This window comes from Quercus suber, unplaced genomic scaffold (genome assembly GCF_002906115.3).
Source record: "Quercus suber isolate HL8 unplaced genomic scaffold, Cork oak 2.0 scaffold_185, whole genome shotgun sequence".
NCBI lineage: Eukaryota > Viridiplantae > Streptophyta > Magnoliopsida > Fagales > Fagaceae > Quercus > Quercus suber.
This window is the reverse complement of record NW_027069643.1, coordinates 623847-690576: the sequence shown is the minus strand read 5'-3', so window position 1 is coordinate 690576 and position 66730 is coordinate 623847. Positions and strand designations below refer to the sequence as shown.

Here is a 66730-nt window from a genome sequence, read left to right as displayed (position 1 = left end):
TTTTTTTTTTTTCACTTTTTTTTTTGTAAATAATATATTATTAATTGGATTGTGAATATTTAGGATAGTAATTAGTATGTGAATTATGGACTGTGGAGTGATTTAGCATTCTTTTTTTTTTTTCTTTTTTTTTTTTTTTTGTATGGCTCTTTACTTTTAAGAAATCAAGTTTTGGATAAATTATTTTTCACTTTTGTTTTTCTTTTTTGAATTTTATATTATTAAGTGGATAATAAATATTTAAGATAGTAATTAGTATTTAGGTTGTGAACTGTAGAGTGATTTTTCTTTTTTCCTTTTTCTTTTTGTATGGTACTTTACTTTCAAGAAATCAAGTACTGGGTATTTTTTTTGTTAATTTTATATTATTAAATGAATTATAAATATTTAAGATAGTAATTAGTATTTAGTGTGTGGGTTATGTAGTGATTTATCTTTATCTTTTTTTTTTTTTTATCTTTTTCTTTTTGTATGGTACTTTACTTTCAAGAGATGAAGTATTGGGTAAATTTTTTTTTTACACTTTTTTCTTCTTTTTAAAATTTTATGTTATCAAGTGGATTATAAATATTTAAGTCATTTTTTATGTCCTGAGGGTATTTTAATCACTTTTTAGCTTACAAGGTCATTTTAGGCAAATTCCTTGATTAAGGCCCTGAAAACAGTGTTTTTATTATTTATAGTAATATTTGTCTTTCCTTAATAACTTTTAGTTTAAAAGTTTGTATAAGATCCCGTTTGTTTTGAGACGACCCTTAAGGTTAGTAGTTTATGATTTTGCATTTAACTCAATTTTGCCATTTTTGGTAAAATTTGGTAATTTGTCACATAATCTCTTAATTAGTGCGAATTAGAGTTTTAAACGTTTTTTTCTTATTATTTATATGTTTTGTAGCCGTCAGAGGCAAAAGAAACTATTATCAATAAATACAGACGTTTTGTCAAATTTTCTTTTGATGGATTCCAGTTTTATCTCCTTGTGGATTCAGGGAAAACCGCTCGTGGATTCGAGGTTTACTACCAGAAACTAACAGTTTAGTTTCTGTTCCATCAAGAGAGCATCGTGTGTGTTTTCTCTTCAGTCTTCCGCGACATCAAAGATAGTAATTAGTATTTAGAGTGTTGACTATGATTGTGATTTTTCTTTTTCTTTTTGTATAATACTTTATTTTCAAGAAATGAAGTATTAGGTTTTTTTTTTTTACTTTTATAAATTTTATATTATAAATAAATTATAAATATTTAAGATAGTAAGTATTACTTAAGTGTGAAATATGGAGTGATTTATCTTTATCCTTTTTTTTTTTTTTTTTTTATCTTTTACTTTTTATATGGTACTTTAACTTTCCAGAAATCAAGTATTGGGTAATTGTTTGTTCACTTTTTTTTTGTTCATTTTTTTCATTTATATTCTTAGTGGATTATAAATATATAAAGATATAATTAGTATTTTGATTGTGGACTGTGGATTGATTTATCTTTAAATTTTTTTATTTTTTTGTTTGTACTTTACTTTTAATAAATCAAATACTAGATAAATTTTTTTTGCCGCCTAGATTTTTCTTTGTAAATTTGATATTAATTAATGGATAACAAATATTTAAGATAGTAATTAATATTTAGAGTATAGAATGTGAAGTAATTTATCTTTATCGATTTTTTTTAATTTTTCTATAGTACTTTACTTTCTACAAATAAAGTACAGGGTAAAATTTTTTTTTTCACTTTTTTTTTTATAAATATTATATTATTAATTGGATTATAAATATTAAGATGGTAATTAGTATGTAAATTATGGACTATGGAGTGATTTAGCTTTTTTTTTTTTTTTTTTTTGTATGGCACTTTACTTTTAAGAAATCAAGTTTTGGATAATTTTTTTTTCACTTTTGTTTTTCTTTTATGAATTTTATATATTAAATGGATAATAAATATTTAAGATAGTAATTAGTATTTAAATTATGGATGTGGAGTAATTTTTTTTTTCTTTTTTCTTTTTTTCTTTTTCTTTTTGTATGGTACTTTACTTTCAAGAAATCAAGTACTGGGTATTTTTTTTGTTAATTTATGTTATAAATGAATTATAAATATTTAAGATAGTAATTAGTATTTAGTGTGTGGGCTATGTAGTGATTTATATTTATCTTTTTTTTTTTAATCTTTTTCTTTTTATATGGTACTTTACTTTCAAGAGATCAAGTATTGGATAATTTTTTTTTTTTTTACACTTTTTTTTTCTTTTAAAAATTTTATTTTATTAAGTGGATTATAAATATTTAAGTCATCTTTTATGTCCTAAGGGTATTTCAATCTCTTTTTAGCTTAGAAGGTCATTTTAAGGTAAATTCCTTCATTAAGGCCCCGAAAACAGTGTTTTTGCTATTTATAGTAATATTTGTTTTTTCTTAATAACTTTTAGTTTAAAAGTCAAAATAAGATCCCGTTTATTTTGGGATGACCCTTAAAGTCAGTAGTTTATGAGTCTGCATTTAACTCAATTTTGCCATTATTGTTAAAATTTGGTAATTTGTCACCTAATCGCTTTATTATTGCGAATTAGGGTTTTAAATGTTTTTTTTCTTAGTATTTATATATTTTGTAGCCATCAGAAGCAAGAGAGACTATTATTGGTAAGAAAGTAAAGTAAAACAAGCTCTATGCAAAAGAAACTTTCCTTGGCAAAATTCGAGAGAGTGGTTCTTGAATATGGTTCTTTTAGACTTTGATACAATTTCAATTTTTGTTGCTACAGTGTTTTCTCTACAGGTTTTTTGATCCCTCTCCCAAAAGGTCTCTTTCATTATATAGCTCCCTTGGATGATCTTGGCCCTCCATTTGTTGATCGTCCAAGCCACTTCTTGAATGCTTGTCCCATCAGACACCTTCTCAAACCCCTTATGAGTTGCGACAGCTAAGACAGTACTGTTCAAGATTTTCTCTACATAAATGCATTAAGGAGGTTTGGTGAGATGCATTAAATATGGTGGTAGCTACCATCCCTTCAGTCATGTCAGGGCTACCCCCTTCTCCGAAACTCTTTCTTTACAGCATGACCTCCACTGACATGGCCTTACTGTCCAAGGTGTGACCTCCTCGGCACGATAATGGTCCCCTCGGCTATGGGTATCACACGTGGCAATTATCTTATTTAAATTCTTGTACCCCACAAAATGAATTATAAATATTAAGATAGCTAATTAGTATTTAAAGAGTGGACTGTGGAGTTATTTATCTTTATCTTTTCTTTTTCTTTTCTCTTTTGTATGGTACATTATTTTCAAGAAATCAAGTACTCGCGTAAAAAAAAAAAAATTCACATTTTTTTCTTTTGTAAATTATATACTATAAAGTGGATTACAAATATTTAAGATAGTAATTAGTATTTAGATTGTGGACTGGTGAGTGATTTGTCTTTCTTTTCTTTTTGTTGGAACTTTAGTTTAAGATACAAGTACTGGATCATTTTTTTTTTTTTTGTCATTTGTAAATTTTATATTATTAGTTGAATTTAAATATTTAAGATATTAATGGTATTTTCAGTGTGGAATATGAGTGATTTATTTTATCCTTTTTTTCTTTTCTTTTTGTATTGTACTTTAATTTCTAGTAATCAAGTACTGGGTAATATTTTTTTCACCTTTCTTTGTTTAGTAAATTTTATATTATTAAGTGGATTATAAATATTTAAGATAGTATTGGTATTTAGATATGACTATGGAGTGATTTATATTTTTTTTGTATTGTACTTTACTTCAAGAAATCAAGTATTGGCGTAAATTTTTTTTTTCACTTTTTTTTTTCTTTTTGAAATTTATATTATTAAGTGAGTTATAAATATTTATGATAGTAATTAGTATTTAGATTGTGGCTGTGGAGTGATTTATCTTTTTTTTTTTCTTTTTATATGGTACTTTACTTTCAAGAAATCAAGAAATGAGTAATTTTTTTTCACTTTTTTTTTTCTTTGTAAATTTATATTATTAAGTGTATTATAAATATATAAGATAGTAATTATATTTAGAGTGTGGACTACGATGTGATTATCTCTCTTTTTTTTCTTTTTCTTTTGTATGGTACTTTATTTTCAAGAAATGAAGTACTGGATTTTTTTTTTTTTACTTTTTTTTTTCTTTTGTAAATTTATATTATTAAGTAGATTATAATTATTTAAGATAGTAATTAATATTTTGAGTGTGGAATGTGGACTGATTTATCTTTATCTTTTTTTTTTTCCTTTTGTATGGTACATTACTTTCTAGAAATCAATTACTGGATAATTTTTATTTTTTATTTTTTTTCTTTTGTAAATTTTATATTATTAAGTGGATTATAAATATTTAAGATAGTAATTAGTATTAGATTATGGACTATGGGTGATTTTATTTTCTTTTTTTCTTTTTTTGTGGTATTTTACTTTCAAGAAATCAAGTACTAAGTAAATTTCATTTTCCACTTTTTTTTCTTTTTTTTTTGTAAATTTGTATTATTAAGTAGATTATAAATATTTAAGATAGTAATTAGTATTTAGAGTGTGGACTATGGAGTGATTTATCTTTATATTCTTTTTTTTTTATGGTACTTTACTTTCAAGAAATCAAGTACTGGGTATTTTTTTTTTGTTAATTTTATATTATTAAATGAATTATAAATATTTAAGATAGTAATTAGTATTTAGTGTATGGGCTATGTAGTGATTTATCTTATCTTTTTTTTTTTAATCTTTTTCTTTTTGTATGGTACTTTACTTTCAAGAGATCAAGTATTAGGTAAATTTTTTTTTTTTGTTTTACACTTTTTTTTTTCTTTTAAAATTTTGTATTATTAAGTGGATTATAAATATTTAATTCATTTTTTATGTCCTGATGGTATTTCAGTCACTTTTAGCTTACAAGGTCATTTTAGTCATTCTCTTGGTTTCAAGGTCATTTCGGTCAATTCTAAGTTTCAAGGTAATGTGGTCATTTTTCTTTGGTCCTAGGGGTATTTTGGTCATTTTAGGTTTCAATGTTATTTCGGTCATTTTTTAGGTTTTATGGTAATTTTGGTCTTCTTTTAAGTTTCAAGGTCATTTGGTCAATTTTTTTTTTTGTTCTAAGCGTATTTTGTAATTTTTTAGTTTCATGGTTATTTCAGTCATTTTTTAGGTTTTATAATAATTTTGGTAATTTTTTTTAGTTTTAGGGTGATTCTGTCATTTTTTAGGTTCTAAGGGTATTTCGGTCATTTTTTATGTTTCTAGGGTATTATGGTAATTGGTGAGAAAAGAAAAATGGGGAACCATCAAATGTGACAAAAGTACCACTGAGTGTGAGAAATGTACGGTGTAATGTGACGTTGGTACTACCTAAATTGACAATGGAGCCATCAAATGTGATAAAGAAATAAGGGGAGTACCAAATGTGACAAAAGTATAGTCACATGTGATATTGGTACTGCATAATGTGAGGACGACACCGTCAAATGTGTGAAAAAATTAAAGTACAACCAAATTTGAGAAAAGAACGGTCAAATGTAATGTTGCTACTGCCTAATGTGACAATAGAACCATCATTGGCGAGAAAAAAAAAATTTGAACTACCAAACGTGACAAAAGTACAGTCATATATGATTTTGGTATTGTACAATTTGAAGATGTTACCATCAAATGTTAGAAAAAAAATACTAGTACAATCGAATGTGGTAAAAGAACTGTCATATCTGATATTGGTACTGCTTAATGTGATAATGGAACCATCAAATGTGAGAAAAAAAAAGGGAACTATCGAATGTGACAAAAATATGGTTACATGTGATGTTGATACTATCAAATCCCAATGTGACAATGAAACTATCAAATGTGAGTAAAATTAAAGTACCACTGAATGTGAGAAAAGTACGGTCAAATAATATGTTAGTACTGCCCAATGTGACAATGGAACCATCAAATGTAAGAAAAAAAGTAAGGGAACCACCGTTTGTGACAAAAGTACAATCATATATGATGTTGGTACTGCATAATTTGAGAATGGTACTATCAAATGTGGGAAAAAATACGAGTACAACCGAATATGGCAAAAGTACTGTCAAATATGATGTTAGTACTGCTTAATGTGACAATGGAACTATCAAATGTGAGAAAAAAAATAAGGAGCTATCGAATGTGATAAAAGTACATTCACATGTTGATACTACCCAATGTGACAATAGAACTGTCAAATGTGAGCAAATAACTAAAGTACCACCAAATGTGAGAAAAGTATGATCAAATGTGATGTTGGTATTGTTTAATGTGACAATAAAACCATCAAATGTGAGAAAAAATAAGGGAACCAGCGAATGTGATAAAAGTACATTCACATGTTGATACTGCCCAATGTGACAATAAAACTGTCAAATGTGAGGAAATAACTAAAGTACCACCGAATGCGAGAAAAGTATGATTAAATGTAATGTTGGTACTATCTAATGTGACAATGAAGCCATCAAATGTGAGAAAAAATAAGGAAGCCATTGAATATGATAAAGTACATTCACATGTTGATACTACCAATGTGACAATAGAACTGTCAAATGTGAGCAAATAACTAAAGTACCACAAATGTGAGAAAAGTATGATCAATGTGATGCTAGTACTGCTTAATGTGACAATGGAACCATCAAATGTGAGAAAAAATAAGGAAGCCATTGAATGTGATAAAAGTACATTCACATGTTGACACTGCCCAATGTGACAATAGAACTGTTAAATGTGAGAAAATAACTAAAGTACCACCGAATGTGAGAAAGTATGATCAAATGTGATGTTGGTACTGTCTAATGTGACAATGAAACCATTAAATATGAGAAAAAAATAAGAAAACTAGTGAATGTGACAAAAGTACAGTCACATGTGATATTGGTACTGCGCAATGTGTGGATGGTACCATTTAATGTGAGAAAAAATAAGGGAACCACCAAATGTGACAAAAATACAATCACATATGATGTTGGTACTGCAAAATATAAGGATGATATCATCAAATGTGAGAAGAAACAAGGGAACCGCCGAATATGACAAAAGTACAATGACGTATGACGTTAGTATTATATAATCAAATGTGATGTTTTGATAACCTGATATAATAGGTTGCCTACTAGTGAGTACCATACCAAAAAAAAAAAAAAAAAGGGCGTACGGTAGAATCACCAGAGAGAACCAAAATTCACAATTCTTGCTCTCCTCTTGCCATTTTCAGAAGCTTTCCTTTTAAATCTCCACACTTTAAAAAAATTCTAGCCGTTAGAAAATCTATCCAAAGCTAGAACAAATCTTTTAGTACAAATACTCATTTTTTTTCTCTATATTTGAACATCCAAATCACCAAAATCTCCATTAGATTTTCTTCTTCATAGGAAAACATTGAGAAAATCTTTTGTTAGATTTTATTATTGGATTTAACCATGATCTTTGGTCGTTGTGCAGCTTGCAAGTATTTGAGAAGAAGATGCCCTTCGGATTGCATTTTCTCTCCTTATTTTCCTCCAAATGATCCTCAAAGATTTTCTTGCGTTCACAGAATCTATGGTGCTAGCAATGTCGGAAAGATGCTCCGGGTAAATAATACTATCTTTATCATTAAAGAGAATAGATATACACTTCTATGAATTAACATATTTATGATTTATAAAACACAGAAATCCATGGACAGAAGTTGTATATAATCTGACAGCCATACCATGAGAGTTTATTAGCACTTGCTTAAATGTACAATGTGTCATTTTATGCTGCCACTTCATGCTTCTCTTGTTTAATTTTAAAATTTTATGTATCCATGACATCAAAGTATGAAACCATTCTTTCTCAAGAAAAAAAAATCAAAATAGTGAAATACAAACCGGTATTTATAATTATAACGTACAAATATAATGCATTTGGCACATTGTGGAGTGGAGGAATTGAAATTTGGGTTTTGTTGTTGATGAGGAAATTCTTCTTTCTGTTTTAATATAAATGTATGATATTTCAATAAATAAATAAATAAATAAATATATATATATATATATTGGAGGTAAGATTATACCTATTAATTATCTCTTCCAAACATAACTATAACCTTGTGCATTCAATGATTATATAAGAAGAGACAAACCACCGCGCATCCTTGGCGCGATGGTCACTCCACAAGTATAAGTGCTTATAAGGTGTGGGAGTTTCACACAAATATACACTTAAATTAGGCTAGAGTAGAATTTCTATCTTGTAAAAATAAATAAATAAATAAAAATCCTAGCTATTAGAATATATATAGAATATGGGGTTGATGAGCCCACACCGAAGATCTCTTTTTTAATTTAGTAAAAAAAAAAAAAATATATATATATATATAGAATAGATTTATCTCTCTCTCTCTCTCTCTCTCTGATTCCTTAATATTCAACCTCTAGACTCGGTATTTAGTTTGGCCTTTCTTTCCTCCTTTACTCCTTTGTCCCTTTTATTTATGAATCTCTAAGTCTACGATAATATTTACATTAGATTACATTTTACTTCAAAAGTCTTACAGTTTTTGTGCTCAAATTGGCTTTAGAAGTCTTGCTGATGCCTTAAAAGCCTTCAAGGAGTCACCATGAAAGAAAACTTTTACAAATCCCCATTTCTATAAGAAAGAACGAATCCCCCATGTCACTTTCTGCCTTCTTTATCCTACACCTGAGCATATGAATATGTTTCCAACTACTAAAGCTTAGAATGACCTGTTTTAGATGCTGTCTTCTAGATCTTGCACATTTGTTTGCTGCCTCCTAAAGATTGCAATCTCTGTAGTTCTGTACCTCTATAATGCACCCGAGCATGTGAATCAATTTCTGACTATTAAAGATTGCAAAGGATGTAGGAGTTAATTCTCTTGCTACTGTTTTTGTGAGAAGGTATTAACTTGATTTAGGTGGTCGTTTACTGCACTATTATTGATCTTCGTTATCCTGTTTTTACAAATTATTTTAATTAAAAAAACTATAAAAAAAAATACTTATTTTGCAGGTTCTACTTTCATTTTTTGGATAAAGAGCTGCATACTTAACTGCATCAACTCAAGGTTTGTTAACAATTTTTGTAAAATTTTTTTAAAAAAAGTTCCTGTTGCTTAAAAGTTATATATAAATAGTCAATATAAAACCATTAATCAAATCATTTACTGCTTTGCAACACCATATACCTAAGTTTAAGCATAACATTGTTAATTATCCTGTTCAAATATTTTTCCTTCTCCAAATACAGTTTCTGTTGTCTGTAATTTACCACAATTTCTTTTCCTTAGCACCTGAATTTTTCAATATCTACACTCCTAATTAAAACCCACCGATCCACACTTTATTAAAAAAAATAAAAAACTTAAAAAGAGAGCCCATAACCGTTAATAAACTTTAAACATAGAACAAAATGAGATAAATAAAGAGAGAGGGAAATAGAAATATGTAGGTCAGCCCCTCAATCAAGCCAGCTTCCTGCCCACGTGTACCTTCCCACCACTGACTTGCCAGGACCGTTAGTAGTAAGTTTTCCTCTTTATTTTTAAATTTGTGTATTAAATATGATCTTTTTTCCCCTAAATATGTTATTTTTTCTTTATGAGATGTATATGTGTTGCTGCATTTGGATTATTTAAAAGTCATATAGGCATGGCCTTATGCATAAATTTGTGATGTTTCTTTTGCTACTTTTACGTGTTTGAGCTTTTGACATCTTATTTTTAGATTAAATGATCTATGAGATTTTTCTCCTTCGTGTATGTGTGTGTTTTAATGTACTGTATGTGTTCTATATACTTTCAGCCTCAACAATTTCATTTGAAGCACTGGCAGTTGCAATTTGGAGAACTTAGTCTACCAAAGGATTTAGTTGCTGGGTTTTGAGTTGAATTTATTTGTAGGTAGTTCTTTGATAAGATTATATGCAGCAATGGTTGCAACAATAATGCATGATGTGTGTTTGATAAAATGCCTACCTTGAAAAGATTATATTATGTGGAATATTTTGCTAAATGGTTTACTTATTGTAGTAATTCTCTACAACTCTTTTTGAAATCAAATTAGTATGTGCATGAAATGCTTACGTATTGGATTAATAATAGATTGTTATTGTTTAATTGGAAGAAAGACTAAGCTTGAAATTGATCCAATCAAACTTATCCAACATAGGCATTTCTACAGTGGATGCAACTGTTAGGTCCTAATAATGGACTTATGTTCAAGTTTTGTACAAGCTGCCTCGAGGTCTAGTTAAGTTTGCTGCCTAAGATATATGCTTATTTATATTTGTATAATTGGGGCACGTGAGGGTTGATCTGAAAGAATGTACTAATCAGCTATATGTGCTGATTCAATAATTACAAAGTATGGCCTGCATGATTGAATTCATGGCCTATGGGACCAATGTTAGATTTAGATTTTGGCCTTAATCCCAATGTTAACCTACATATTTCTATGAGTTTTTCTTGAAAACTCATAGCAAAATGAAAGGAAAAGGTTTACTCTGATTGTGATATTGCTTTAAGTCCTTTCTCTTTCGAGTTTGTTTTCTACTAAATTATCTCCATCTTTGTTTATCTTTTTTATAATTCTTTTGTTAGCATTGTATAGATTTTCATTATTAACATAATAAAGCATTGTATTAAAGTTACCTAATATATGTGTTAGATGAAGATGATGTTGCCAATTTCATTTTTGTGCAGCAATTGGTTATATGATTTTATTCCTAGGTCACAAATTTTATGTCTTTGATTATTAATAAAGTCAAAAATTGCCAAAGTCAAAAGATGAAAAAAAAATAAAAATAAACAAATAAAGGAAAGTCAAAGTAAGAAAAAGAAAATGAAAAATTAAAGGGTAGACAAAATAATTGTTGTTATAGGTGTCATAGAAATTGCAAAAATCATCTTGAGTTTGAATCACATTTATTAGTCCTGGAAGTGTTTTATGTGTCTTGATATTACTCCAACATATGATATTTTAAAGATTACAAGGAATTTTGTCATTAGCTGAACCTATATTATATTTTAGTTACTCGCTAAAAAGAAAAACATATTTAGTGGCTTTCATGGTAGATTTCTATTGATAAATTGTTTGTTCTAAGTTTATTTTATGTTTTTACTATCAGATTGTATCTGAAACACCAATGACTTAAATCATAGTGCTAATATCCTATAAACCATTACATCTTTGTTGGGCTAATATTACATCTTTGTGGTATTCTAACTAATATTATGGTTTTGTATTTTCAGCCAAATCAGCTTATAGATAAATATTGACAAATGGCAGGTGGTAGTTATACAGTTGTCACAAATCACAAGAAATGGTGGTTGGGGTTAAAAATGTGTCTTTGTTTCAACCTATATGTATTAATCCAAAGGATAACACACTCTATCAAGTCTTTGAAATTCTATATGTATTATTTTTGTGATCTTTTAAATCTATGAAATTCTATGTCTAGTATTTTCTGTTTTTGTTAGTACCATGGGTTAAAAATGTGACAAAATGAATGTGTAGAACCTTTGAACATTTGGATTCAACTATGCAAAAAAAAAATTGCAGTGGTGTTGGTGGTGAATAGGAGTTTAGCCATTGATTTAATTATGTTCAAGTTTTATTTCATAACTCTTGCCTTCAAAGACTATTTCAACATGATTGTGATTATATTGCATTAAAGGTTAGTTTGTTTGGCTCAAACTAATTGTGAAAAGACATGTCTGTTTTAATTCAATGTAATTTGTCAAGCTCCTCTGTAAATACCACCAAATTTTGGATTGTGATGACTGAAAGTGAAGCTGTTGGAAAATATTAGACCAGTTCTAGGAATAATGAATGCTATCTAACTTAAGAATTTTTAGTCCTATGTGGTAGAGATACCAAGGGAAGAGATTAAGTTTCAAATAAATGTTGTTAGGACAACTTTTAATACAAGAGGAAAATCTTTTATAAATTGATTTTATTAGCCAAGTTTCTCTCCTATTTATTTCATACTTCAACAACTATATTCTCTCGAACCCACAACCTTTAAAAAAACCTTGAACCAATTAGTTATAACTTATGAGATTTCAATTAACATTTTTTTCTAGATTATGTGTTGATGCCAGGTTATGTCTGTCTTTTAGAAGAACACCTGCACATTAGCATCATTATCTAAACAACTAACTATCCACCCCCTTCCATATTTTACCATCACATTGAGTATAACATATTAAGTTGATTCTTTTCTAACTCATAAAATGATCTCGCGCATTGCGTGGGTAGACATGGCAAAACGGGTCAGAATTTTCTGACCCGACCCGACCCGACCCGAAAAATACCCAACCCGAACCCGATTTTTTTGACCCGAAGAAAAAACGGGTTGACCCGTGACCCGACCCGTGTTTTTTGCGGGTCAACCCGACCCGACCCGCGACCCGACCCGAACCCAAACACTTTTTTTTAAACTTTTTTTTTTGGGTAAAAAAATAGTAAAACTAAGACAATATGATTTAATTGTTTATTGTGAACTTTAAGGAAACAATTGATACATTTACATAACTACATGCAAATTAATTAAAAGATAAATGGTTGAACATTCTGTAATGAGTAAATATTTTTAGATGTCAAATAGCAAAGTACATGCCAAGATAATCTGGTTACAGTAGAGTTAATAACATAGATTTAAATTGTAGAAATGCGAGAAATATTCACAAGTAAAAATAATCAAGCTAAAGTATCAAATTAGCATAAATTATGAATATTAGACCTATTTTTTAATAATTTATGTCCAAAATAAACGGCTTTTCAAAATAAATTATGATATTTCCTAGAGTGTGTGTTGCTTAACAATAATATGATATTCATAAAAGAGACCATGTTTAAATAAGTTAAGCAATCAAATTTTAAAGTATATTCTCAAATTGAAATAGAGTGTCAACCACAACTGATAATAGATTATAAAATTAATTTTCAAGATTGTAAATTTCTTATATTGTTTATTCTTTATCAAATGAGTTATCCAATAAGTCATTTATAATTTTGTTTTATATTTTGGAATGTTGATATTGTGTAGAAATAAAACTTGTGTATTTGTTTTACTTATCTTTGTGTTATTTTTGTTTTAGATAGTAATGTTAGGATTTGTATAATTTTAAAATTATTGAATAAGTATTAATAAATTTAACTGAATTCATTCTTGATATAAGTGGTGAATTCAAAATAATGCATTTTACATTAAGTAATTTGTTGCATAACTTTTCAAATGTCAAATACATATTGTTTTCTTTATAAAATTTTTTTTAAAAAAAATCACATGAAAAAATACGGGTCAACCCGACCCGACCCGACCCGACCCGCAACCCGATTGACCCGAACCCGATTTTGACCCGCTTAAAATGACCCGTTTTTGACCCGTGACCCGTTTGACCCGCAACCCGATTGACCCGACCCGAACCCGACCCGACCCGCCCGTTTTGCCATGTCTATGCGTGGGTTAAACATTAGTAATAACTAATTGCCGAAACGTTTGACTTTTTGTTGACCTCTTCTCATTGTGCCACATGGCTTGATAATTTAATGACATGATTAAGTTTAAAAAAAAAAATGGTATCTGTTTGATTGACTAATTAAATAAACCGTTTCAGTGAAATTTTAAAAAACGTTTGTGTTCAATTTGCCTATATAAATTAGAGACACACTATTTTGTCTTGAGTAGGCACTAAGCGAGTCGGCAGTTACAAAAGATTAGAAAAACCTTTCTCAGTCACTTTTCACTTCTATACTTCTCTCTCTCTCTCTCTCTCTCTCTCTCTCTCTCTCTCTCTCTCTAAAGATTATTTCCCGTCGACAACTCCAAAACAATTTCTACAAACGTCTTCCTCGCCTTTTACCTCACAAAAGATGCTTCCCCTTTCAGTTGTAGTGCCTGGGATTCTCTTTTTTAATATTTTTTGTCTACGTGGTTTTGGTGGCTAAATTTTCTTTTTCCTCCCCTTACCGCTGTTGTATTGCATTGTTTAAAAAAAAAAAAATAGTGCAACTTCTATCATGTTTTTATTATGTTGTTTTACCATTGCATGTTTTAATTTAGACAATTTCCAAATTACACCATGCTTGTAGCAGTGACTTGAACGGTGCCTGCTACAAGTCTATGCTTATGGCCCCTTAGTCCACCGAAACCTCTTCTTTTCTTGGTTCATTGTTATTGACATCTTTGTGTTTGTCCTGTGTGTTTGTTAAAATTCCCCAGTGAATAATTTGATTTAGATTAACTTTTTTCTCTTCTCTCTGAATCTTGGGTTTTCCTTTTCCAAATTTAGGACTCAATTTCTGAATAAAATTTTGTTATTGAAATATAATCTTCTCTACTTATGCAACACAGTAAATTCTCATTAACCTCCACTACCAATTGAGTTTGGTCCTGTGCTGTATTATTGCTTTAGTTTATGATTTCATTGCTGCATTTGAATTTGGAACATGATATAATCAAGGAGAATAAAGTTGTAATGGGGTTGAAATAAGGTGTACATATCTTTAATCTGTACATGCATGGTATTTGGGGGTTGAGTTGCATTGCCTTATTGTGTGTTTGCTCTTCTTGCATCTATGGCAGTTGAGAAAGAACATTTTTTTTTTTTTGAGAAGTTGCAAAAGAACTTGGTTCAAACAAAACATTTTTCATATTCTAAAAGTGACAAACTTCTGTTTTCATGGATTTTTAAAAGATAAAATTTAGTTATATTTGCATTTATGGTATAGAGTGACATAAAAAATAAAAATAAATAAAAAACTTTTTGGCAGGTCCTACTCTGTTTTCTGGATAAAGGGCTGCATGCTTAACTGCATCAAATACAGGTTTGTTAACAATTTCTGTAATTTTTTTAAAAAAATTTACTTCTGCATTTGTTTTCTACCTATTAGGAATAATTCTTTCTATTAAATAAAAAGAGAAATATTCTTTCCCAACTTTTGCTAATACTGTTGTTGGGTATTGTTAGTGCTACTTTTGTTAGGTTTTTGCTAATACTGTTGTTGGGTATTGTTAATGCAACTTTTGTTAGATTTTTGGATTTAATTTTGTGAATTACTATTTGGGTTCATGTGGCTACCACTTAGAAACTTGATTTTACGATATAGTTTCTCTTCTAGATATAAATTAAAAATTCATAAGGAATTTTAAATTCTGATTCTTTTTGGTTTCCATTTGGAATTTATAGGTTCTAATTTGAACCAAGATGGAACCACAATAGACTTTGAGATTGTATATTTAAACTTTTAGGGGCAATTGAACTTTGGGTTTGAATTTTTTATGATTCATTTTGTGGTGGGGTTGTGCATTGAGATTAGAGTTTGGTATTGGTTTCTTTTGAATAGTGGATTTGGGTTTGATTTAGAGGTGGATCTGTGAATATGAGGTCATATGTTAGATATTTTTATTGATTTAGTAGACTATTGGTGGTGGGATTGGTATTGAACTTGAACTTGATCTTAAAGTTTTGGTATTTAACTGTTGAAGACAATTTCAGGTTTTGCAAATGGGATAGGTTTATATAGTAGAAAGGAGATGAATTGAATCACAATGTTCTTTGAGATTATGTATTTGAAAGTTTAAGGGATATTGAGAAGAAGGTTTGATTTTTTTAAGAATTTATTTCATGGTGGGTTTGTGCATTGAGATTAGAGTTTGGGATATTCTTTGCAAACTTTGTAAGGTTGAATTTAATCAATCGTTTAATTGGGTTTATTCCGTGACCAATTTGCTTGTAATTTAGCACTTAGCAACCCTGTATTTAGGTGGAAAAATTGTAAGGGTAGTGTGTGAGAAGATGTGAAAAAAAGCTCAAGAGTGTGCAAGAAAAACAGAGTCTCGCAGCTAGGACTCACGGGTGGCTCGCGACTGGCAAGCCGCAAAAGGCAGGCACGTGAGAGGTACACTGGGAAGCTGAAGGGTCGCGCCAGCTGTCACGCTACAGGACAAAAGTTCTAGTATGGCCAGGCCGTTACGTCGCAACTTGATTTCGCGACTTGGCCAAGCCGCGAGTTCAAGTCGCCAACTTGCCCTGTTTGGCAAAAACTGACGTTTTGCATTCCCTTCTCACCCTACTATATATACACCCTTATACCCATCATATTGAGACAGCTTCCAGAGAGAATTTTGTGAGAGAAAACCCTAGAGAAATACAAGATTGATTCATCCCCAATCTTCATCTAAAGAGACTCTACAAATTCCTCTACTCTCTTCCTCTCCATTGTCATACCCTTGAGAGGTCATTTACCAAACCCTTGTCTCACCACACCCACGTCTGTGAGAAGGTCCATTTGGTGCTTTGGGAAGCAGTTTGGAAAGGAACCAATATACATTGGTTGATGCTATGGTCAAGTAGCGGAATCCAGGAAGCTAAAGAAGAAATAGGTTCGGCATAACCTCGTTGGAGCAAGAAGCTTGGAGGGCTTAGGTACTTGGGTAGATTAGGCTTGGAGGGTCTTTTCTTGGCTATGGCGAAACTTAAAAGGGGTATCAGTGTTTGATCCTGTCTCTCATCGTTTTCGTATCTCCTGCAATGTTGTCTTTTGGGAACATCGCTCCTTTGTCAAGCTCTCTCACTTCCGTGCCTCCCTATCTTCCTCCTCTATCTTATATCTTTTTCCAAATGAGGCACATATTCCTTCTGTAGCTATTCCTGATCCTCCTGTAGCTGCTCTTGATTCTCTTGTAGACTTTTCTGTCTATCCACCAGATATCCTTAATCCCTTTCCTAGTTCACCTTTTAATGAACAGGTGGAAGATGAACAAGGTAGAAGATGAGCTACCCAACCTTGAGCTTGGGTCTCCTGCTCTAGCTCCACTTGAAGATCTTGCACAAGACATTCCACCTCGTCCCTCAACTCGGGTAAGATCCATTCCTATACATTTACTTGAATATCATTGTTACACTGCTCTTGCTACACTACACAAGTCTCACACCTATCATGAGGCTTCCACTGACCTTTATGGAAGATTGCAATGAAAGAGGAACTTGATGCATTATCTAAAAACCATACTTAGGATTTGGTGACTCTCCCTCCTAGGAAATTTGTGGTTGGTTGTAAGTGAATCTATAAGATTAAGACTCACTCTAATGGGTCCATTGAGCGTTACAAAACTCGTCTTGTTGCAAAAGGTTTTACACAGGAGTATGAGATTAATTATGAAGAGACCTTTGCTCTAGTTGCTTGTATCTCATCTATTCATGCCCTCTTAGCTATTGCTGTTGCCAGTAAATGAGACCTTTTTCAGATGGATGTCAAAAATACATTCCTTAATGGGATTTAAGTGAAGAAGTTTATATGTAACCTCCTCCTGGTTTCTATGTTGAATCAAACAAAGTTTGTCACTTTCGACGTGCACTTTATGGCCTTAAACAAGCTCCACGAGCTTGGTTTACCAAATGCAGCTCTACCATCTCTCGTTTGGGTTACAAGACCAGTCATTATGATTCTTCCTTATTTCTTCATTGCACTAACAAATGCATTATTTTACTTCTCTTGTATGTGGATAATATGATCATAACTAGTGATGACCTCAGTGGCATTCAAGAACTCAAGGATTTTTTAGTCAGCAGTTTGAGATGAAAGAACTTGGACATCTCAACTACTTCTTGGGTCTTGAAATCACTCATTCTATAAATGGAATTTATATTACTCAAGCCAAGTATACCTCTGAACTCTTGTTTCGAGCTGAACTTACTGATAGCAAGACTGTTGACACTCCAATTGAGCTTAATGCACATCTGACTCCCTCAAGAGGGAAACCATTGTCTAATCCTTTTTCTTTACAGACACTTGGTTGGTAGCCTAGTTTATCTCACTGTTACTAGTCCAGATATTTTCTATGCTATTCACTAGGTGAACCAGTATTTGTCTACTTCACGATCGACTCACTATGCTGATGTTCTGCGCATTCTTCGATACCTAAATGGCACCCTCTTCCATGGTCTTTTCTACTCTGCTCAGTCTCCTCTTGTTCTCCATACATTTTCTAATACTGATTGGGTAAGAGATCCCACTGATCGCAGGTCCACCACTGGTTATTACTTTCTTCTTAGTTCTTCTCTGATTTCTTGACGAAGCAAGAAACAAACTCATGTGGCCCGCCCCAGTACTAAAGCAAAATATCGTGCCCTTGCTAATACCACATCTGAGCTCCTTTGGCTACAATGGCTTCTTAAAGACTTAGGTGTGTTCAAATCTTCTACTACTCCTCTTTATTGTGACAACCAGAGTACCATTCATATTGCGCACAATGATACCTTCCATGAATGGACTAAACATATTGAGATCAATTGTCATTTTATTCGTTATCATCTTGTCCATGTGCTCTCAAGCTGATCTCAGTCTCCTCTAAAGATCAATTTGCAGATATCTTCACCAAGTCGCATTCTAAGGGACGCCTTTGTGATTTGGTTGACAACTTTAAGTTGGTCTCACATCCATCTTGAGTTTGAGGGGGGCTGTTAACAGTATATAATGTTGTGGACTTTAGAGCCAACTAAATTACTTGTATAGACACATTCTTGTACTATACTTTGCTTGTATGCACAATATGCCTCCTTATAAAGGCACTCATGTATATTCTATTATTTGTGAAATACAATACAATCATTCATATTTCTAACATACCATGTTAAATATTAGTTATGATATATTCTATGTTGAATATGCTTGAATATATGCAGAAGAGAGAAGCATAAAATAGAAACACAAGAACACAATGCTTACGTGGTTCAGCCTTACGGCCTACGTCCACGAAGGAAATCCTTAAGGCTACATCTTTATTATATATGAATGTAGTACAAAACCTATGTTACAATGAACCATAACATGGGTATATATAGTAGACTAAACCCTAAACTAATAGACTTCAAATATAAGTAGAAGACTTGACTTGCACACAAAGTAGAATTAGGCTTGAGCTTATGCTAATAGACTAATATATCTCTAACACCTCCTCTCAAACTTAAGACAGAAACTTAGTGAGATCTTGAGATTTGATTAGGTTGAGAAGATTCAAAAAAAAAAAAAAAAAAAAAAAAAAAAAAAAAAAAAAAAAAAAAAAAAAAAACCTTTTTTCTATCAATTATTATAATTACTACTGTTTTGTGGGTTTTTTTTTTCTTTTTTTTGGCCATTGTGTTAACGTATATAATGTTGTGGACTTTAAGCCCAACTAGATTACTTGTATAGTACACATTCTTGTACTATACTTTTGCTTGTACTGCACACATATGCTTCCTATATAAAGGCACTCATGTATATTCTATTATTTGTGAAATACAATACAATCATTCAATATTTCTAACATGGTATCAGAGTCATTGCTCTAACTTTCTTGTGTCTTGCAATCTAGTCTTTGTTGGTATTTCCCACTACCTCAACTTCTTCGATCAGTAAATCTTTTCCGTGCTCTCTACTGACTGCTCCACCGCCAGAAGCTCGATCACCACCACCAAGATCACTACCTTCGTCGCATCTTCCACATAAGACCTCCGATTAGGACATAAGACATATCACCGTGAAGATTTTCAACTGATCTACATAACACCGCTGGAATCATCATCATCTGACCTTACACGCGCTGCCATGCGTCGGTCAAATATTCGGCAGTTTGTTCTACGCATTTCACGCACCTTCAGTATTGCTCTGATCATCTTACTGCCACCATTATCTGAATCATCTTTCTTCGGTCTACATCATTGGAGAAGAATCGACCTCATCGAACTGGCCACGCGCCCTCATGTGCTGCTGAAGAATTCTGCCACGTTGTCTACGCGCCTTTCGCACTACACGTGTCGCCGTCCCTACTGCTGCTAACGTCACTCTACCATGTCAGCCCTAGCTGACGTCATCACCCAGTTAGCTTGCTGACATCATCCGTTGACCTCCTTCGTTGACCGTTGACTTTGACCAGGTTTGACCGTTGACTGTTGTCAGGGTTGACTTTTTGCAGTCTAGGTGCTCCTTGCTTAGTTTTCGCGTAGATTTCATTTTTGCAGTCCATTTTTGCATATTTTACTTCTAAATGAAGAATAAAGACAGGTCTTCTTCTTGTTGCAAAAATTGTCACCAACAATCCAACAAACATTTTTACAATTTTTACAAACGTTTTAGCCACAATATTAAGACTTGCTCATCACAACAAATTAGTTGTTTCAATTTATGCTACTACTGTTGCTAACACTAAGAGCATCCAACCAATGGCTCTCGTCTCTATACAGTCTAAATTTTCAGGATGCACTTTCACCATGTCCACAGATGACCTTAAAAACATCATCACCAATGTCATTCGTATGGTTGGTAATGCATCTTATTCTTTTTCTCTCTTAGCTTTATTTGGTATGTCTCGTTCCTCTTGGCTTATGAATTCTGCTTGTAGCAATCACATGACACCTTACTCGTCCATATTTTCTAAACTCAAACCTGCACCACACCCTTTTAATATTCGCACAGCAAATGATTCCACAATGTCTGGTTATAATATAGGTTCTATTTCGACCTCCAACCTCTTGATTCCTGGGATCTTTAATGTTCCTGACCATTTTTACAATTTATTTTTTGTGGGACAATTAGCTAAATTAGGTTATCGCATTATATTTTATTATTCTTGGTGTATTGTGTAGGATCTGAGGATGAGACAGGAGCTTGGGATCGGTCCCAAAGTTGGGCATATGTTTTCTGTGGACAACCTTCGTCTTCCACTTATTACTCCTGTTTATGTTGTTGCAGCTGCTACAGTTTCTTCAATTCCTTCCCTTGCACTTTGGCATGCTTGACTTGGTCACGCATTTTTCTCTCGAGTACAACAATTGGCTTCTAGAGGTTTGTTAAGTTCAGTGTCTACAAAAAATTTTCACTGTGTTTCATGTCAATTAGGAAAACAACCAGTTTTGCCTTTTAATATTAGTGAATCAATATCCACTGATATCTTTGACCTTATTCATTTTGATGTTTGAGGACCTTTCTCTATCTCTAGTATTGGTGGGTTTCAATATATTGTTGTCTTTGTTGATGATTACTTTTGCTATAGCTAGATTTTTAATATGAAACATCATTGTGAATTATTGCAAGTATATTCTAATTTTGCAAAAATGGTTGAAACTCAATTTTCCAAATGCATCAAAAATTTTCGATCTGATAATGCTCTTAAATACACTCAATATGTTTTCCAAGCTGTTTTGCATTCCTATGGCACTGTTCATCAACTAACTTCTCCAGGTACCTCTCAACAAAATGGTAGAGCCGAAGGAAAACTTCGTCATATTCTTAACACTGTTCGTGTTCTCCTTCTCTCTACCAAAGCTCCTGCTCCTTTTTGGGGCGAAGCTGCTCTTCATATTGTTCATGCTATTAATCGCATTCCAAGTCCTGTTATTCAAAATCAAACTCCATATGAGTGCCTTTTTGGGTCACCTCCAGACTATCACCACCTTCGCTCCTTCAGTTCTGCTTGTTTCATTCTTCTTTAGCCACATAAGCACAACAAACTTAAGCCTTGGTCAAGACTTTGTTGTTTTCTTGGCTATGGCGAAACTTAAAAGGGGTATCAGTGTTTGATCCTGTCTCTCATCGTTTTCGTATCTCCTGCAATGTTGTCTTTTGGGAACATCGCTCCTTTGTCAAGCTCTCTCACTTCCGTGCCTCCCTATCTTCCTCCTCTATCTTATATCTTTTTCCAAATGAGGCACATATTCCTTCTGTAGCTATTCCTGATCCTCCTGTAGCTGCTCTTGATTCTCTTGTAGACTTTTCTGTCTATCCACCAGATATCCTTAATCCCTTTCCTAGTTCACCTTTTAATGAACAGGTGGAAGATGAACAAGGTAGAAGATGAGCTACCCAACCTTGAGCTTGGGTCTCCTGCTCTAGCTCCACTTGAAGATCTTGCACAAGACATTCCACCTCGTCCCTCAACTCGGGTAAGATCCATTCCTATACATTTACTTGAATATCATTGTTACACTGCTCTTGCTACACTACACAAGTCTCACACCTATCATGAGGCTTCCACTGACCCTTTATGGAAGATTGCAATGAAAGAGGAACTTGATGCATTATCTAAAAACCATACTTAGGATTTGGTGACTCTCCCTCCTAGGAAATTTGTGGTTGGTTGTAAGTGAATCTATAAGATTAAGACTCACTCTAATGGGTCCATTGAGCGTTACAAAACTCGTCTTGTTGCAAAAGGTTTTACACAGGAGTATGAGATTAATTATGAAGAGACCTTTGCTCTAGTTGCTTGTATCTCATCTATTCATGCCCTCTTAGCTATTGCTGTTGCCAGTAAATGAGACCTTTTTCAGATGGATGTCAAAAATACATTCCTTAATGGGGATTTAAGTGAAGAAGTTTATATGTAACCTCCTCCTGGTTTCTATGTTGAATCAAACAAAGTTTGTCACTTTCGACGTGCACTTTATGGCCTTAAACAAGCTCCACGAGCTTGGTTTACCAAATGCAGCTCTACCATCTCTCGTTTGGGTTACAAGACCAGTCATTATGATTCTTCCTTATTTCTTCATTGCACTAACAAATGCATTATTTTACTTCTCTTGTATGTGGATAATATGATCATAACTAGTGATGACCTCAGTGGCATTCAAGAACTCAAGGATTTTTTTAGTCAGCAGTTTGAGATGAAAGAACTTGGACATCTCAACTACTTCTTGGGTCTTGAAATCACTCATTCTATAAATGGAATTTATATTACTCAAGCCAAGTATACCTCTGAACTCTTGTTTCGAGCTGAACTTACTGATAGCAAGACTGTTGACACTCCAATTGAGCTTAATGCACATCTGACTCCCTCAAGAGGGAAACCATTGTCTAATCCTTTTTCTTTACAGACACTTGGTTGGTAGCCTAGTTTATCTCACTGTTACTAGTCCAGATATTTTCTATGCTATTCACTAGGTGAACCAGTATTTGTCTACTTCACGATCGACTCACTATGCTGATGTTCTGCGCATTCTTCGATACCTAAATGGCACCCTCTTCCATGGTCTTTTCTACTCTGCTCAGTCTCCTCTTGTTCTCCATACATTTTCTAATACTGATTGGGTAAGAGATCCCACTGATCGCAGGTCCACCACTGGTTATTACTTTCTTCTTAGTTCTTCTCTGATTTCTTGACGAAGCAAGAAACAAACTCATGTGGCCCGCCCCAGTACTAAAGCAAAATATCGTGCCCTTGCTAATACCACATCTGAGCTCCTTTGGCTACAATGGCTTCTTAAAGACTTAGGTGTGTTCAAATCTTCTACTACTCCTCTTTATTGTGACAACCAGAGTACCATTCATATTGCGCACAATGATACCTTCCATGAATGGACTAAACATATTGAGATCAATTGTCATTTTATTCGTTATCATCTTGTCCATGGTGCTCTCAAGCTGATCTCAGTCTCCTCTAAAGATCAATTTGCAGATATCTTCACCAAGTCGCATTCTAAGGGACGCCTTTGTGATTTGGTTGACAACTTTAAGTTGGTCTCACATCCATCTTGAGTTTGAGGGGGGCTGTTAACATATATAGTGTTGTGAACTTTAGGCTCAACTAAATTACTTGTATAGCACACATTCTTGTACTACACTCTTGCTTGTATTGCACATATATGCCTCCTCTATAAAGGCACTCATGTATATTCTATTATTTGTGAAATACAATACAATCATTCGGTATTTCTAACATACCATGTTAAATATTAGTTATGATATATTCTATGTTGAATATGCTTGAATATATGCAGAAGAGAGAAGCATAAAATAGAAACACAAGAACACAATGCTTACGTGGTTCAGCCTTACGGCCTACGTCCACGAAGGAAATCCTTAAGGGCTACATCTTTATTATATATGAATGTAGTACAAAACCTATGTTACAATGAACCATAACATGGGTATATATAGTAGACTAAACCCTAAACTAATAGACTTCAAATATAAGTAGAAGACTTGACTTGCACACAAAGTAGAATTAGGCTTGAGCTTATGCTAATAGACTAATATATCTCTAACACCTCCTCTCAAACTTAAGACAGAAACTTAGTGAGATCTTGAGATTTGATTAGGTTGAGAAGATTCTGTAAGGTTGAATTTAATCAACCATCTAATTGGCTTTATTCTGTGATCAATTTGCTTGTAATTTAGCACTTAGTAACCCTGTATTTAGCTGGAAAAATTGTAAGGGTAGTGTGTGAGAAGATGTGAAGAAAAGCTCAAGAGTGTGCAAGAAAAACAGAGTCTCGCGACTAGGACTCGCGGGTGGTTCGCGACTGGCAAGCCGCGAAAGGCAGTCACGTGAGAGGCACACTAGGAAGCTGAAGGGTCGCGCCAGCTGTCACGCTACAGGACAAAAGTTCCAGTCTAGCCAGGCCGTTACGTCGCGACTTGATTTCGCGACTTGGCCAAGCCGCGAGATCAAGTCGCCAACTTGCCCTGTTTGGCAAAAACTGACGTTTTGCATTCCCTTCTCACCCTACTCTATATACACCCTTATACCCATCATATTGAGAGAGCTTCCAGAGAGAATTTTGTGAGAGAAAACCCTAGAGAAATACAAGATTGATTCATCCCCAATTTTCATCTAAAGAGACTCTACAAATTCCTCTACTCTCTTCCTCTCCATTGTCATACCCATGAGAGGACATTTACCAAACCCTTGTCTCACCACACCCGCGTTTGTGAGAAGGTCCATTTGGTGCTTTGGGAAGCAGTTTGGAAAGGAACCAATATACATTGGTTGATGCTATGGTCAAGTAGCGGAATCCAGGAAGCTAGAGAAGAAATAGGTTCAGCGTAACCTCGTTCGAGCAAGAAGCTTTGAAGGCTTAGGTACTTGGGTAGATTAGGCTTGGAGGGTCTTCTGCTGTTCATGTATCCCAACTACATTCTTTAGTGGATTATTTGACCGCTTGGAGGACGGCGGAGAGGTTTTACGCCGAGGACTTCGGTTTCCTCTTCGATAACACATCGTGTGTTGTTCGTGTGTTTGCATCTTCTTTCCCTTTACCTTTGCCTTATATTTACTGCTGTGGATGTGTTTATATTTAGCTTAGATTGTTCTATCAATTCAGTTATAAGCTTGTTATCATATTCCGCACATAAATTGTTTGATATAAAGCTTGAATTGGTATTTTTGTTATTTGGGATCTAAACGTTCAAAGGTGTTTTATACCATTTTTGAACTTTCAATTGGTATCAGAGCGGGTGCACTTGTTGTGGTTTTAATACCTGAGTGTGATCCTTGACCCCTTGGTGAGATGGATAGGTCTCAATCTCTCATTGCTCCGCCATATTTTGATGGTAATAACTATGCTTTTTGGAAAGTCTGAATGAGGGCGTTTTTGTGTTCTATGGATGAAACTGTGTGGGATGCAGTTGACATAGGTTGGACAAAGCCAGTGGATGCTAAATCCACTTGGGACAAGGCAACTCTTGCGGCAGCTAATGCAAACAGTAAAGTATTGAATGCCATTTTCTGTGGTATCTCTCCAGAAGAATTTCATAGGATCTCTCATATTACTGTTGCTAAAGAAGCATGGGAGATTCTGGAGATGACATATGAAGGAACCAAGAAGGTGAAAGACACTAAACTTCAAATGCTGACCACTCGTTTTGAGCAGCTAAAGATGGATGAGGATGAGTCTTTTGACACCTTCTATAGTAAACTAAACGAGGTGGTCATTGGAAAATTTAATTTGGGGGAAAAGACGGAAGAATCTAAAGTTGTAAGGAAGATTCTTCGGTCACTACCAGAAAGTTTTCGTGCTAAAGTTATAGCCATTGAAGAGAGCAAAGATCTTGATGAAATCAAGGTTCAGGAGCTAGTCGGTTCTCTACAGACATATGAGTTGTCTCTTCCTTCAGCAAAGGAGAGCAAATCCTTTGCTTTTAAGACAATTGATGAGAGGATAGGGTCTCAAGAATCTTCAGAAGAGGATACAGTAGATAATGATGTGGCGTATCTTGTAAAAAACTTCCAGAAATTCTTAAAGCTCAAGAATAGTGGAAAATTTGGTGACAAAAGAAAATTCCAGAGTGCCGAAAAAGAGAAGAAAGTCTTCTGAAGAAAAGATGGTAAAGATTCCCAATCCTCACAAGGAATTACATGTTTTGAATGTAATGGGCATGAGCATTTTAAAAGGGAATGTCCAAACTACTTGAAGTCGAAGGGAAAGGTGTATGCCACCACTTTAAGTGATTCAGACTCATCAAATTCTGATTCTGACGAGAGCTGTGATGGAGAAGGAAATTTCTCCGCATTCATGACCATCGCTCATGTGGAATCCTCAGATGGCTTGGATACACTTGTGAAAGAGCTTGGTGAACATTCTGATTTGGAATCTATTGGAGTTGTAGAGGAATCTGAAGCTGAAGAGGATGAAGGTACCTTGAGTATTCAAGAGAATTACACTTTACTTCTTGAGAGATCAGGTGAGTATGCAAGGATTGCAAAGACGGCAGGAAAGAAGATGAAAAGGGCTGAAGAGGACTATAAAAGTTTACTGTCTAGATATAAAGAGGCTAAATGTGAGATTGAGACACTAAATGGAGAGTTATCGGAAGCTTACACCAAAGTAAGATTCCTTGAGCAAGAAATGGTGCAAGCGCAAGCCAAAATTGAAAGGGTCTCCTCTAGAAAGCTGGAAGATGTTATATCGTCTCAAAAACATTTTTCAGATAAGTCCGGAGTGGGGTATACCGGAGGAAGTAGCTCATCAGCCAAAGCTATCAAAGAAGTGAAATTTGTGAAGGCCAAAGAGCCTACTGTAGAAGAAACCATTCCTAAGAATGTTGAGGCCAAGAAGAAATAGAATGTGGCAAATCAACGGGAATTCAACAAGTCCCGAAATCAATCTGAAGTCAGATTTAGAGCTAGAGGAAGATCTCTTCCAAGACAGCAGCAGGGTCCTAGAATAAACTATATTTGTCACTATTGCGGACTGCAAGGACACACTAGACCCAACTGTCAAAAGCTAAGAGCAGACAACAATGCGAGTGTACCTCGGTCACGAGGAAGAAGAAATGTCTTGAGGTCTTGGGGTGGTGAGCAATCAAAGAGCCAAAACCATGATCCCGGAATGGCGGACGTGATGAAAATGATTGGCGCCTTCACCACCTGCTTGGAGAGCTTCAACAGGAGGTTTGAAAGTCCTAACTCTCGTACCCGATCCATCAAGGATATCACTCCAAACGCACGTGACGTGTGGTTGACAAAGGGTACTCATACATAAGCATTATAACATGTCCATGTATCAATTCTTCGTATGATTTGTGGATTAGATTGGTTAGTTGCTTTGTGTTTGAGCATTTGTGGTGTTTGTGTTTAAAATGTTTTTATTCTTTCTGTTTTTGATATTTCTTCTACTGTCTTTGTGTCAAAAATCCAAAAACACATAAAAAGTTGAAAATCCAAAAAGTTTGTTCACTTTGTTGAGTTTTGTCTCCAAGCATGTTTTGCCCTGTACCTTTGTACTTATGATTTTGTGCATTTAACGTGCTTAGCTTGTCTCTCTTGCACTCATATCTTTGTGGAAGAAATTCTAAAATCTATGTGATTGTTGTAAACAGATCTTCAACCTTGTCATGAATGATTAGTGAATGGTTTTGTTGATCTGGGAAAGTGAGGAAAGTGACCAAAATAAAATGTGAGATGCTCAAAAAGTCAAAGGCTAACTCATCAATTGAAATATCAAAAATTTCAGGCATCTATCTCACAATGAGATTCTCTTTGCTCAAATGTTGCAAACAATATGTTGAATATGGAGTCAAATGAAAAGTTTCAAAGTATTGGTATCAAGTACTTGTGGGAGGTCATATATGCATGTTTCTATAATTGAGATAGGTCACATTATCTAGTGCTAGTTGTGTATGCCTTGATTGAATTGATCATTGAAGCTTCACATTGGACTAAGAACTATCTCATTTTTGATATCCACACACATCACACAAGTCTATGTTCAACGAATGCCATATTCATTTGTGTGATTGTACTTGTTTAAATGTGTTTTCACATGCTCAATCTTAGTGGACAAACACAAAAAGATTTTTGAGTATTTTTGTTTTGTTTTTGGAAAGTACTTTGTTTTTACAAAATTGTGAAATTTTCTCAAAAACAGTGGTACCCTGTTTTGGCGACTAAGTCGCGGGTCAGCACAGTCGCAAGCCCCAGTCGCGAGCTCAGTCAGAGATTTTCGCGACTTACTGGCGAGTTACTACTCTAGTCGCGAAAAATACTTAGAAAATTTTTGAAAAATTTGTGTTTTGCTCTTTTCGCGGCTCATTTTGGCGGCTTGTTCGCGGGTGGAAGGTCCAATCGCGAGGGTTACTCAGTGATTTTCGCGGCTCAGCTCGCGACTCCTTCGCGACTAAACCTTCCAGTCGCGAAAAACACTTAGAAGATTTTTCTAAAATCTTTCCTTCACAGTGTTTCGCGGCTTGATCTGGCGACTTACTGGCGACTTGGATAAGTCGCGAAAAACGCGTGTTTTGCGTTTTAAAGACAGTTTTTAAAATCGTTTTTTCAATTTTCCCTCGATTTTTAGCGACTGTTCATTGCCTTCTTCACTCTCTCTCTCATAGCTTTCGAATATCACTGAAAAATCCCTCATTTCTGCATCATCTCTGTGCAAATCTTCTAGGAAAAGGTATGGGCTTTCTTGTTCTTTACTCCATTCTCATGATTTATGAAAAATTCTCTTGAATCTCTGTGTTGTTCTGTTCGGATTGCTATAAGGGTATTCTGATCTGTTATGCTTAAAATTGGAGTTTTGATGGTGTGGGTTGTTCTCTTTTGGTAATGCCTAGCTTCTTGGGGTTACTCTGTTATGGTATTCCATTTTTTTTATCTTCTCATTCATGGTTTTCATGTTTGTCATTTGTTTCTCTATGGGTATGTCCTTTGGGTATACTGTGTGTTGGATGCTATGTGATGTTTTCTCAAATGTATTGTGTGCCTGTCTTGTGTGTGACCTTGGTTATGTGGTTCAATCTATTCTGTGTGTGTTTTTACACATCTTGTGCATGATCCTGCTTCTAGGGATTAGCTTTCACACTTCATGTTCTGTTGGTTACATTTCAGTGATAGCTGTTTTCATTTGTCTGAATGAAAATTTCATCTTTACAGACTGAATTTGGTTAATCTGTTGGTCATCATCTATTCTTGGTTTGTGTTGTTGCTCAATACTCTGTTCTTCCTGAAAATTACATGGTCACTAATTTGTGTATATTTCCACATATTGTCTTGTGCCCTTGTTGTGAACTTTTCTGAGTGTTTACAGATGGCTTCCACATCCTCTAAGAAGAAGACTCCTGCTAAGAAGGCTGATAAGAGATTAAAAATGGATAGCAACCTGTTTAGATCAGTCAAACATTTTGAGAGATACAGAGATTCCTTTGTAAAAGGAACAATTATCCAGGAGAGATTTGTGGATTTGCATGACTTGAGGGATACATTCATTCCACAATGCTTTGAAGGAAGAGGCTGGGAGAAACTTCTGGGTGACTTACCTTTAGTGTGTGAACCTCTTATCAGAGAATTCTATGCCAATGCTGTGATAAGGGAGGAAGAGTTGAGTTGTTGGGTGAGGAAAAAGGAGTTTACCTTAGATGCTCATGACATTGATAAGGTTTTGGGACTGGAGGGTTTAGAAGATTATGAATTTACAAACTACAAGGATAGAATGGTCTCTCTGGAAACTGTCCAGAAAAAGATTGGTGGAGTTTTAGAAAGGAGATGTCTCAACACTTCTGACTTTCCCAAAGACATGAGGTGTTTAACAACAATTATGATGTACAATCTGTACCCTATAAGGAAAATGACTACATTGACGAATGCCAGAGCCATCTTTCTTATGGATCTTAAGGAAAATACTTTTATTGACATCAGTTCCCACATTTTTGACACTATAGTGGAAGAAACTAAAACCACCTCGAGGCCCAAGCTGGTGTTTCCAAGCCTTCTCATGAGAATTTTCAAAGAAAAGGGGGTGGTAATCCCACAAGATATCAGTCCCATGCCTCCTCTATCAGCCATCAACAAATTTACTCTAGTACGGATCCAGAGTCGTCTTCCAGGAGAAGAAGAAGAGGGTGTCCATGAAGAAGGAGATCCTATGGAGACTGAAGCAGAAGGAGCAGGACCAGTTTCCACACCTAGAGTAAGAGTCAAAAGGAGCAGACCCTCTACCTCATCATCTGTTCCTCCTGATACCCTTCAGATCATTCTGGAGAGACTTGATACTATCCGTGATGTTCAGAATCAACAGACAGAGAGGATGACAGCAATGCAGGACCAGCTTGATGTACTCTCTGCAAAGTTTGATAGCATTCATACCAGCCAGGATCACTGACTCTTTGGCCATTCCGGTCAAAAAGGGGGAGAACTTTTGGGGCAGCTCTTGAGGGGGAGTTTAATTATGTTATGTGTTTTCTTTAAGTGTGATACATTTTGTTTGTTTTAAATATCTGTGCCTTAAGTTTGGTACACTTGTGAATCTTTGGGGTTTACTTATATAGTATGATGTTATTCAGCTTTTAGCATTGTTTGTTTGTCTTTTGTACCCATTGTTGCTTTTGTAAGCTTTGAGGGTTGTTTCTAGCACTTTTGCATGATTGTAGGCTTGTATGGTTTGTGCCATGTATTTGCAAAAACTTTGCATATGCAGCCTTTGTGCTTTGTGTTTTGGTACTTGTTAATGCTTTGCATTACCCTAAGTACAACACTCTTGTGCCCTTGTAGGATTGTTCCTAGATGCATATATGTTTGTATGCATTGGTTGAGTGTTGGACTTGCAAATGATTCTCTTCAATTGAGTTTATCATTTTTGCATGTCCGGATGTTCATTCCTTGTGTGAATGAACATAGTAATCACTTTTGCTTAAGTGACTACTGGTGTTGATCTTGCCATGAATTATTGCTTTTATGCCTATGTTCATTTTTGCTTGATCATGCTTATTTTGCTCCATATGCATATTAAGTTTTCTGCATACAATGATATTGCTATGTTATTGTGTTTCAGGAGTTACTTATTCATATGTTCAAGAGCTTTTCAGAATCTAGAGTTAGGTGTGAGTGAGTTTTCCAACTGTTTCCAACTCACGTTTAAGTCTAGAGTCTGTTATAGGGTTTTGTCACGGAATAGCCAAAGGGGGAGATTGTAAGGTTGAATTTAATCAACCATCTAATTGGCTTTATTCCGTGACCAATTTGCTTGTAATTTAGCACTTAGTAACCCTGTATTTAGGTGGGAAAATTGTAAGGGTAGTATGTGAGAAGATGTGAAGAAAAGCTCAAGAGTGTGCAAGAAAAACAGAGTCCGCGACTAGGACTCGCGGGTGGTTCGCGACTGGCAAGCCACGAAAGGCAGTCACGTGAGAGGTACACTGGGAAGTTGAAGGGTCGCGCCAGCTGTCACGCTACAGGACAAAAGTTCCAGTCTGGCCAGGCCGTTACGTCGCGACTTGATTTCGCGACTTGGCCAAGCCGCGAGATCAAGTCGCCAACTTGCCCTGTTTGGCAAAAATTGACGTTTTGCATTCCTTTCTCACCCTACTATATATACACCCTTATACCCATCATATTGAGAGAGCTTCTAGAGAGAATTTTGTGAGAGAAAACCCTAGAGAAATACAAGATTGATTCATCCCCAATCTTCATCTAAAGAGACTCTACAAATTCCTCTACTCTCTTCCTCTTCATTGTCATACCCTTGAGAGGACATTTACCAAACCCTTGTCTCACCACACCCACGCCTGTGAGAAGGTCCATTTGGTGTTTTGGGAAGCAGTTTGGAAAGGAACCAATATACATTGGTTGATGCTATGGTCAAGTAGCGGAATCCGGGAAGCTAGAAAAGAAATAGGTTCGGCGTAACCTCGCTGGAGCAAGAAGCTTGGAGGGCTTAGGTACTTGGGTAGATTAGGCTTGGAAGGTCTTCTGCTGTTCATGTATCCCAACTACATTCTTTAGTGGATTATTTGACCGCTTGGAGGGCGGCGGAGAGGTTTTACGCCGAGGACTTCGATTTCCTCTTCGATAACTCATCGTGTGTTGTCCGTGTGTTTGCATCTTCTTTCCCTTTACCTTTGCCTTATATTTACTGCTGTGGATGTGTTTATATTTAGCTTAGATTGTTCTATCAATTCAGTTATAAGCTTGTTATCATATTCCGCACATAAATTGTTTGATATAAAGCTTGAATTGGTATTTTTGTTATTTGGGGTCTAAACGTTCAAAGGTGTTTTATACCCTTTTTGAACTTTCAGATCCATTGAATGAAGTTTGGCTCTATGATGGTGGTTTAAGGGAGGTAATGGTCTTGCAGTGTTGATGCGATTTCTAACGGTGGCATGACTATACCGGAGAGTTTTGACGGCAACAGTGGGAAGCCAAAAAAGATGAACGCAGCGAAGAAACACCGAGGAAGACAAAGATTGCTCTTAATACATCGTAAGGGCAAAAAACCAAGGCCACAGGAAGGCAACTCTAATACCATGTTAAATATTAGTTATGATATATTCCATGTTGAATATGCTTGAATATATGCAGAAGAGAGAAGCATAAAATAGGAACACAAGAACGCAAGGCTTACGTGGTTCAGTTTTATGGCCTACGTCCACAGAGGAAACCCTTAAGAGCTACATCTTTATTATATATGAATGTAGTACAAAACCTGTGTTACAATGAACCATAACATGGGTATATATAGTAGACTAAACCCTAAACTAATAGACTTCTAATACAAGTAAGAGACTTGACTTGCACACAAAGCAGAATTAGGCTTGGACTTATGCTAATAGGCTAATATATTTCTAACACCATTGTAATAAGGGTAGTTGTCTCTATGGCTTCATCTTTACGAGGATTGTTCTTTATTATCAAGCCAAGATACCAATTGGTTTTTGGAGTAGAAGAGGTTTGAATTCCAAATCTTTTAAGAAATGAGAAGAAATTTTACCAGTTTAGCTAATTGCAACTCACTATCCTTACCTACTTTAAACATGTTATGATGTGAACAAACAAAATTTATTAGGAGTAATTTTCTATATTATATGGGATAAGGCGCATGGATCCATTGATATCCATAAAGATTCTTTCAGAAGCCCACCAAACTGGCCAAATAAGTTTGTCTTTGTTTGATATTTATGAAGTTTTGATTCTTTTTAAGGATAGAAATCCTCTTCTTAAGTAATAAAAGAGGTAAAATCTCATTTTGATGAATAAATATAAAAAAAAATTGAATAAAAAAAACTTGAAATCTCAATTTATATATTAGCAAAATCATAATTTAATGGAAAAAAACAATGAAGTCATGTGAATTTGTTTTCTTCATCTTTAAATAGTAACCACCAAAAATTGAAAATAGGAATAGATGGAATGAATAAATCCTTCTTTTAATTATACCTCTCATAATAATATTAGACAGCTAGCTAGATTGGTGGTAAAATCTAAATTGTTTTAGAGAAGTGCTATATCCACAATATTTTCACAACATTTTCACAACAAATCACAGGTGGTTAGTTGTTATTGGTTCAAATTTGAACCTATCACTGAGATTACTTTTTTGGCCCAACAATAACAACCGGTAACAATTTTAACATTTTATTACATTAATGAGTTATATTTAAAGAATGCAAAATTTATTAATAAGATGAAATGAAATATTAGAAAGATTCATGACACGTAGATGATCTTGTATTTAAGATGCATGATTGGTTGTTAATGGTTAATCATTATTACCATTGATCCCAACATCCCATGTCGTTATTATGATTATATGATTTTTATGACAAAATAAAGGAACTAAACGTCATTTAATTCAAAAATATAATGTGATTCTATAATTGTTATAACTAGTTTGAGAAAAAAAAATCTTAAAATCTTATTATGTAACTCCACATCAAAATGATGTTTCATTTATCAATAAATATTTGAGGAATACTTAAAATTTAAGTTAGATCATCTTCAAAGCAATCTTATACATTATTTAAATGAATCATTTCATGTTTTAATTAATATAAGTGATTATTAACTTAAATAAACAAAAAAAAAAAGTAATTGTCAAGAGCGGACGTAATAAATTGAAATTATCTATAAAAAAGAAATAGTATAAGTAGGGGTGTCCATGGGTCGGGTTTGTGCCCAACCCGGACTCGACCCGATAGACTCGAGTGGGAGAAATCGGAACCCGCAACCGACTCGTGTGGAGCTTCGGATCGGCTGGATCGGTTCTTGTCGGTTTTGGGTGCATATCGGGCGGTTTCGGGTTCGCTACAGGGGGTCAAATCTGGCCAAATTTTGGCCGAAATCTGGCCGGATCTATCGAGATCTGGCCAATATTCATCCATATCCTTCGAGTTTGTGCCCAAATCTTACTATATTTGTCGAGATCTAGCCGAGATCTCATTATATCAACGGAGTTTTGAGTTTAGTCTTAACGGTTTTTCGCCGAAACACGAGACTCGAACCGAGATCTCATCATTTCTCAATGAATGTTCACATTGGGTGGGCTGAGACTTTTGAAGTGTTCGCCGGTAAACAAAGTGTCATTTGTCGATGAAGTTCACATCAGGCAAGTCGGGTTCTTCGGTTTCTCAGGCAGTTAAACCGAGATCGAACCGATCGTGTTGGGTCTTCATGCCGGAGATCCGCAACCGACCGAACCACCGTTCAGATCGGGTGGTTATCGGGTCGGAGATCGTCGAGCCAGTCGGATTCGTCAGGCCGGGCAGGTGCTGGACAGCCCTAAGTATAAGTGATTCAATTTGAAAATATTTAAGCAAAGCAACTCTAATACCATGTTGTTGGAAGTGGATTCGCAATTTACAGATGCAATCAAATGTGTTTAAAGAGAAGAAACATTATTTTACCAATGCAAATTGCCAAAATCAAATTAATATGTACATAACTAAACACCATCTATTTTTGCATTAAAAATGTCTTCTTGTTTTAAAAATGTCTTCTTTTTTCAACAATAAACAAGGCCATCCACTAAGAAGTACATGACGAGGCAATTTAAATGAAAAGGTTGCAAAATCTTCTTTAGAAACCTTCTATTTTAGCTAAACTGCATTGAATGATTATGTTGGGATAGATTTTTTAATTTAATTAGTATGAAAATTTATGGGGTGATTCATGTATGTTTCCTTCAAAATTTGATAGATATGTGAGGGATGAAAGGGACTATATATATCTGAAGGAATAGTTAAATATTTAAAGAGGTTTAGATACTCTTGTTTGTCAGAAAATAAATTTTTTGATAAAAATTGCATACATTTATGTAGAGATAAAAATCAAAACAAAATTGTGATAAAAGCTCCCTTCTTCCATCTATCCCTACAAAAGCAGTCATATTACAAGTGTTGCACATTCTTTGCATCCACTTTTTGATTCCATTAGCTCCTTCTACTATATATATATATATATATATCTCCCTCTTCTCCCCATTTTTTTCTGTAGTATATTGACCATGGCCATGGTCGGTGAGAGAGTTAGAGTAGACCAATCTTTCAAAAATAAAACATGAACGGTTTTAGACCCCTTAAACACACAGATTACGTAGCCTAGATTAATTAGCCAAGTTGTTACTTAGTCAAATTAAGCAATTTTAGGTTAAAACAATCCAAACAATCATATCAAGATATAAAGCAGCGGAAAATAAATAACACAAGATATGATCACCCAAGAAACCACACGGTAAAAACCTGGGGAGGATTTGACCCACCGATCCTCAAGGCTAACCTGAATTCACTATGAAAGAATTGAAGTTCGTACAAAAGGACTACAAGCTCCCCGCTCGACTTCCTAATGCTACCCACCAGTAGAACTTCCTGACACGACCACGCGCAGGCTCCGAATCCACGGACTACTTCTTTCTTGAATTCTTCAATCAGCTACAAGCTCCCCGCTTGCTTTTCTTTTAAGTTCCAATGGTTGCAACAGTAATGATCTTCAAGATGTTGAAATCATCTCCACCATGAAAACCCTAAGTTTTGTGTAAAGGAAAGCTCCTCAAAGATCTCACACGAGATTCACACAAAACAGCAATGTATGAGCAACAATACAATATGGACAACCTTCAAAAACGTGGCTAGGGTTTTGTTTATATACCTAGGGTAAAAACATAAAACCCTAAACGTTTAATGAAGTAGGGCTGAGTTGGAAATTCTGCAGAAAATTCAACCTGTGCGATTTTCGATCGATCGAGTCTATTCTTCGATCGATCGAGCCAGGCCGAGAGTCCCAAGTACTTCTGCAGCCACTCGATTCCAACTTTACAATATTAAACCAACTTTGAGCAAGTCTAAATAAGACTAAATACAATGTTTTGATCATGGTTTGCCAACATTACAAATTAGAGTTCTAAATACATAAAATCCTAAGACCTTAGAACCTAACAAACTCCCCCTTTGGCAATCCGTGACAAAACCCTAATTAACAGCTCAAAGTTTTACAAATAAAAAGCCCTTTACAAAGATAATGCTCATAAAATTCAATTCAGCCTAACTACTATCCATAGTTGCAAGTGTAGACAGCAGCTTAGTTGAATCAACCTGTATAATCCTGAAATACTCAACAAACGCATAAACGCATGTGTGACAGTAAAGAGTAAAACAACAGGTATAACATTCTTGTAAGATCCACACAACACAAAATAAAGACATATAAAAATGAACAAGTCATAAATATAAATCAATACGCAGTGAATCATAAAGCAACAAGAATCAATAAAAAATATCATGTATATCAATCAATGTTACTCCCCCTAACATGAATATCCCCAAAAATGATATACAAAGTGAAGCACATAGATACAATCTAAAAATCCACAAGCTCCTCTAAAACAAAAAAAAACTCCCCCTAACTACAAAAACTCTACTACAAGTCAAAACTCCACTCCCCCTTTTTGTGACGGAATGCCAAAGGGCAATCACAAGTCGCCATCAAAAGGAGGTGGTGAGGGTGAATGAAGACGCGCAAAATCAGCTCGGAGAGCACGCATCTCATCCAGCAAGTCCACCAAAATCTGACCATGAGCCTGCTGAACAGTCATGACAGTCTCCAAAGTACGACGAACATCAAAGTCGGCCGAAGGAGGTGGAGGAACATCAGCAGCAGCAGCATCATCACCAACAGGAATAGGAATATCCTCACCAGCCATACCTGCAGAAGAAGAAGGAGGAGGTGCACTACTAGAGGGCTCAGATCTAGGGTGTTTAGAACCAGCTCGAAGATGAGCGGCCCTCTGTCTAAGAAAAGACGCACCTAAAGGTCCTATCACATGGACGGGCTCAGAGGAAGGAAAGTCATCAAGACCAAGAAAGAGAAGAATCCTATGAATGAAAATAGGATGAACAAGAGCATGAGCAGTAGATGAACTCCTATAAACTTCGTTCAAAGAACGAAGAAAAAGATGGGGAAAACTAATAGGAGCATCAGTAACAAGAGCGTACAGAAAAACACACCTCTCAAGAGGAATGGTGTGAACATGGGAAATAGGCCAGATCGAATGACAAGCTATCCGAAAGAACAGATAGTGCAACCCAGAGAGCTCAGCAGAAGTGATCCGAGGATCAGAACCCCACTGGACAGTAGTACCAGTGACGTATGACAAAACATCGCTAATCTCGGGAGACTCATCATAAGGATAGACAGGATGCTGGACCAAAGGTACCCCTAGAGCATCAGCCACTACCCGAGGAGTAATGGTGTACTCTACGCCTCGTATCCAACTCTTAACTAGAGTGTTGGAATCATAGACGCGGATAGAGATGTTCGAATAGAACTCTCTAATCAAGGCAGAAGGTGGAGGAGGATCAGAAACATCCACCAAGGGTAACCAACCCCGACGCTCAAAATTTGCCCTAATGGCAGGATCAAGCTCATCTAACAGCACAGAACGCTCAGCCCAAATCTTTCTCTTAACGGTCAGTTTCTCAAAAGTCTCTTGGTTTTCCTCACTCGGAAACCTCTCACTATCAAAGGATGGAGGGGGTGAAGGAGAAGGTGAGGGAACACTCCTACGGGCTCTAGTTTTCCTAGGCATAGTGCTAAGGAAAGGACAGAGACACAAAGAGAAAAACACAAAGAAACAAGAGAAAACAAAACCAAGGGCAGACTGCAAATTAGCACAATAAATAATATAGAACAAAAATCTATATGATGCATGAACAATAAAATGTTGTGATGCATGATCTAAATGCAGTGACAAATTAAGTTTAATTGAGAGTAATTGGACAAAATTGGCTTGAACAAGGAATTTCTATCAAAAATCCCAAAAATTTGAAAAACCACTTGAAAATTTTGCAACAAATTGATGAATTGAGCATTACAAAACACAGCACATAGATTATAATGCTTAATTACACCAACACAACAAGCCAATTTCATCAAATTCTACCCAATTTAACAAAAGCCCCAATTCGGATCAAGAACAAACCCTAGAATTTTCAATTTTTCACAAAACACAAAATTGATCAAATTAACCACCAAGGATCATTAATATAATGTGTCCCCACAAAAACCCAATGATCAATTTCATAAAATAAGGTTTGAATCAACAGAAAATCCAAAAAGAATAAAGTCCGAAAATTACCCTTAAATGCATGGATTTATGCATGAAATAATGAAAATAACATCAAAAGGAAGGGCAAAAGAGTCTTACCGGCTTGAGGAAAGAGAGATTTTGCAAAAACAACGGAGGAAAACGACAAAAATCCTGAGGTGTGGAGCCTAGCCAACGCGGAGAGAGAGAAAAGTTTGAAAAAAATTTGAATAGCACCTTTGAAAAAGTCAGAACTGAACTTTTAAAAAGCTTTTCCACGATATTCGATCGATCGAAAAATACATTCGATCGATCGAAAAGCACAGTCATTTTAAGACAAATGAGAGCACTTTTTCGATTGATCGAAAAATAGGCTGGATCGATCGAAATGGGCAGAGGCTCACTAAATTTTGGAAAAATCACAGTTTTTGAAAGACACAAGCCGAATTTTGAAAATAACTCCTCAAAGCATTAAATTGAAGAAACAAAATGCATGAGTATGAGATGGAATGCTTTTTCAAAAACCCAAAATTTTGAACCCAATATTCTTAAACAAATTGCAATCAACCTCCCATTATATTTTCTCAAGCAACAAATATGTTGTGCATAAATCTCAAGATATTTTCAAACTTGGTTGGTCAGACCAAAAACACACACTAGCATGTACAGTGTTTAACAAAGAGTAACTTGTGTCGTGTGTGATACTAGCAAAAACTTGAGATACATGTGAGGTGATATGTGAATAGCAATCAATCACAAAGTCTACAAAATTCATCACATAGAATTCAAAAGAGACTATCACCTAAAGAGTTACATCCTATAACTCCCACATCTCCTAGAACAAAAGCTTGCAATCATGTAAGTTTCTTGTATTTTTGCCTCTTATTTGCATGAGATGGCATTCAGCCTAATAGTACACACCGGTTTGAATTAAGTGAATTGGCATCAAGCCTAATAGTACACACCAGTTTTAATTTATTTTGAGGCTACACCTTATGTTCTTTTTGTGCATGTGCTACACTTTCTCGAGCACAGAATCTTATGATATGCACTAAGGTGTTCATGATTGGCTAGTGAACAGTGGTGAGATGGTTATTTATGCCTTTCTCAAAAGGATCAAGTCCGACAGTCAAATAACATGTGACTTCAAGATTAAGACAAAGTGATAAACACCATAAACATCTTTCCCACACAACATGCACTACAAAGCTCAAACTAGTAAAGTGCAATAAAGTAAGCTCATCCAAGCTAAACAAGGTACATAAGACATGTTATGTGTAAATAAATTGACCAACCTTGTTTTTCAAAAATCAAGAACATTATGTTCAACATAAATTTTGCTTCCTTCTTTTCCTTTTTTTTTTTTTTTTTTTTTTTTTTTTTATTTAAAGGAAAACAAATAAATCCTAGAATGAAATGCATGAATGTAATGCAATGCAAGTCCTAGAACAAAGAAAACACAAAAAAAAAAAAAGAACAATGGTCACAAAAGAATAGAGCAATGAAGCACAAGGACCATGTCAGAAAGACTCAAGTATTTCGAGTCTTTTGCATCCAAAACTTTTTAGATGCACCATGAGCATTGGAGTTCTTATTCACATTTGAGTGATTCCCAACTCCATGATTGGAATAAAGGTTTAACACCTTTACCAATTCACCAATTAATGCCATAGGATCTTGTGCTTGAGGCACAGGCACTTTTGGTTTATTTGCTCTCTTATCAGCTTGAAGCTTGTAACAGTTAGGACGAATATGTCCAGACTTACCACAATAATGACAAACCCACGCAGGTTTACCATGCATCTTGTCCTTAGATTTGGTAGGCTCCTTAGGTTTAGATTCTCTTAAGTCTACCCTAGTCTTCTTAGGTGGTGAAACTTCTACAGGTTTAACTACCTCACTCACAGGTGGTTTGACAGTATCACTCACAACCTCACTCACAGAAGGTCCAGAAGAAGAAGAAGGAACAAAAGTAGTGGAATGTGGTCCAGTATCAAAGATGCTTTCAACATATCCTAACCCAGTTTTATCAGAAGGATACTTTTGAACATTCAGCATGTGATCAAGTTTAGAACTAGCAGATCTAGCAACAGATAAATCATGTTCCAAAGTTCTAACTTTATCAAGCAAAAGCATATTCTCAGATTTAACATTATTCAAAAGTTCATTTGCATCAAACAGTTTAACAAGCAAATTTCTCTTTTCAAGCTCAAGAGAATCAATTTTCTTTAGGCCAAGATCAACTTTCATAGCATCCTTTGCAGCAATTTTGCAAAGTTTGTTATAGGCCTCTTGAAGATCTGCATCTTCAGAGAGTTCCCCATCAGAAGGGTTCTCTTCAGCAGATATGCCTTCATTGACTATAGCAGTAGCCGTGAAAGCAATGAAGTTTCCATCCTCGTCACCACCGGACTCATCATCAGAAACCTCATTATCACTAAGGGTTACAGCCATAGCTTTACCCTTAGTCCTTAAGAATGTAGGACATTCAGATTTCACATGACCATACCCTTGACAGCCAAAACACTGAGGACCCAAAGAGTTATTAGAAGATTGACCAGAATTTTCTCTAGGTTTTTCAAAATTGTTAACCTTAGTGGGATCATTCTTCCTAAAATTTCTAGGTTCAGCAGTGTAAGTACCTCTTGCCTTTCTATTTGTATTCCTAAGAAAGTTCTTAAAGTTTTTGGCAAGATAGGCAATCTCTGTAGCAGAGAGCTCATCATCAAATCCACCACCATCAACATCATCAACTGACTTAAGAGCCATTGATTTGGATTTGTTCACTTTAGGTAGGTCAGACTCATAGGATTGAAGAGATCCTACAAGCTCATCAACAGGGATGGAGTCCACATCCTTGCTTTCAGTTATGGCAGTCACTTTGGGTCTAAAGTCTTCAGTTAAAGATCTAAGAATCTTCCTAACAATCTTAGGTTGATCATAGATTTCACCCAAATTAAAAGCAGAATTAACAATATCATTCAGTTTGGCATAAAATTCATCAAAGGATTCATCATCAGACATCCTAATGTTTTCAAACCTAGAAGTTAATTGCTGCAGTTTGTTTATCTTAACTGCCTTTGTGCCTTCATGCACAGTTTGGAGGATTTTCCAAGCAGTATGAGCAACCTCAACATTAGAGATTCTCTTAAATTCCTCCATAGAAACAGCATTAAAGATAGCATTCATAGCTTTGCTATTGAAGCTTGCTGCTTCTTTTTCAGAAGTTTGCCACTCACTCACAGGAGTAGCGGGCTTCTCCCATCCGTATTCAACGGAATTCCAAACCCTTTCATCAATGGATTTCAGGAATGCTTTCATCCTTACTTTCCAATAGGCATAGTTGTTCCCATCAAAATGAGGAGGAACAAACAGAGAGTGTCCATGCTCCATGACAACAGGGGTCAAGGATCAGCTCAGAGATTAAAAATCTCAAACAAAAAGAGCTACCAGCTCTGATACCACTTGAACGGTTTTAGACCCCTTAAACACACAGATTGCGTAGCCTAGATTAATTAGCCAAGTTGTTACTTAGTCAAATTAAGCAATTCTAGGTTAAAACAATCCAAACAATCATATCAAGATATAATGCAGCGGAAAATAAATAACACAAGATATGATCACCCAGGAAACCACACGGTAAAAACCTGGGGAGGATTTGACCCACCGATCCTCAAGGCTAACCTGAATTCACTATGAAAGAATTGAAGTTCGTACAAAAGGACTACAAGCTCCCCGCTCGACTTCCTAATGCTACCCACCAGTAGAACTTCCTGACACGACCACGCGCAGGCTCCGAATCCACGGACTACTTCTTTCTTGAATTCCTTAATCAGCTACAAGCTCCCCGCTTGCTTTTCTTTTAAGTTCCAATGGTTGCAGCAGTAATGATCTTCAAGATGTTGAAATCATCTCTACCATGAAAACCCTAAGTTTTGTGTAAAGGAAAGCTCCTCAAAGATCTCACACGAGATTCACACAAAACAGCAATGTATGAGCAACAATACAATATGGACAACCTTCAAAAACGTGGCTAGGGTTTTGTTTATATACCTAGGGTAAAAACATAAAACCCTAAACGTTTAATGAAGTAGGGCTGAGTTGGAAATTCTGTAGAAAATTCAACCTGTGCGATTTTCGATCAATCGAGTCTATTCTTCGATCGATCGAGCCAGGCCGAAAGTCCCAAGTACTTCTGCAACCACTCGATTCCAACTTTACAATATTAAACCAACTTTGAGCAAGTCTAAATAAGACTAAATACAATGTTTTGATCATGGTTTGCCAACATTACAAATTAGAGTTCTAAATACATAAAATCCTAAAACCTTAGAACCTAACAAAACCTCCATTGTAGATATCCATATTTTGTTGGTAGATGATGATGCTACATCTCTTGCCATTGTTTATGCAATGCTTAGAACATGTAAATATGAAGGTGGTTTGTTAGGTTCTAAAGATTCAGGATTAAATGTTTAGAGTTTCAATTTGTATGTGTTGGCAAACTGAGAACAAAAAACATGTCTAGGATAGGTGTTAGACATTGCTCAAAGTGGTTCAAGTCAAGACCCAAGAATGTACAAGCTGCAGGAAAAAGGAATAACTTTCTGTGAAGCTTGACCAATCAAATGGTGAAGCTCGATCAATCGAAAATCGTAGAAAAAGAATTGTTGCAGATTTTTAAATAGACCCAAGCCCACAAAAATGTTTAGAGTTTTAGTTTAACACTCCTATGTATAAAACGAAAACCCTACTATGTTTTGATGACTCTTAGAAGACTTTGGAGGTGCTTTTGTGAGATCTAAAAAGTGTTGTGTCTTCCTCTTTCAAAGTCACTACCGAAAATCATTCTCATGGCATTAGAACCAGTAGATCTAAAGTTGCTGCTACAAGATCAACAACTGTTGATGATCTAAACCTTTTAGTGTGATATCAAAGTCACAAACGTGGGTATTTGGGCACAGCAAATCCAAGATAGAAGAGTTCGTAAAGTCGGAGCTGCACGTGATCGTGTTAATAAGTTCTACAAGAAGTAGTTTTAGATTTAGTGTTTAAATCTATTGTAATCTTCCATTCTATCATATATAGTGGATTTGTTTTCCTTGAGGATAGGTCAAGTTAATCCTCCCCTGGTTTTTTACCTTGAAAATGTTGGTCTCATTGGTTTTCTTGGGTAATTATATCGTTGTCTTTTTTATTTATCATTGTCTTCTTTATTTTTCTGCACTACATGATATGATTTATTACTGTTTAACCTAGATCTAAATAATAAACCTAAGTGTCAACTTGGTTAATTAATTAGGTTAAACAATCTAAGTGTTTAGGGGTTTAAACAAACAAACAAACTTTTTTTTTTTTAAAAGAGATTTCAATCCTCTTTGTATTTAGCTTCTTGTTTTACACATAATTGCATGGTTAGGGTTTTCACAAGCCTTTATATACATGTTTTATAATATTCATTCTATTAGAGCACTTTCATTCCAACCATTTTTATTTCATTTGTGTTTGGGGGCCAATTAGCTTTCGAATTACATACATAGACGGATTAATATTCTTCTGCCTATAAACTTGTGAATTTCATTAATTTTTTAAAAAAAATATATGATTTTTAAAAAAAAAAATTCCGATCAATATTTCCTCTAAAATAGATCTCACACTTGTTTTCTAGTATTCTGTTTATGGATCTCATATTGCACTAATTTGGTAAGGCCTTGTGTGCATGTTTTTTGACTAAATCTAAAAGATTTCTTCATTTTCATAGTGAGTAAGAAAATTTAGGGATAATTTGAGTTTCCATACTTGGCTTTCTACTAAAACGCGAAACCTTATTTTGATCAATTTCCCTATACAACTAAAGATTATTGTTTTAATGTTCTTTATTGACACGATTGCTTTCAATCTCTTTACTTATGTTGTTAGTATTATGTTTCATGAATTTTCTTATAGTCATTAATTTGATATGCATGCATGTTTTTTCACTTGTTTTTAGATATTCCTCCCATTTATCTCCATTCTACTATGAGAAAAAGTTTAGTGAAAAAGTTTCATAATTAGTGTCTTCATCTATTGCGCACACAATATATTTAATTCTTCTATTTTTTTTTTCACATGTAATACAAATTGAAATTCTATTATCTTATTCTCTCAAACTATTATGTTATGATCCTATCTACTTTTTCATTGGCTCAAAGTTATTGCTTGTTTACTACAATTTTTTCTTACCTAGAGACTATATATGCCTTTAATCCTTTCCCAAGATTTACTAGATCTAAGTAGGACGTATTAGCTTGTGCATCGGTATATACTCTATTCGTTTTTACATGTAATAAAATATGTTTTTGATAATTTTGTAGAATGATTGTTATTATTGCTTATTAATGATCAAATTTCCTTCGATCAATTACTTCAACACTCTTCAACCAAGTATTTAATATTAGTTTACAGTGATTCCTTTGTAAACTAATAACTTCACAGGCCCATCTCAATTAAGCCTGTGTTTTTTGGAATTTATGTTTGAAACCTTTTTATTTGGGCCATAATAACAATACAAGGTCCTCCTGAGAAAAAGTCTTGAGAATGAATTTAAGAAAATTTTAATTAGAGAAATTCAAACTTGAGACCCCCTAACTTTTTTTTCTTTTTTTATATATACAAGAAAACATGAGTGGACTTTTATTAAGTTAAACTGGCTATATCAGTCTACAGTACAAAAAAAAAGCTGTGGTGGAACACTAAAAAATCTGAGACATTAACAGCTTGTTGAGCCAAATCATGAGTAACTTTGTTATCTTGCCCACATAAAAAGTTATGAGTGATAGAGTAAAAATGGCAGTCCGATGTGATTTCACAACTCCACCGCTCATAGCTCGTCACGTGGATAAGTTGTGGCAAAATTGTGGTTTTAGCATTATTGAAATAAATGCCATGGTGTGATTTTTTTTTTTTTTTTTGGGGTGAAAAAATCTATAGTTTCTCTTAATTTACTATTTAACCTGGCTCTATCCTGATTAGGATTTAATTTAGTTTTTTCATTGTCCTTGTATTTTCTTTTTTGGATTTCAGATAAACTTGAGTCTCTCGCTAGCCTTTAGAATTTAGGGAAAAACTTAACTATAGTATCTTAGGTACCGTATATTAGGTTTCTTAATTAAATTCAAACACATTGTCCCTAAAGAAAATTACTATGCAACCATATTTTTAAATTTAATTGAGAAACCTAATCTAGTTCACCTGAGAATCAAATTACTGAACCTATTTTACCCTAGAATAATTTAAACCTAATGTTGTGCCTACATCCCATTCCTATATTATAATCAGCCTTTCGCTGCCTAAGCCTTAGTTTATCACCGTCAGGGACAAAGGATCTTCGAGTTCAGCCTTAGGATTACCTCATTCCCTGGTCACCAGCCCACACTCTTCCAGATAAAAAAACAGGTCAACTTAACACCCTAATCATCAGTGCATTCAGACATTTGATACCCGCATGCATTTCGATACGTACATACACACCAAAAAAAACGTTTAATGTTATTAAATTACGTACACGCTTCGTCAGTGCCGTTGAAAATGCCGTGGGCGATTTCACTTCCCAAAAGTCTAAACATGACAAGACGAAACTTTAAAAATAATGATACAAAGAATATTTCCTTCATTTGATAACTGGAGGCACTGCAAGCAAAAGTAACCAATGGAAGCATCTGGAATCATGAAATGTGACAAAAACCCAGAATAACTAGCCGTATTAACATATTTAATTAAGTAGTTTAATATTAATTTTTTGTTGCATCAGAAATAAAGACAAAGTAAAAAAAAAAAAAAAAAAAAGAGGTATCTTTGTATGCATTCCCTGTATTCTGTAAATTAAAGGACAAAAATAATTGTCCAATATTCTTTTAAGGACACTAAATGTACAAATCTACGATAAAATATAATTTTACTAAAACTTGATAAAGGATGTTTAAAGTATAAAAATACATTCAATAAATAGTATGTCTTTCCTGTACTTATTTAATGTCTTTTGGCTGCAGGCCAAGCAATTTGGTTGTTCAACAAGCAGGAAGCTGAAATTTCTGTCGAGAAAGAGATTATTGGTTGAGAATTGAGATGCCTATAATTGGATGTTAAATGATTTTTTTTTTTTTTGAGAAAGGATGTTAAATGATGTGACACCACTCTAACCAAAGGTTTAATATTATAAGATAAAACTTAAGTACAGTACCTTAGGTGATGTTCTTTAGGTTTTCTTCTTAAAATTCAGCCATATACCTACTTAATTAAAAAATATACTTCCTTCCCATAAGAAAAAATCCACATGGCAGAATCTTAAAAGGAGAACCTAAAGAACAGGACATAAATATTGTATCTAAGTCTTGCTCAATATTATAGACTAGGACCCAATTATACTTAGATCAACCACTTATTCTTTGTATTCTTGTGATCACCAATACTTAAATGAAAATAAAAATTGATAAAATCATCATTAAAATTGATATAGTCATAGAAAAATTATTCATTGAAAAAGGTCTAAATACAAAAATTTAATTAATAATTTTGTATCTAAAAAAACACAAGAAACGTTATGTTAAGTTATGATTTTTCTCATAACATTACTGTTGGCCTATTCTATGACAAAAAGTGTTGTAATTGCATAAATTTATTTTCTTATATTTTTGTGGGATTTATGTGTAATGGGTTTAGTATGAAGTGGTGAAGATTTGATCATGACAGTTGAAGGTTACATGAGAAGCACATGCAACAGTTAGGCCAGTTGTCCAGCTCAGTACAGCCTATCCCGAAGGGTAACTCTCGATTTGCACCAGTCACAAGTGACTCGTGAAATTCCCCTATTTTACTGAAAATTGTGACTTTTCGTATTCCCATCACTCATACTATATATACCCTCATTATCCACAGAAATGGTAAAGAGCCTATTGAGAGAAAAACCTTAAGAGAGGTTTCTACAACACACCCACCTTATTAGAGAAAAAACTACTCATTCTTAGAGAGAAATTTTTGTAGTCTCTTCTCCTTCCCTCTCCAATTGTTATGCCCATTGAAAGGAGATTTGTACCCAAACACTACCCACACTCATTCAAAGTGTTGAGAGCGTTTTTGGATCTTGGAAAACATTGAAAGATGCCATGGATGGCAGATGCAATATGGAGCTTATTGCAAGATCCGGAAAGCTAGAGAAGACACGGTTCGACGTAACTTTGTTAGAGCAAGAAGCTTAGAGGGTTTAGGTGCATCGGGTAGATTAGGCTTATAGAGTCTATTGCTATTTATGTATCCCAACTAATTTTTTCATGGATCATTTTACCGCTTGGAGGGCGGCGGAAAGATTTTTCGCCAAGTTCTTTGGTTTCCTCTTCGATAACACGTCTTGGTGTTATCTTTGTGTTTGCTTCTCTCTTCCCTACTCTAATCCTTTTAATTGCTGCTGTGTTTGTGATAAATTATGGTTTAGATTGTTTTGCCAATTTGGATATTGCTTATAGTTTATATTCCACACATATATTGTTTGAATATAAGCTTGCTTTGGAAATTTTGTAATTGTGGGTCTAAACATTCACAAGTGTTTTACACTCTAAGCGAGCTTTCACATTTTTTTCTTAAATAAAAAATTATAATATATAAATTTAAATAAATATTATTAATTGATATTTAAATATTAAAAAACCCCACTTAAATGTACTATCATAAGCCTCAAACTATAATAAGCTAGTGATAGGCCACAAACTGAATGACTCCTTGTGATTAAATCAATTAATTAATTAGCCAAGTTATTAATTAATCAATTTATCATGCAATTGCGTGGAAGCACAAACAAATCACCAAATAACTAAATATGCAACAGAAATTAAATGACACGGTGATTTGTTTACGAATGGGGAAAACCTCACGGCAAAAACACCACCAGGTGATTTTCATGTCACAACTCTCGAAACTCCACTATTATTAAATCAAGCGGTTACAAGTAAAGGAATCCCAAGTACCTTACCAACCTACAGTTGAACCCTTACCCCAATACCCAATTGGACTTGATCTGTAGTGACAATTTCCACCTTTGATACACGGCTCTCAAGTACGTGACTAACCAATGTGCGGATCCCAGTACGCGACTTCAAAACATCAACTAAGGAGGAGAGGTTGGCTGCAAAGTTCTTCAGTTCATCCTACACGATAAAGATCAGAAAGATGCTTGGTCACAAAACCCTTTGGTGCAAATACACAACAACTTCTTCAGAGAAGATGAACTAGGTCAAGAATTTCGTCTTTGATCACAATTTGCTTGAACAAAAATTGCTCAAATACTTTTGCAACTTGTGTACAATTTGACGGCTCTTAAAATAACCATTTTATATCTTTAGGGTTTGGAGAAAAGAAGGCCCAAAAGCATATTCACGGGTCCCAAGAAAATCATATCAGAAAATCTGATTATATAAATCTCGACAGATAGCAGGTGTCGAGGTAGCTATCGAGCAGGTGTCGAGTTTTAATGAATTTGCATTTCAGCTTGCTTTTTCTTGGACAGACTTGATGACTTCAACACTTGACCTTAAACCCTTATTTCTTGAAGTATTAAAACCACCTAGAACTACCCAATTACAAGTAGAGTGCGTTTTGTCAAAAGATTTAGCCAATTTACATAAATAAGTGACATATGTTCATGACAAGTGAGAACACATATGTCCTAACAATCTCCCCCTTTGGCAATCCGTGACAAAACCACAACAAACAAATGAACATATGAGAGAAGTCATAAATCACTCAACTCATATTCACTTGTTGAATACAATAAAATCTATCCTAACACAAACTCTTGAAAAACTTTGCAAAAAAAAAGTTTATAGCAAGTAGACTTTGACAACCTGTATTTCTGAAACATTTTAAACAAAACTCATCAAGGCATCTTATGTGAAACAGAAATAATAGATTGCATACAAGTATAAAGAACATGTGTATAAAGATAGAGAAGAAACAACCCATGAAGAGAGAGGTGAAAGAAACATACATCCACATATAGAGAAAATAAGTACAATGTATGTAAAATTGGTCAAAAGACCTCATATACAAGATTAATGTATCTATAAAGAATAGAAAAGAAAAGATATATCAAAACCTCACTACATCCCTCAAAAATATCAATACTCCTCCTATCAAAAATGTCTTATACTAACTCTCCCCCTAAGATGACTACTCTCATAACCCAAAACTACTCCCCCTTTTTGTCACGAGTGACAAAGGGTAGAGTGTCACGTAGACATCTCATCAGTAGAGCTAGCATCTCCATCATCATCATCCGAAGCGTCATCATCAACACCATCATTATCATCATCCTCAGAGTCAGAAGCCACTAGAGGAGGTGGTGAAGGAGTAGTCTCAGAAGCAAAACCACCCATGGTAGCCTGTTGTCGTGCAATACGACCCACACGAACATTCACCTGATACAACTCAGAAGAGAGTGTATCGAGGCGAGCATCCATGCGCTACAGCTACGCCATGATGTCTCCAAGAGATACATTGCCCGTAGAGGAAGAAGGTGCAGATGTAGGTGGAGTAGATCTGGATGGAGCTGAATGAGAGGGACGAGTGGAATCCGTCTGTCGCGACCTAAACTGAGCCTCACTACGTTTTACGGTAGCGGTATCTATGGCACAAATGTGTATGAAGTGGTCGGACATAGGAAAGGGAATAGAAAAATGGCGTAAAATCCTCGTGATAGCGGAAGGAAAGATGAGCTTATCACGGGACGCCGAATCAAGATAAACATCTGTGATAGAAAGGATAAAATGAGAAGGAAAATCTATAGTAAGATGCTCAAGAAGAGATAACAAAAATCGAGCACGAGGCTCTGTGATAGAGTTGTAGTGAGAGAGTGGATGGAGTACAAACGTCATCACCATGTTTAGGAATCTAGGACCTTTAGTAAAAGGTCCACATGATATGTACTGATGCTCACCCCAATCAGCAGGGCGCTGACAAAAGGCAGAAATGAGCTCAACTTTGGACATTGTCCTCAGACGCTCACAGGAAGGATAGTCAGGAAACTCTATCCTAGGAACCCTAAGCACATCCGCAACTAACTGCAGTGTAACAGGGATGCGCGTACCTCGAACACGAGTGAAAAAGAGAGGTACTGAACGATTTATCCCGTGCATATTAGAGTAAAAGTCCTGAATCAGCACGAGAGGACAAGTGACCGAGACGCCACACAGTGACTCCCATCCCCTACTGTGAATGACAGAGGGAAGGTCAGTGTCGGCGAAGTCAGCCAAAATGACTTGGCATTCCGAATGAACACCTCGTTGAGAAAAGTTCTCTGAAAATGCCTTGTGGGCATCTCCATCACGGAATCGAAGGTTAAGAGGAGCAGAATCAGAGGAAGAGGAAGCTCCAGAACGCAGAGGGTTTCGAGCCGGAGTGGATTTACGTTTGGGTGCCATAGACACTACTAACGTAAAAGAATGAGAAAGAGATAAAGAGGGAGACAATCAGAAAAGACCCAACACAATTCACATATATCAAATATATTGAACAAGAAGTACGTATGCATGGGAATGCATGAACATGTGACATGCAAATTGAAAAATATCATGGGCTCAGCCCAATCCAATCCTACCAGCACACAAACATAGAGCACACATCTAAATGCATGTAAATATCATTCTAATGCACATAAAATGCAATGTATGACATTTTGAAAACATTTAAGTGAAAACCCAACCCAAAATTTCAAGAAAAACTCATTAATTTTGAAAAACCTTAAAAATTTCCGAAAATCTCAAAACCTAAGTTTCAAAACATGAAATGCATGAAAAAGGAAGGGAAATAAGATCTTACCAAGTGATTGAAACCAAGGGAAGACCAAAAATCAAGTGGGTTTGAAGATTTAAGTGAGAGAAGATTGTTTGGGAGAGGAACCGCCTCGGACAAATTGAGAGAGATTGAGTGAAATGAGAGAAAATCGCAACAGGAGCTTAAATAGACACCTCAATAAATCTTGACAGCTAAGGTATCGAGAGGTATCGAGGATGTTGTCAAGGAGGTGTCGAGGAAATGGTCGTCGACAGCTGAAGGTATCGAGAGGTGTCAAGGAATAAGAACCAGTTTCAAAAAACAGAAGCTCGATCAATCGACCAGGTATCGAGGAGGTATCGAGGAGACAAGAACTTTCTCGATCAATCCATCAGGTGTTGAAGAGGTGTCGAGATTGCGATAAGAAAAAGGCTTGAGAAGCTCGACAGATAACTAGGTGTTGAGGAGGTGTCAATGAGGTGTCGAGCCAGCAAATAAAAGCAATTTTTTTTAGAATTGAAAAATACAGCCTTGAATGCAATCCAACAAACACCTTAACCATTGATCCAATCAACATATAAAGCTCTCAAAATCATCTCTCAACAAAGAATTAAGCACATGGATCCTCAAAACCACACACACATTAAACAAGTCTAACTAATTTTATTTTTCAAAAACAAGTCGAGACAATTTAGTGAGCATACATCAGCACATGTAAACACTTGTGATGGCTAAATCACATTGTACCTGCACATGTATTAAAAGTAGCAAAGAATATTGCATGTTGTGTGTGAAAAACATCGCAAGATTGCATATGTGTATACATGTTATGACGATTTGAGATATGAGAAAATAATTTTAACTCACACACAATCATAACTGTTTGATGGGAACTATCACCTTCAAGGTACATCCTATAACTCCCACATCTCCTAGAATACATGCTTGCAACCATATTTAAAACATTTTTAATCTTTTTGCTTTTATTTTCTTTGCATATTTTCTTTTATTTTTAGCATATCATATATGGACATAAAAAGAGAGAAAAGAAATACCCAAGATGTTAAGGCGCCGTTTGGTCATATAGTTTAAACACAGTGTTTGGTGGACCATCTTTGCTCTCAGTGTTTGGAAATACGTTGTTCAAAAACCCATGTTTTGAAATGCCTGTTTTGAAATCACCTCAAACCTCTTTTTAAACAATAAAAACTAGTTTTGAGTGGCAATTGAGTAATTATTTGAACAGTAAAATGGGCCCACCTAGTCAGCTTTTTTTTCCATCTTGTCTCCTCTCTTCTGAAGGTTCACGCCGAATCCACAAAGTCAAGTACAATCTTCATCTCTCCTGATTATTTATTTATTTATTTTTTTTTGATCAGCTTTTTTCACAAAATTAAACACACATACCAAACACATATTTATATTTTTTAACAGTGAAATATGTTATTTAAACCATGATACCAAACACTTTTTTTTTTTTACAAACACTAAAAACACGTTTTTCAACAATACTTTTTAAACCACAGTTTTCACATCTTTTTAAACAACAATTTTTGAACTCTATGACCAAACGGGCCCTAAGCATTTAACATCGTACTTTTGCTATGCCGAAACATACGAATGTCTTTGACACTACACTTTTGCTATGCCGAAGCATACAGGTGTCATATTATGATTGGCGGGTAACAGTGGTGAGATGGTTATTTATGTCTTTCTCTTAGGATTTTCTAGTCCTACCCGTCAAAAAGAGTGATACGAGTGTTAAGTTTAAGAAATAACTTAATCTTACTCATCACAAACAAGAGCCACAAAACTCACTTGCTTAGTTGTGTATAGAGATGCTCATCTAAGTTACAAGAGATACAAAGTTTAGAAAACTCTGTTTCATTGGCTATCCAAGGTACACAAGTACTAAAGTACACAAAACACAAACTATTTTTGTATTTTTCTGATTTTTCAATTTTTTTTTATATTAAAAACAAAATAAACAAAACTGAAAGTAAACACACAAAAACATGTTAAACAAAGCAAAGTATAAAACTAGACTGACTTAACAAAAATGCAAAACACAAAAGTAATGCAACAAACAAGAAAAAATCAAGAAGGGAAAAGAAAGTGATGAAACCACTTAGAGTCCTTTTTCTTCCACACCTTGGAAGAACCTTTCCTTTGATTGAACCCTTGAACCGATGGTGAGGGGGAAGAATTAAACCCATTTAAGTCCGAAAGGAATATGAGGGCTTTCAGAAGATCTCCAAGAGGAGCAAGAAAGGATTGAAGCTGATTTTGGCTTCTAGATGCTATCATACCGTTGCTCTGTTAAGTGGCTAGCCACTTATAGCAATTTGGTCGAGTATGACCGGCAGCTCCACAATGATGACAGAGATGCTGTTTCTTTTGTTTAGGCTTTTGAGAGTTAGCATTCTTAGCCCTAGGGTTTTTAGCATCTTTCTTATCTTGCTTAGGGGGTACTCCTAAGATAGATTTACCCTTGTCTAAGTTCTCACTAGCTGATTCAGTTTTAACATCAGTGTTCTCAATTTCAGTGTCATTAGCAGAAGAAACAAAAACAATATTATTAGTAGAAGCAGTATTAGAGAAAGAAAGACCATACCCTAAGCCTGTTCGATCCAAAGCAGATTTTTTATTACTAAGCATCCCATCAAGCTTTGCACTTGAAGTCCTCTCCAATTGAGCTCTGACTTGAGACGGCTCTGCTTCAAGTTTCTTGGTCTTCTCAGCCAAAAAGTTGTTCTCAAACCTCAGTGCTCCAATAGTTTGATTCGCCTCATCAAACTTTGTGGACAACTCTTCACGATTAAGTTCCACATCACTGAGCTTCTTGGTGGTCAGCCTATACAATTTCTTATGCTTCTCAGAGAGCTTGTAAAGCTTCTCATAGGCTGAATGGATATCATCTTGATAATCCATTTTCTCAAATTTGGAACCCACCAGTTCTTCTTCTTCATCCACTTCTTCAACAATCCCTTCAGTAGGATTGACTATGGCAGTGAAGGAATTTAAGATTCCGCCATCCTCATTGTCGGAATCATCTTCGGGCTCAGTGTCACTCAAAGTTGCAGCAAGTGCCTTACTCTTCCCAATGCTCTTGAGATATGTCGAGCATTCATGCTTCATGTGACCGAATCCATGACATCTAAAGCACTTTGGTCCTGCAGGAACAGTGTACTGACCGTCATCCTTAGCATCCTTCTTCCCTTTGTCTTGACTCTTAAACTGAGAAGAACCGGATTGTCTGCAGTCTTTGTCGAAGTTCCTCCCATTGGCATTCTTCATAAACTTCTTGAACTGCCTTATAATGTAGGACTTCATCTTAGAATCTTCATCATCGAAATACTCATCTATATCACTGCTCTTTGCCTTCAAGGCCATGCTCTTGCTTTTACCCGTTTTGCCAATCCTAGATAGTCCTAGCTCGTAGTTTTGCAAGTTTCCAACCGCTCAGTCAAAGGAATTTTTCAATATCCTTTGATTTTTCTATTGCCGTAATCTTGGTATGGAATCTCTCAGGTAGAGATCTAAGCACCTTCCTTACAACCTTGGGTTCAAGGATGGTTTCTCCAAGATTGAAGGCTGAGTTCACTATGTCCTTGAGCTTGGCATAGAACTCATCAAACGACTCATCCTCCTCCATCTTAATTTCTTCAAAGCTTGTAGTGAGCCTCTGAAACTTTGAATCTTTAACAGCCTTTGTTCCTTCATAGGTTGTCTGGATGATGGTCCAAGCCTCCTTAGCAGTTTCAGTTGAGGATATCTTCTTGAACTCCTCATTGGTGACTGCGCTAAATAGGGCATTTAACGCTCTGTTGTTGAAGTTATCCGCCTTGATCTTTGCATCATCCCAATTGGCCGGTTCTTCTTTTGGCTTAGTCCAGCCAATCTCTATAGTTTGCCACACCTTCTTATCTAAAGACTGCAAGAAAGCTCTCATGTGTACTTTCCAGTATGCATAGTTAGTGCCATCAAATAAAGGAGGTATGATTAATGACTGTCCTTTATCCATGACAAACAGTGGCCAATGGATCAACACAGTAAAGATTAAATCTAATCAAAGTGTGCCTGATCTGATACCACTTAATAGGCCACAAACTGAATGACCTCTTGTGATTAAATCAATTAATTAATTAGCCAAGTTATTAATTAATCAATTTATCATGCAATTGCGTGGAAGCACAAACAAATCACTAAATAACTAAATATGCAGCGGAAATTAAATGACACGGTGATTTGTTTACGAATGGGGAAAACCTCGTGGCAAAAACCCCACTGGGTGATTTTCAGGTCACCACTCCCGAAACTCCACTATTATCAAATCAAGCGGTTACAAGTAAAGGAATCCTAAGTACCTTACCAACCTACAGTTGAACCCTTACCCCAATACCCAATTGGACTTGATTTGTAGTGGCAATTTCCACCTTTGATGTACGGCTCCAAAGTACGTGACTAACCAATGCGCGGATCCCAGTACGCGACTTCAAAATACCAACTAAGGAGGAGAGGTTGGCTGCAAAATTTTTCAGTTCATCCTACACGATAAAGATTAGGAAGATGCTTGGTCACAAAACCCTTTGGTGTAAATACATAGCAACTTCTTCAAAGAAGATGAACTAGGTCAAGAACTTCGTCTTTGATCACAATTTGCTTGAACAAAGATTGCTCAATGCTTTTGCAATTTTTGTACAATTTGACGGCTCTTAAAACAATCATTTTATATGTTTAGGGTTTGGAGAAAAGAAGATCCAAAAGCATATTCATGGATCCCAAGGAAATCAGATCAAAAAATCTGATTTTATAAATCTCGACAGATAGCAGGTGTCGAGGTAGCTATTGAGCAGGTGTCGAGCTTTAATGAATTTGCACTTCAACTTGCTTTTTCTTGGACAGACTTGATGACTTCAACACTTGACCTTGAAACCTTGTTTCTTGAAGTATTAAAACCACCTAGAACTACTCAATTACAAATAGAGTGCGTTTTGTCAAAGGATTTAGCCAATTTACATAAATAAGTGACATATGTTCATGACAAGTGAGAACACATATGTCCTAACAGCTAGCCTTGATGCCATTGAATTATAAAGCTCTTAACATGCACATTTTAATGAATAATGTAATATCTACTAAGCAAATTTAACATATTAAAATTAGAACCAATATAAAATCCAAAATAGAGTCTTTTATTTTATCTTGATAAAGAAGAGTATATATAGTGAAAAAACTATATAACACAGCGTATTTAGTAGGACTAGGTTACTTGTCCATATAAGTACAAAATTACAATAGTCTAGGGCTATTTACAATAGGCTTGGGTCCTAATGGATTTAACATCACCTTTCAAATTGAAGTGACAAGTCTAAGGCTATTTTGAATTGTAAATGAACTAAGTTGTTCATATACAACTTGAGTTTGTCTCAATAAAAAATTATTTGTTCATATTTGTTTGTTTATAAACAAACCAAGTTAGATCAAATTGATCATATACAACTCAAGTTTTGAGCTGTACACCTCCCATTATAGTGATTAATAAAGCGTTGGTTTTGAGCTGCCGTAATAGGATTTCCTATACTAGCAGCTTCAAAAAGCACTACTACAGGCTCCTCTATTATGGTGGTTTTCAAAAGCACCGGGAAAAAAACACTGCAATAGGACAATTTTTTTGTAGTGGCAATATCCCATGGTGGGAAGAAGTTTAGTGTCCCAATCATCATCATAATAGGCACATACGTAACAACGCACAAGTGTCATAGTAGAACACGATATGCACATGGTACGCACAACTCTTGAACTCGTGTTTCTTGTTCAAGATATATATCACTTGATTACTTAGGCTAGGAGATGTTGAGACCTTTTTTGCTCTAACTTGGGTGATTAAAATTAATTAAACATAGGTAACCAATCACTCCTTAAACTTAAAATCATAATGATTGATGATGACTTCGTAAATCACAAATTTTTCCACTTTTCACCAATTCAACTCTCCGTACAAACACAAAGCATGTGTGAGGGATGAATACATATTTGCTATTTCGGATAATTGATCTCCCCTTATAGAATAGCGTATATTGATACATCCTATCCCGAGAGCTTATGTTTTTGCAAAATCCCGACAGATATATATATATCTAATTATATACCATTTTGTATGTCTTGAAGTAATTCACATAACTTAGCAGATAAAAGGTTTTTGATAATATTTTAAGAGCTTTAATTTAGGATTTAAACCTACTTAAGGTTTCAAAGATAGGGGGCAGTTTTGTTTTTTTGTTTTCCATCATGCAACTAGTAGATCTGATGGACTTATATGGAGGCATATGATTACAAAGTGCACCCTTACATCGAAATTCAGCAGCCACTACAGTCAAGGACAAGCCTTAATGGTAAATAGTAAATACTAATAATACTGATCAAGGCCGAACCTGTCATTATCGAATCTATAAAATGTCAAGAAGAAAAATACTTGAAAGCATTGAAGAATAAATGGAGAGAAGAAAATAAGGATATTTGTTGCTGCACTTCTAGCTTGTAAGAGAGCTAGCATTTGCGGTACTAGACGTCAGAAATTCTTGAAAACCTACTATTAGAATGAGTTGTTTTGCTGACCTGAATTTGCTTACATAGAACACTACAAATCCAAGTCCTAATCATCGCAGGTAAGTTATATCTAACAATGAGTCAATGGCCTCTGGACTACTAGTTAACAAGTTGTGATCAATGAGATAAATAACTCAGTGGGCATCGATCAGCATCGGCCCACATTGCAATCATGGTTTTACTCTCCACTAATTATAGTTTAATTAATTGTCAAATAATTTAAACGAGTTGCTCGTCGTTGTGGGGAAATCCTAATTTTGTCTGCCACACTCTTTAACAGTTTTGTGGGAATCAACAAGGGCATGAAGAGACAAGCAATTACAATGGTCTTGATTTGTATTTGCAATAGAACCAATCCACCATATATAAAAACAGAAGCTGATTAAAATGTTGAATTTTAAATATCCTAGATGCCCTACATTACGTTAATTAGCATATCTGATATTACACAAATCTCATTTCTGGCCAAGATATTGCATAGATCTTCATACTTTACAACTAAAAGGCTTCTATTGGCTCTATACTACCTCAAATATTTGTCTAATTAAAATTTTGAATTGTTAAAAAAAAAAGCTATTGCAATGGTGACTTACAAGTTACAATGACAAGATAAAAATGTGAAAAAGTAATTTCTGTTGGTACATACAGAGCTGTACAGTACTAAGCCATCTATGAATTAGATTATTGTTATTATTTTGACCGATAAGCATTTAAATAGATAGTTAATATATATTGGAAAACGCTATAGAGATGGCAAATTAGCAATACAAATAGTCTGATATATATTTATGTTTTCTTGGTGATAGAGAATGTGCTCGACTACTCTATCCAAAGAAAAAACAAAGGGTGCTTTACTAGGGGAGCATTTTATAAAATAGGTTATTTGTATTAATTATTTAAATAAAATAATATTGTAATCAACTAAAAATTTTATGTGGATTTGTAGGTTACGAAGAACCACTTGCCACAAGTCCTACAATTAAAGAAGAGAATTCATAACTAAAAATCTGACCTACAAATCTTACTCCTACGACTAAACAAAATTATATTGATCATATAGTGATAGCTAGTGGCACTGCCTCATATATTTTATTTTCTTTTCGAGAATATATTTGCCCTATTTAAAACTTCTACTGTGTGCTATTAAAACAAACAAAAAAAAAATTCTATTTTGGTTGTGATTGTGACTGTAGATATCTCTCTCCCGCGATCCTTAACCTACTATCCTCCCACGGAGTAGCAGTACGTGGAGGCAATTTTTGAGTGCTCTTCTTTATCTTTTGGTCAATTTAATGTTTCTCGAAATCATATCTTGGTACAAGTTTGTTCTTTTTGATTTTCTTTCTCCGTCATGATTAAAGATATACAAAAAGAGGACTTGGGTTGTAATTTGTAATGTCGGCAGCTTGGTTAGTCATTTATTTGTTGCTTTGTTGCATAAGGTTGGTAAGTGTCCGCTCTTAATAATTACTCTTTATCATTAGACCAAAATACTAATTGATTTTTGATATTGATAGAGATCAAACCCCATATTTCTACACTCTTGATAATTATCATTAGACCAAGACACCAATTGGTTTTTAGTGTAAATAGGGATCAAATTTCAGATCTCTTATTCGATGGCTTTTAGTGTAGACGGTGATCAAATTTCAAATCTCTTATTTGACATCTCTTATTCGACGACAAAAGGTTTTACCAATTGACCTAACTAAAACTGACATGTACCCATGCGCATAAACTATACAATAAAATGTCACTCATGTGAATATAAAATGATTTTTTTTTTAGAAAGAGTTTCAACCTATAACGTTCACTCCTGATTATAGCTCTTTATCATCAGACCAAGACACCAATCAATTTTTGGTCTAAGTGGGAATTGAACTTCAAATTTCTTATTCAACTATCAGAGATTTTACCAGCTTAGCTAATTAGAAACCACAATATCAAATGATATTATAATGTTAGAAAAATCACAAAAAATAGTATATCTATTATGTTATATTTATTAGCTAAGTTTTTTATATATTAAAAAAAAAATCTATATAATTTGTGTTGTAAATTTTTCATATTCAAAAAATTTCACTTACGAAGTTATCATTCTCAAATATTAATTTTAGTAATTAGATAAACGTTAAGTTCAGTTTATATGATCAGTTTTGTTAAACTCATAATATATATATATATATATATTTTTTTTTTTTTTTTTGAGAAGTGTTAAACTCATAATATGATAAAATTATAACAATTTTAAACTATATAGTAACCATTTGTGTGTCTAAACCTTTAGAATTTAACTTGCAACAATATCAATTTATAAACTTTATTATACAATTATTTTCAAATCTAATTACATGCACTTATTTATGAAACAATAAGTTACAACATAAGGAATTTAAATTCATCACTATTGAAAGGTGACAATATTATTTGTACTTTTAATCTTTAATTAAAACTCTTGCTTCTTTGTTTTTTTTTTTTTTTTTTTTTTTTTAACTTTTGAACCTAAAAAAAATTTAGATATATGTATATATATATATATATATATATTCGATGAAACTTAGACATATAAAAGAGATATTAAAAAAAAAACACAGAAAGAAAACAAAGGATAGATAATTAAAATATTACTATTACAAATCAGAATGCCTCACATTATTTTATTGATTTAAAATTTCATTGAATAATAGCATATGATTCGCGTATTATGTTTGTTTTTTTTATTAGCGACTTAAGTATAACTTATCTTTTAGTATTTCTAAAAAATGTATAACTTATCTTTTATTAAAAATCTATTTTACAGAATAATTAGTGGAACGCCATGTACAGTACGTATATCCAAAGATATGGTGTAAAAGATCAGTTATACAACTGATCAAGATGTATGAAAGGTTCAATCCAACAACAACAACAACAACAACAACAAAAAAAAAAAAAAAAAGGATGTATGGAAGGTTAAAAAACATTTGATCATGTTGAAAATGACACATTTAGGATCTGTTTAGATACTGCTTATTGCTAAAAATTGAAAACTGAAAACTAAAAACATTGTAGTAAAATAATTTTTAAATGTGTGAATAGTGCCGTAGGACCTATTTTTAATAAAAATTTGGCTGAAAAAAGAGATTTGTGGGTCTCGTAGGTCCTGTAAATAGTGCACGGGACCAACGTGCAAAACGATGGATGCGCAAATATCCAACATTTGCGCTATCCAAACGTTCACTTAAAGCATGTTTAGATAGCATGAAAACTAAGTGATATCACTCAGTTTTCGTGATCGATCATCTAAATCGAGTGGGTCCCACGGATGACCATTTGTTTGGCTTAGTTTTGGATTATTGTTTTCATGACTCAAATACTCAAAATTTTGGATGTGGATGATGGAAAATGAAAATAGGATTTTGGTGTTTTCAATTTTTGAGAATTGAGTTTCAGTGGCATTTTTGTAAAATTAAGCAAAGAATGGCATTTCAGTGGCATTCTCACTCCAACCCGTTTTTCTCTCTGCCTCTTCTCCTTCTTCATTTTTTTTTTCTTTTACCCAGGGCTCTCTCTTCTCACGGACCCTTCATTGCTCCTCCACAAGCCGCCACCACCACACTAGTCGTCACCATCACAAGCAACCACCAAATCGGGCCTTCGTTTTCTCTCTCTCTCTCTCTTTCCTCCCTTTGCTAGATCAGTTTCTCTCTCAGGCAATTTTTTCTCTCTCTCATCCCTTTTGCCAAATCGTCACCATCATGAGCAACCACCACGAGCCACCATGAGATCAGTTCAAGCTCAGCCCAGATCAGGCCTTTGTTTTTTCTCTCTCTTTCCTTCCTTTGCAGATCAATTTCTCTCTGAGGCATTTTTTCTCTCTCTCATCCCTTTTGCTAAATCAGTTCATCTCTATGTCTAATTTCATGATTTGGGTCTCCGATCTAAGGATTCTGAGTTTGGATTTGCTATGTTTGTGGTTTGGGTTTGCTATGCATTTGTGTGTTTGTGGGTTTAGATTTTTGGTTGTGGTTGGTGAAGTTTTGGGCAGTGGTGGAGGTTGTTTGTACATTCGTTTGGATTTTTTGTGGAATGTTGTGATTATGGTTGAAGGCTGTTGGTGGGTTTGGATTTTTGGTTGTGGTTGTGGGTTTCCTGTGCATTCTTTTGGATTTTTTGTGTGACTGTTGGTGGTGTTGATGGTAGTGGAATCTAGGTTTGTCATTGGTGGTGGTGATGAAACTGGGTTTGGGTATGGATTTCATGTTCTTCGTGTAGAGTCACACAGGTAAGGGAAGAAGACAGTTGAAAAAGACTGATTGGTGGGCTCCACCATTTTGGCAAAAGGTAGACTAAAAAGTTGAGATATATGACTGGGTTTTGTTAACAAACAAAAATTTTGGAGTTTTTGAGTGATCGTGGGTTTTAAATTATGAGTTATGAGTTATAGGTTTTGAGATTGAGTTATGAGTTATGAATACTGAGTTATGAAAACTAAGTCATGTCTAAACCAAACAAGCCCTTATAATTCTTAAAACTTTGTTGAAATAGTTACTAGCGCCAAGTACACAGAGGACCCTTAGGCTCGTTTTGTCAACATAATTCTATTATTCAGTCGACAATCTCACTCAAGTGCATAGTTCTCAGAACCGGACCCGACCGAGAGGTCGGACCGTGAAAACCGTAAACCGTGATGAAAACTGATTTTTTAAGCATAAAGAACCGGGCATATATGGCAATTTCGTGAACCTCTAAAACAGGGGTTGGACCGTACAAACCGGTCAAGAACCGTGTGGTCCAACCCTTTAACAATTTTTTTTTTTTTTTATAAAAACAACTTAACACAATTTTATTCTACTTAATTAAATTATCCATCTCTTACAAGGAATAAAAAAAATACTAATTAAAATCCTTCAAAGATATTCAACTTTACTTCAAAAATTAATCATAAATTTTAATGTTTTCATGGTTATTATTTTATTTTATTAACTTTCTTATTTAATTATTAAATATATGCTTGAAAATTATTAAATTAATTATGACATCATCACGGTTCGACCCCGGTTCGACCTCGATTCAACCTCAAAAACCTTGAACCTCTCCCTTTTACAGTTCAATGAACGGTCCGAGTCTAAAAACTTTGCTCAAGTGAACTGCATTTTGCTTGAGCGAACTATCCAATAATAAACCTGCAGTAAAATCTCGGACAAAACTTCGCATCCACTTCAATTGTGATTTTGCTCAATTGATCATTTCGCTCTTGCTTTTGCTCGAGCTAACTTTTTCAGAAACAGTCTTCTTTTTAATTTTTGTGAATGGAGAAATATCTTCTTCATTCTTCATTTTCTCCACTACTAAAATGGAATTACCAAGAATATTATATATATAATATAAAATAACCTTTGATTTTTTGTTTACATCTTCTAACGTTACTACATAGATAATACAAATTTTACAATATAAAACTTACAAACTAATGTGTCACCAATCACCAACAAACAATATATATATTCATTTATTAGATAGTTGCAGTTCACCAATTACATTAATTATTACTTCAATTCATAAGTTTTATATAGTAAAATTTGTCAAAAGTTTAGCATTTTCCTTTTAAAATTCATTAATCACATATATTGTAACGTCAATTTGTAGATGTGATTTTGTAATGTGATTTTGTAAAACTCATAGCATATTTAGCATTTTCCTTCCTATAAAACATCATATATTTATACATTCCATTAGAATCTTACAACATTTATATATTTATCACAACAAGTGGGAGGAAAATTTGAACCTTAGGTTTTTTTTTTTTTTTTCAGAGGAGACCGAGTATTATATTTTAATTTCCTATCAAATTTGTGAATTTTTAAGCAATTAAATTTTTTATTAGAAATATAAAATTTAAATTAAAAAGAATATTGACAGAGTATGAGTACGTACAAATCGGCAATTCCACGTTAGCCCTTACGCAACACTTTTCTTTCCACCGAAGCATCTAATGATTAAATTCTATATTTTATGATGACAAAGTATGGTAAGAGGTACACTTTTGTTTCCATATGGACGAAAAATTAAAATCTAGAAATGTTTTATATGAACTCAGAAATTGGTGGCAAACATAAGGACCCCGATAATACGTGTCACCGATCCTAAAATTACAGTATAAAATCATAAAGTGGCATTATTCTAGGGCTTCCACTTTCCGAAAGAGGTATGGAACAGGAAACTGAGTGGGAAAATTAAACTCAGATTCATTAAAAATGGTTGTATTCTTCATGGAAAACATAATTATTTGCTTTGGAATTGAATTTTTCCCAACCAACAAGGCTGCTTTGCTTAATTGGCTCCACTTTGGACGGCCAAATATTCAATTCATGAATGTTCTTTTACATTCTTCTTGTCATTTTTCTAAATTGAGTTTTCACAGGATTTTTTTTTTTTTTTTTTTTTGTCGGTTTCCTTAGCCTTGTTCACATTAAAAAAGTTTCTTTCCATTTCTAAACTTTAAGATTTTTTTTTCCTTAAACTATTGAAAATGTTTATTTATATCTTAAACTAAAATATATATATATATATATATGTTTTTCATCCCTGAACTATTGAAAAAAAAAAAATCTTTTTTCATTCATATTTTTGTCTTTAAACTATTGAAAAAACTATAAGTTTTTTCAAAACAAATGAAAAAAAAATTATTCATGAAATTCTCAATTTTAGTTTGTCCAACCACTATTTGTATAATAATAATAATACTACTATATAATAATATATTTAAAATAAATAAATAAAACCCTATTTTTCCAACCAAACTTTTTTTTTACTCTTCGGCTTTTTGCACTAATAACTCATTTGGTGCAAAAAAAATAAAAAATTATATGGAAGATATAGTGCAAAATTAGACTATAATTGAAATCCAAGTTAGAATCTAATTGAATTTCCTTTTAGCTTTGATTTAATAATATTTTCTGTTTCTCTAGCTGTTTGACAAGTTGCTCTTACCTTCTTGAGATGTTTGACGTTTATCTCTCACTCTTGTGTGTGCATATGACCCTGCTTCCATGCATCCACATAAGTACTGGGTTAAACTAGCTAAATAAACCATAGGCCACAGTTGAATTGCATCTTATGATTAATTTGAATAGCGAGGAAACTTCTTCCAAAGTTATGATCCATATCATCAGAGAAGAGGTTTCTCAAAAAAAAAAAAAATATCATCAGAGAAGATCGATGTTCAGATTTCATCATTTTAGAGTTGCTTTGCTTAATTTCTCACGGATTGAAGGTTCTGTAATTTCGACACTTGAAAGTTGAAAGCATACAAATTGAAAGAAATTGGCAATATTTGCTCCACATTATTTATTAACAGTGTGTTTGGGTAAATAATTATAAGGTGGGATTTGGTCACATCATGGGATTTTAAATTACGGTATAAAAAAAAAAAAAAAAATTCCTTGTTTGGGTACAGTGGAGAGAGAGAAATATTAAAATCCAAAAATGGAATTTGGGGATTCCAAAACCCACCTAAAAATCCTACCTGTGCGGGCATTATTTCTGAATTTCTTCCTACCAAAAATAAAATATCTCATCAGAGATAATTACCGTAGAATGTCTCCTATAAAACACTAAGGTAATAGACTCGAGGTGAACTTCACACACATTTATATTTAAATTAGATTAGAGTAGAATTTTATCTCAAATAAAATTAAAGTAAATAAATAAATAAAAAAGCATCGACAGCATAATATGGAAAAAAAATCAAGATATTCAAGAAATCATTGCCAAGCACAAGCATATAAACGAAAAAGAAAAAAACTAAGAAAATGAATTATTCTTCAACAAGACTGAAGTTGATGCAGGAAAGTCAAATAAAATGAATTATTCTTCTTCAACATTCGCTATTTCCAAATGAAAACTTCATTCATTATATTTAACTTGCCTGCATAAACTTCAGTCTAATTAATCCAATTTCAATAAGAACTCTACAGCATTGATACAAGCTTTCCAGAAACAAACAAACAAAAAATCAGAAAAAATTTCTCATAAAGACGTGGAAAAAGAATCCTAAGCTCTTGTGTATTAACAAGAAACCTACTAAGCCATTAATTTGTTGTAAATTGCTAGCTCCTATAATCATCAATTACAAACAGGGTCACATATACTGATGATATACTGAAAAACCAATTGATCACAATCAAGATAAAGATTAATGATGGAACAAAAATTCAATCTTGAACCTTTGCAAGGGCGATATAGGATGTGACGGCAAAAAGGACAGGTAGATGAAGATATGGATGAGAGTTGATATCCCTGTTAATGAACTCATCATATTGGCACAACGGGCGCACTATTTCTTCTAAGGAAACCATGGCAACAGGTTGGTAGATGAAGATGAGGACCAACTCTTCTACCAAATGGTTGCATTTCTAGTCCTTGTACCTGGTCTGCTCTGATCTCATCAGCAAGTAGTTGATTAAGACGATAATGGCAACGCCGACAAAGATAAATAATGATGCCAATGAAAACCAAAATTGCTACTATAGCCAGTGGTAGGACTACTATTAGTAGAATTGGGGTGTTGGGCTTCTTGGGGTTGGGAGGAAAGAAAGGGGGTATTGAGGAGAGATTCATAGTGGAAGTGTAAGCGCAGAAGTAAGAAACAGAAACAGAAACAGAGGGTTTGGATTTCTTTCTCTTTTTGCTTTTCTTCTCAGGGGTTTGGATCTCAATGCATTTTATACTCTGTTTTCTCAACTTGTAGCCTTTCAAGCTAGGGGTCCAAACTCGAAACTCAGTTTATTCAACTGCAT

General features: G+C 34.5%; 1 protein-coding gene and 1 long non-coding RNA gene across 2 annotated transcripts; both read left to right on the top strand.

Annotated features, from left to right (window-relative positions):
* The first annotated feature begins 8362 nt into the window (after positions 1-8362).
* LOC136069731 (uncharacterized) lies at positions 8363-11721 on the top strand. Its single transcript, XR_010630955.1, has 2 exons — positions 8363-9053; positions 11238-11721. It is a non-coding gene; the product is annotated as an uncharacterized LOC136069731 (long non-coding RNA).
* Positions 11722-22565: 10844 nt separating this feature from the next.
* LOC136069720 (uncharacterized) lies at positions 22566-26813 on the top strand. Its single transcript, XM_065778520.1, has 3 exons — positions 22566-22851; positions 25378-25960; positions 26144-26813. The coding sequence occupies exons 1-3, from the start codon at positions 22566-22568 to the stop codon at positions 26811-26813; spliced, it is 1539 nt and encodes a 512-aa protein (XP_065634592.1).
* The last annotated feature ends 39917 nt before the right edge of the window (positions 26814-66730 follow it).

Bases quoted from the DNA above. Each gene is read 5' to 3' on its own strand.
- LOC136069720 (XM_065778520.1), top strand. From the start codon at position 22,566: ATGATCATAACTAGTGATGACCTCAGTGGCATTCAAGAACTCAAGGAT. The intron at 22,852-25,377 runs GTTGGTAGCCTA...TGTGGGATGCAG, and splicing joins TTTTTCTTTACAGACACTTG to TTGACATAGGTTGGACAAAG. The intron at 25,961-26,143 runs GTATCTTGTAAA...GCATTTTAAAAG, and splicing joins ACAGTAGATAATGATGTGGC to GGAATGTCCAAACTACTTGA.